This window comes from Hydra viridissima, unplaced genomic scaffold (genome assembly GCF_058129835.1).
Source record: "Hydra viridissima isolate aposymbiotic clone 2 unplaced genomic scaffold, HvirCarnegie_v1 scaffold_5, whole genome shotgun sequence".
Taxonomy (NCBI): Eukaryota; Metazoa; Cnidaria; class Hydrozoa; order Anthoathecata; family Hydridae; genus Hydra; species Hydra viridissima.
In genome coordinates this window covers 19,031,081-19,103,169 of record NW_028324304.1, presented here as the reverse complement: position 1 = coordinate 19,103,169, position 72,089 = coordinate 19,031,081, and the positions used below count along the sequence as shown (strand labels likewise).

The window sequence follows — 72,089 nt, the reverse complement described above, 5'->3', positions numbered from 1 at the left end:
TTACATTAATTATCAGCGTTATAACATAGCATAATACTCATGACAAAACACACTACTCATAACAAAACAACATTAATTTGTTAATGACGTTTTAGTGATTTAATTTATCTAAGAGTTTTGTTAAGTGTATTGTAAACTCTGGAAAACTTAAATTTTTTAGCTATAAGAAATATGGAAACATTAAATTAAATTTTTTTCCTTCTTTTTTTGAAGCTTAGCATGATTTTGAGTCCATTTTAGGGAGTATATTACAGATACCGTTATTTTTTTCTCTTAATGTCTTTTCGAAAGATAATAGAATATATTGAAGTTAGCATTCATGGGCGCCGGCAGGCAAGGGCAAGAGGGGGCAGTTGCCCCCTCCTGGAAAAACAAAATAACAAACTTAATATTCATAAAATTTCTTTTAACTGTTAGAAGATTTTATTTCGATATCTCATCAATTTAACTCATTTATAGTTTACACATTTTAATGTAAACTACTACCGTTTAAAATCAAATATTACTATCAAATGCAATGACTTCCACGATGGCGGAAGCTTTTTTATAAAGGCATATTTTATGTTTTAAAAAAAAGATATTTGAATGAAAGTTTAAAAAAATATATGATAGAAAAAGATCATAGAAAAATAAAAAAGGAATAAATAGAAAAAACAATAGATAAAGGAGAAGTATAGAAAACAAAAAAAAGAGAGGAAGAAAAATAAAGGAAAATATAGGAAATAATAATAATAATAAAAAGAAATCGAATTACAATAACAAAGTTCTTACACAAACAAATAAACTGGTCTTTACCTTAGGACGAACTATCTGATCTTCAATATCAGTCCAATAACGATCGCTAACTCTCGATTCAACTTTACAACAATACAACATTGCATTAATTCGATTACGTACATGCTCCAAATGTATCATCCATCCACGAACAGTAAATAAATCCAACAAACGATTAAAAAACATAGGATTTGTGCGCATATAAATCTGATAATGCTCCGTACCTGAATCTCCAAGCTCCAATTGAAATATATAATTAATTCGATTTTCAACAAAAAAACTGAACTAACAAATCAGGTAGAACATCTGGATTATTGAATGTAGCAAGCCAATGACGACCACGAATATTAACTCGAGACATGTTATCACTTTAAAAGCTAAAGCACAAGTGCACAAAATTTAAAACGCCGCAGTAATACTAAGCGGCGTTTGCGCGGGGTTGCCATGGAGATGAATAGATATGAATAATTGATGCGCATGAATAATTAATAACACGCATGTACTCAAAAGTTTTTTAATTATTTACATGCATATTTACACGAATATTTACACGAATAATTAATTACACGCAATACTCAAAAGTTTTTAATGAATGCACGACATCATCAGCTGATCATGTTGTGATGAATTTTTTGATTGAAAAACTACTCAATTATTTGCTAATTAACTGATAAATTCGCTGCGAAAAAAAATTTCGCAGCGGATTTACCAATTAATTAGCAAATAATTGATCCTAAATAAAATCGTTTAAACTTTTATGAAACCTCTTAATTTGTATCACCTACCTTTTAATGAAATTTCTGAATAAACGGTAATGAGTCAAAACCTACTTCTTTTTATTCTATTAACAAATAACCTATTTACCAAATTGGAAAAATAATTGTTTTGATATCTATTTCCGTTAGGTTTTTATTCAAGAAAAACCGAAGATTAGATTTGAAAATTCTGCAATCGTTTAAACTTTCGTGAATAGCTGTAGAATAAAAAAAAATTCAAAGAATTTAAAATTTAAAAAAATTAAAAAATTGAAAGACACTAAACCACCTCCTGTTTTGTACTCAAACTTGATTTACAATTTTTAACTTAAGCAGATTTTTTAGTGTCAATTCTTCACCTCCCAATATTTTGGGATTTCTCCTTTAATTTGCTCGATTTGTCTCATGACTGTTCAATATCATTATCAGTGATAGAATCTTAACTCATAGATCTCCCATTTTTTATCGATTCATCTTCCACTTGCAGTTGAAGATCAATCATAATTTAAAGTCGAATCATAATTTATCAATCATAATTTAAAGTCGAATCATAATTTATAGTCAAATCATAATTTATAGTCGAATCATAATTTAAAATCGAATCATAATTTATAGTCGAATCATAATTTAAAGCATTAAAGTTTCTACATCGGAAATAAAATTCAAGTTCATTGTTTTTAACTTTTTCTTTATTGTCAGTGTAGCATATGAAGGAAAGTGGCGTTGCTACGGCCAAGTCTTGGGATAAAATCATACGTGTCTTCTAGTTGTTCATGCACTTCTTTTGCAGAATTTGTTTTTTACTCAAATGATGGAAAATTTCAAACTTCCGATTGCAGGATTTTCTTTAGTTATTTTTGAGACATAATTATGATAATTCAAGCTGAATAAAGATAATTCAAGCTAAATAAATTATCATTTTTGTAAATAAAGTTAAAAGATCAAACCATGTAAAGAAATCAAAAAATCACATGTTTTATTTTTATTAGCTTTTAAAAGTGACGATTTCCAAGACCTTAAATTGAACGAAATTAATATACGAGACGAATTTGTATTGGATCAATCAATTTCCTGAACTGTAATGCTTTTAAAAAACTGATTTTAAACAAATGCAGTATCAGACAAAATATGGTGGATAAACTCAAATTTAGAACAAAAGTTGATCAAAAACTAAAAAGAACTAGTAAAACAACTGTACATATTAATTTTTAAATAGTTTATTATGTTCTTAACAAAGTTTAAAACGTTTGAATCATGCAAAGAATCACAAAAAAAGTTCAAAACACATTTTTCTCAACAAAAAACATTTTTCCTTGGACAAACCAAGGTGGACCAGTGGCGTACCGAGGGTGGGGCGGGGGGGGCGGTTCGCCCCAGGCCCCGTCTGGGAGTAGGCCCCCAAATGTTAATACAATTTATATTTTTTTTACTTCAGCCGGATTTTGTAATAGTCAACATTTTTGTTCTGTAATCATAATTGTTTACAACAAAAATGAACCTGAAACATGATCGTATTTGCTTGCCAAGATAATAAACATCCACAGCAAACAAACCAAGATGTAAGAAATTGAAATGACATCTTGGCCAATAACAACCACCGTGACTGTTTCGGAGGCCCTCCGCGAAGCTCCCTCCCCCACACCCGCGAGTGCTAATAAATAGATTCGTTTATGTTGTTTCGTTAATGTGATTAATATACTCTATCATTCAGTACCTCAATAATTCGAGAGCAAATCACGTCTTCAGTTCGTCATCACCAAGTTACATGGTAAGTTATAATTTTATTCCTGCATATAGGCCTAACAAGGCTGCGTGAGAAGATTTTAGTTATCAGGTTATAATTTTATATCACACGTCGTTTTATGTTGAAGCCACATAAGGGGCCTGTCCTTAAACACTATCCGTATTGTCAATTTAATTACTTGGTTTTTAATAACTAATTTTGACCTTAAAAATGAGTAGGCCTAGCCTATTTTGGTAAACAATTTTTATGAGTAGTACGAAAACATTTAGTTTTGATATTGTTTGCTCGTCCTTGCGAATTTCCCATATGGAAGGAGCTATTTCCATAGGTGGAATGGACAAATTTAAGCCCGAAACCATGATAACATTCATCTTGGGGGCCCCAGATTCCGAAAACATTAAAATTAAAATCGTTTTTTTTAAATCCTCCATATTATTCTTATGGTTCATAAATCAAATTAATATCTAGCTTATTTGTGAACATTAATAAATATAATAAATACAATAATTAAAACAAATATAATAATTATAATAAATATAATAGATATAATAAATATAATAAATATAATAAATATAATAAATATAATTATCATAATAAATTTAATAAATATAATTAATATAACAAATATAATTAATATAAATAATATAATTAATATAATAAACACAACAATAGTTGTAAATATAATAAATATAATATATATAATAAATAATATATTAAATATAATATACGTCAAAACAGAAAACAAACAACTAACTAAATTAGAGGCACATTAATATACAATGAGAACATCTGAATTCCCCTTTGAACAGCTGCTCTGAAAATACTCGTGAAAGCATTAGCAATAAAAGGCAATCAAACAATTCCCTTAAGAAAATTCTAGAATAAACAACTCCCGTTGAGACAGCCAATCTCTGCCAACCTGTCTCTAAAATAAAACCACGAATAATGACAAAAAACAATTCCAATGAAAAACGTTATTAAACACACCTTAAGAATTACCTAACTTTATTCGTGGAGACATGCGAAGCTCTGATGCGTAAATAGAACAATAGGCCATTGAAAACCTACAACGATAGAACAATGGAATTTTAAAACCAGAAATTTTACATTTTCATGTGCGCACATTTCACTTTAAATAGATATCTACTAACAAGCGAAGTGAAAACATCATTAGTTATGCTGTTACTTATACTGAAATTTTTCAAAGAAAATAGCCGAAAAATGTAATTCAAAACTTGACAGTTTTATCTTACAGTGTTTATTTATTAGGTTTGGTTCGTTTTCAAACCAATAACGCGAAGGTTTGTTTTATTTTCTAAATACTTTATTGTCTTAAAGTAGAACAATTATTTTCAGAGTCAAGAGACCTGTTGATAACATGAAACGAAACTATCCCAGTGGATGGGAAAAGAAGAAAAAAGAAAAAGCCAAAGAACAAGAACTACAACGGTTGTCGGGTTCAATACTTAAATTTACTAAAAGAGCACTATCCCAGGCAAACAATGAAGCAGGGCCAGAGGAGGGCCCTGAATCTTTAGAAGGCCCAAGTACAAGCTATGGCCAACGGAATGAACAAACAAGCAATGAAGAACAAGAAAAAGGAGAAGAAGAACAATACAAAAGGCAAGAAGAAGAAGACATAACCAATTCGATACGTTCTGAATCAGAAGATTTAACATTAAATTATGATGTTGGAAACTGGCCCACTCCAATGCCAGATTATCTCAGAATCGATGTTATAAGACAAGGCAGTGAAATTTACCAGAACTTGGAGGGGCCATTTGATCCAGTTCAAAAACCAGGAGAAAATTCAAAGGGTCAAACTAGGCAGCTGACAAAAAGCTGGTTTTACAAGAAGCTTCCAAGTGGAGAACAGATTTTGAGGAAATGGATGGTCTATTCTCATGAAAAAAAATCACTGTTTTGCTTTTGTTGCAAGTTGTTTAATAAGAACGATAATCCAACGACCAAATCAAGTTTCATCACAGGATTCAATAGTTGGTGGAAATTGAATCCTAAAGTATCAGATCACGAAAACTCTGAATTGCATATTAACAATTTAGAAAAATGGAAAACACTTGAAGCAAGGCTTCTCCAAAACAAAACCATCGACGCTGCTCACCAAGACGTAATGGAAAGAGAGAAGAAGAAATGGAGAGACATTTTGCATCGTCTCTTAGATATAACACTTTTTTTGGCAAAGCAGAATTTGCCTTTTCGAGGCCACAGGGAAGACTTTGCTTCTGAAAACCGTGGTAATTTCTTGGAATTTGTTAGCCTCCTTTCAAACTATGACCCTGTTTTAAAGGAGCACAGCATACGGCTTCAGCAATCATTGGAATCAGGATTGATTCCAGTTTCTTATTTATCGCCTGCAGTGCAAAATGAGTTTATATCTCTTTTAGGCGATGCTGTAAAACAAGAATTAATTTGTGAAATCAAGAAAGCTAAATTCTATGGCATATTGTTTGACAGCACGCCAGATATATCCCACACTGAACAAATGAGTCAGGTCATAAGGTATGTGAAAATTGACAACAGGAACGTGGAAGTGAAAGAATCATTTCTAGGTTTTATTCCTCTAAGTGGGAAAAAGGCAGACTCCATAACACAGGAAATTGTTCAATCTCTTGAAAAGGACGGCTTGGATTTAAAGCTTTGTCGAAGCCAAGGATACGATAATGCCACGACAATGTCTGGCATTCATACAGGAGTACAAACCAGAATTAAAGAATTTAATCCAAAAGCAATATTTGTGCCTTGTGCTAACCATTCGCTTAATTTATGTGGCGTACATGCTTTTGGTAGTGTTTCTGTTTGTGTCACATTTTTTGGAACTTTGGAAAGTGTGTACACGTTTTTTTCATGTTCAACACATAGATGGGAGGTCCTAAAAGAAACCGTTGGAGTGACAGTGAAGAGACTTAATGATACCAGGTGGAGTGCTCATCATGATGCCGTGAAACCAATCTTCAAACATTTCGAAAAGTTGGTTAAGGCTGTGGAAAAGCTTTGTGATGCTTCTGAAAACCTAGATACGAGAGGAGCAGCGGAGGTGTTGATGACAAACATTTGTAATTTCAATTTCCTTTGCTTCTTGTATTTGTGGTACCACATTCTACTCGAGGTGAATCATGCCCAAAAATATCTTCAAATCGAAGGTATTAGCTTGGAAATGTGTGTTGTGAAGCTGAAAAGCTTGAAGACCTTTTTAGTAGAGAGTCGAGAAATTCTGGTCCATAATGCTGTAGAATATGCGACCCAGACTTGTGCTGAAATGGGCATTGATATTGAAAGCAGAAAACGCAAGCGAGTGAAAAAGATGATGCCAGGAGAAACTGCTAAAGATGCAGGTTTAACTCCACAGGAAGAATTGAAGCGTGCTATGTTCGAGTGCATTGACCACTTTCATGTAGAATTAGAAAAACGTTTGACCTCGATGAACACTGTGTATGAAAAGTTTGCTGTTGTACACACAGGTAATCTTTTGAAGGCAACTGATGAAGAAATTGTAACCTATGCCCATCAGTTTTCAGAAACTTTCAATGATGTAGAGGAGGAAGAAATGCTGCCTGAAATAAAGAGGCTAAGAAGGCATCTGAAGGCTTCTGGCATCAAATTAGACATTGCAGCTGCATGGACATCCTTGAAAATGCTTCAGTTTATCATCGAAATGGACTTTCGTGAATCGTTGCCAAACGTGACTGAAGCTCTTAAACTGTTTCTAACTATATGTGTGTCCGTGGCTTCTTGTGAGAGGAGTTTTTCAAAATTGAAATTAATTAAAAACTATCTCCGCTCTACAATGAGCCAGTCTCGTTTGACGAGCTTGGCCATAATATCAGTAGAAAACGAAATTGCAAAGTATGTGAATTTTGATGAGTTAATCAAACGATTTGCAGAAGTCAAGGCTCGCAAGAAAGCATTTTAATGTGTTTCTAGAGGTAACTCTTTGCTGTAAATCTGTTTTTTTTACTGTACATTGTACATCATTGTATTATCATTTAAAATAAATAATCAAAACTAATGTTTTAATCATTTGTGTACATAAATGAATTTCTATAAATGATAAAATGGCGTTAATGGATATATTTATATAAACATATAAACTGATAGATAATGATATAGATGGTATTTGCTAATTTTTGTTTATTACAAACGTTTTCAAGAAAGTGGAGAAAGATAATGTGTTATACATACATTCATTAATGTAGTATATATATATATATATATATATATATATATATATATATATATATATATATATATATATATATATATATATATATATATATATATATATATATATATAGGCCCCATTTACCAAGTGCCGCCCTAGGCCCCAAAACATGTTGGTACGCCACTGAGGTGGACAAATCAAAACGAAGCTTTTTTTATAAGATTTCATTGTCTTTATTCAATTTACCGTATTCTTTTGTTTTCACTTTTATCAAAACATTACTCTAAAATAATAAAATAGATTTTGGAACGTCTGGCCAATTATTTTTTCAATTAAACTAAAATTAGATTTAACTCGTGATGTATGGCGTAAATTGCAACTTAAATTGGCTTACGACAAATTAGAAAGTGTTTTACGTGAAAATATTATTAAAGATTTTAAAAGCGGAAAACTCAAGTTAAAATTTGTAGAAAATATAGTATAGCTAAATCGACTGTAAGCAAAACTGTCGAATCATTCGGATCTCGTGACTGCTATAAAACAAACCATCGGGGCGCACATCCAAGAAAAACATCACAAAGACTAGATCGAATAATTGCTAATGAGCTTAAAAAAGATCCATTTTGCCATCCACAAAATTAACCGAAAAACTTGAACTACAAATCTCTAATCGTACTGTGCGACGAAGAGCTAACGAAGCAAAATTGTTTTCTCGAATGCCTGCCAAGAAACCACTAACTTCTTTAAAAAATAGAAAGCTAAGACTTGCGTTTGCCAAAGCCACCAAAATTAGACAGTAGACCAGCGGAAAAACATACTTTTTAGTGATGAATCAAAATATAATCTTTTTGGAAGCGCCCGCTAGAAGCGAGTCTGGAGACTAAAGAACACCAGATTCAATACTAAATATACCAAGAAGAGTGTTAAGCATGGAACGTCTGCTATGGTTTGGGGATGCTTCTTAGCACTAGGAACTGGTCCTATTCACAAAATTAATGGAATTATGGACCGCTTTGTTTACAAAGAAATAATGGATGATGTTATGTTACCACATGCTGAATGGGAGATGCCCCTAAAATGGATTTTTCAACAGGACAATGATTCCAAACATACGTCAAAAATTGAAAAACAATGGTTCAAGGACAAGAATATTACCATATTGGAGTGGCCTGCACAAAGCCCTGACTTGAATCCCATAGAAAATTTGAGGGAAATAATTGACAATAAGATTTAGCGTGCAAATGTGAAGACCAGTAAGGAATTATTTGAACAAATCGAGAAGGCCTAGCGAGAGATTAATATGAGAAATGTTGACTCATTCATTGAGTCTATGCTTTGAAGAATGAAAGCAATAATTAAAAGTAAAGGAGGTCTTACCAAATATTAAATTAATTTTTGAAATATTTTGAAAAATAATAAATTAGTTTTTGAATATGTTTCGAATTTTCAGTCGATTTTTTTAGTCGCAGCTTTGAAAAATGCGCAAACCATACAATACGGTATATTTTTAAGAGAAATTTATGATAAAAATATTAGGAACAGTACTGTAGACCATTAATTAACTGATACCCGCTTTACTTGGCCAATGAAAGCAAATGCACTTTTTACATAACCTGTTCTTAATCATGAAGAAAACAATTTTTAAAAAAGTTAAGTTTTTATGGAAATGAGCTGTTGATTTTAATATTGGAGGTGGTAAAAAAGCTGAAAAAGAAAGATTTAGTTTAAAGTTAGAAAATTTTTTGGACATCTTATTTTGCAAATGTAAACTAAGCCTTTGTTCAGAGTACAAATACAGTTTAGAATGTATGGAAAAAATTCATACAAAGTGTCAATTTTAGAGCTTCAGTTTATCTATTCTCAGAAACTTATTCCAATCAAAAATGTCAATTCTTAAAAAACGAATATTGACATAAGGCTAGAACTAAGAGAATAGGGCTAGATTTATTATTTAGGGCTAGATGAATTAGGCTAGAACTTTTAAACGAATATTGAGACAAGGCTAGAAATGGAAAAATTTGACCAGAATGACACCGAGCAGAAACTTAATCCAATAAGAAATGTCAAATTTATAAAAAACGAATATTGATACTGGGCTGGAACTTAGAGATATAGGCAAGAACTGCACTGAGCAAGAATTTAATCCGATTAAAAATTTCAACTTTAAAATGGATATTGACACTAGATTAGAACTAAGAGAATAAGGCTAGAAATATCTTTAGGAGAACCATAATTTAATGAGAAATTTCAATTTTAAAAAGAATACTGACACCAGGCAAAAAATGATAAAATAAGGCTAGAAGTACCTTTAGGAGTCTAAAGCTCCTACATTCTTAAATCTGGCTTTTTACACTTTTCATAAAGAAAATCTCTTTTATAGGGATATTGCCGGGAGACTCCTTAGATCGTATAAAAATTTGCACTCAATAATAGTCAGAATTTGCACTCAATATTAGCAGAGAAGCTATTATTCGTAAAAGTCCAAAAAAGTAGGAACTTGAAACCTTGGATGAAGAACTGCCCAACTGCAAGCAGGTGGTCCTAACTTTGGATCATTGAACCTCGCTCTAATGATGCCTATCAAGCGACAACTTTGCACTACATCAATCATAAGTTCAAGTTAAGAAGGTGGTTTCTGGGTGTCAGTCCCTTTTCAATACACCACACTGGCAAAAACATAGCAGAATGCCTCGATAAATTAATCGAGTGTAACAAAGCCTTAAACTCAGTTGACCAGACATCCAACTTGAAAACTGCACTCTCCCTTTCCCTAAAAGTGGAATCAATAAACGAAGATTCAATCCAATATGCAGATCACAAATTGAACATGATCCTCAGCAACTCCATTGAAAAGGCTGATGTCTTGAAGTCTGCTATTGATGCCACGACAAAAGTGATACCCAGGATAAAGTGTGAAGCTAACCATTGTGAGTTAGTTAAGGCTTAATTATTGGTGAGGATCCTGATGGTCCAATGGTGCAATGGTGCAATGCTCTCAAAGAGGAATTGGACAAGAGATTCCCTGAGGGAGGTATCAAAACAGAGGCGTACGTCATGGGAAACTTGTTTGACCTCCTTCTCAAAGATTCATTTCTAAAAAAAGGCAAACTTCCAGAAACGATCTGAGGACGGGGACTTAACCATCAGCAATGAAAAGGATGCATTGGTGAAAAAAATTATTGTAGAACACACTTCAACAAAAGCTTACCATGATTGCCTTCACAACAGGAACAACGATCTTAATGCTGAGCTACAAAGCCAAGAAAAGGAAATTGATGAAATCTTAAGAATGCATTTGGATGAGATGGCTTTTTTAATTGGACCAGAAAATGAGGATAAGCACCCTTCAATGGAATGAGAATTCAATAGATACTTTGCCTTCTCAAAAGTCGACCAAGACCTAAGTTTTAATTTGAAATAAAAAAGGTTTTAACTGATAATTCGTTACTAGAAGTATGTAACATTTCGTCAGTAACTGTTGAAGATTATATACTTGGTCAAACATAAAAATTAGTTATTGACGGAAAATTTTGATAATATATGCATGTGCTCGTTTTTAAAATTTATTTTTAAAGTATTTTAATTTTTTCTTAAGGTTTACTCTCTTGACTGGTGGAGATCAAATGAGAAGCATTTACCGTTGCTTGCTAGTCTGGCATGTGCACTCTTGTGTACTCAACACACATCATCAAGCTCAGAGAGGGCCTTTTCACAAGCTGGAGTGATAATAACCAAAATAAGAACAAAATTGAAGCCTCACACCACCCAGAGACCGACCTTCGTTCAGCTGAACATCTAGAGGCTTTTGCCTTTAGTGTCTCAGGTTCCAATTATTGGCTCAAAATAAAATGAAAATACTGAGGCCTGGGATTTAGAGGAAGAGACAGATGATGAAGAATAGCTTTTTAGATGAGTTTCTAAAAAAAATTTGTCAGTTTTCTAAATAAAAATCGTCCGTTTCGAAATTTTATGACAATTTAACGGGAAAGGATTGTTATAAATTAAAAGATAGCTCTCATAGCTTTTAACGGAAATTTCGAGCAAATTAATTAATTTACGTAAGTTAGGACAAACCTTTTGAGCAAATTAGTTGAAGTTGCAAATTAATTGAATCAGTAACTCGTTGGAAAAAAAGGAAGGACATTTCTCAAAATGAGTTTTAAAAGCACTAAAAAATTGTATTTATGGAATATTAATACAAGAAAAGTTGAAGAAAAACGGTTTTCCTACCTTAACATTCAATAAGGTCTCCTTCTTTTTTGATCAATGTTTCAAGTCAAGGGCGGAAAGACAAGCAAGTGCTAATTATGTAGTTCCTTGAAATAGAGTTCCAACCACGATAATGGATGACTTTAATGAATTATCATTTGAGTGTGCCTTTTTTTCAAGCTTTCTTCAATGTGTTTGACTAATTGTAGATGAGTATGTGTTAACTCTTTCCCTACCACAAGCTGCTGACGGCGGCTTTTGTTTTTCATTTATTTTGACCACAAGCCGCTGGTAGCGGCTTTCTGACGTGCTTCATTATTTATCATGTTTTGAACATGAGTACTAATTTATGACTCATTTTACTGATTTATTCAAAAAGTGTACTTAATTCTCTGCATTATTAAAAAAAAGTAACAGTCATATTGTAAAAATTATAGCAAGATATTTTATTACAAAGTTTGTGGTTTTTTTTAAACCGCTATCAAAATGAAGTCGTCGTAAGTAACGTATAGTGCCGATGAAGCTTCTAAAATAATGCTTGAATGGTTAAATGAAGATCATGCTGAATCAGAAAGTGAGTCTGAAAGTAGTTCTAGCTCAGAAGATTTAGAATATTCAATTATGGAAGAAACTGTCTCGTCCCCTTTGATTATCAAAGGCGAGACTTCTTCCACAGAAGCTGCTCCTATAAATAAAAGAAAAAGAAAGTTTAACGCTGGTATATTTGCTAATTTTGAAAACGTTGATTCATGGGTACTTCTTGTAGAAGATTACAACGATAGTCCAACACATTCGTTTAGAATTTGTCCTAATAATAAACCTGGAGTCAATGCAAATCTCAATGAAAACTCAACTATTTTAGACTGTTTTAAAGAACTTTTTAGTGACAAAATTCAAGATGAATTAGTTGGATTTATTAATTCTTTTGCCTCTTACAAAATGCAGATAAATAGTCCGCGTTTAAGTTCATCAATATTTTCTACTTGGACCCCAATTAATAAATATGATCTTGTTAAGTTTATTAATGTCATGGTTGCAATGGGATTAGATAAAAGACCCTCAATTAAAGACTATTGGTCCCTAACTGATATATATCACAGTCCTTGGTATAACTCTATGTTTCTAAGAAACAGATTTGAAGCAATATACCATACAATGCTTCATGTTGCTCCATCTCAAGAAAGCCATGCAAAAGAAAAAATTGAACCATTTATGAAAAATCTTATTGCAAATTATCAAAAAGCATTTTATCCATACGAAGATGTTTCTGTTGATGAAATGGTCATTAAATGTAAGGGTAGATGGAAAAATAAACAATATAACCCCAGCAAACCAAGCAAATATCATATTAAAACATTTGGTTTGTGTGACAGTGCTACTGGGTATGCCTTTAACATCCTTACCTACTTTGGAAGTGGTACATCTTTTAACTCTGATACATATGGAATGGGACAATAGGAAAAAATTTTTGAATACTTGCTTAAACCTCTTGGAAAGGGTCACCATATTTTTGCTGATAGATATTACACAACACACTCTTTGATCTCCTATCTAACATCAAAATCATTTCACTACACTGGAACCTTACAAACAAATCGCAAGAATTTTCCAGATAATATTAAGTTCCAAAAAGGTTGTATGAAACATCTACAAACAAATTATTGTCGCAGTGAATCTGGAATTCTACTTGTTCAGTGGGAAGATAAGAAAGCTAAAAAACCAGTAGTAGCTGTTTCTACTAAGTTTGAAAAAAATGTTGTTGCAGTATCTTCTCGTCGCAAAGGAGTCAGGGAAATACCAGAAATTATTAACCGGTAAAATATATCAATGAATGGTTGTGATCGTTTTGACCAATCTGTTTCATATTACAGTAATCTAGATAGAAAGACAGTTAAGTGGTGGAAAAGAATTTTTAATTGGCTGATAGAAGTAACCCAAGCTAACTCTTACGTATTATATTTGTTAAGTCGTCCACATAATTCAAAAAGAATTACTCTAAAAAATTTAAGGAGAATCTTGTTGAAGAACTAGTTAATTCTTGTATTACCATGATGCCTGATAATTCTGCACTTTTAAAAAGAGTTCAACAAGTTTCAAATCCAGTCTTAGAAAGATTCAACAATACAAGACATTTGATTAAATATGTTGAAAGCGATAGAAATTGTCTAGTCTGTAGTACTCCTGTCAATAGAAAGCGCACAAATTTTATATGTTCTGGCTGCAGTAATGAGCCTCATTTACATCCTAAAGATTGTTTTTTTATTTACCATTCCAGATAAATTTTTTTATCATTGGAAGTACTTGAGAATTTTTTTTTTTAAGCACATCTTACAAACTAATTGATTTTTTTCTTTTTTAATTCTCTAAACTCAGTTCTAAAAAAAACTGGTTTCAGCTTTTTTCTGTTCTCAAAAAAAAAAGTAAAACTGTTTTTTATTACTTATGATAGATTCCATTCCATGTAAATTGTTAGAAATGTCTTTTAAAATATTTTATTGTTAAAATATATAAAAGAATTTTGTTTTTGATTTAATTTTTCTTTTTTTCAATAAAAAAACAACGTTTTTGAACTCCTTGCATTTTCCAGTATGAAATGCTGTGTATTTAACTTTGATATATTTAAAAAGATCTTTTCTTTAGCTTTCTTTATATATACAGTTTGTTATGGTTTCAAAGAGATTTATTGGATTTCTATTAGTTTTGAATAATATGTGATCTTAATTTTTTTTTTTTAAATTAGTGCGGTCACGGCGAAAAGTTTTTTAAAAAAAACCGCGGTAGTGAAAGAGTTAATGAATTAATATATCACGTAGAAGTCATTAAACATTTTTATTGTATTAAAATTGCGTGAAGTTTTTCAGCTGCAGCTTAACTAAATACGGCAATAAAATATTGTACATTAGACCCACTTATGTTAGAACTTCATACTTAGTTCAAAAATGTACGAGATAGGGACAGCAACAATAGAAAAGAAAACGCACTTTCTACAACAAATTTTTATCTGCATGAATTGCATAATGGCTGCATCTTGTTTATTACTTAATACTTGTATTTAAAATGCATTATAGATTTATACCAAGCTGTTTGAAACCAATTTATTCACTGAAAAAAACATGTCCAAATAGCAGACTAACATTATTGATAGTGTTGACTTACTATGATTAGTTGTAATAGTACTTATTGTTTCAGCATTGTATGTGATAATATGAGAATTGATGGTTATGAATTAAACTCATCTCTAGTTATATTGAGAGCAGTTTTTTTAACCTCTAATATAAAAAAAACAACAACAAAGCCAAAGCAAAAAAAAAAAATTAGTAAATGTGGACAATAGTGTAAACTGGGATCTAATTAGAAAACTTGATTGCGTGATTATTGGGCCTGAAACGAAATCCCATAGGGAAACCTTATGGGGTTCTTTGCGAAACCCTTCGCCTAAAACCACTGAGATCCTAATGAGTTTATCATTTGGGGCCCAGTTGATGTCCATATTGGTACCAGAAAAGCTCCCATTTGGTTGTGTTTGCTGGGATATTATTTAGCATAATTTAAAATTAAAAGCAATTGGACATGTTAAGATAAAGTGCAAAACTTTTTTATGTAAAAATTTTTTGAGGGTTTTAACATCGATACAAAGAATCTTTTATATCTCTTCTGTTTCCAGACGGCAACAATAACCCAAAAGGTTAAAAAAAGAAATTATCTTTTTAAAGAAAAAACCGAGCATTGTAAATACTAAAATAAAAAACAAATGAACGAGATCAATTAGATTCTACTAGAATTTTTAGAACCTGTTTCTATTTACAGCTTTACTGGAATATTTAGAATCTGTCTCAAGCAAACTTATATATTTAGGGTAAAATGCGAGCGTTAAGAAAACAACAGAATACAACTTCAATTAAAAGAGAAGAGCTATGAATGAGGAGTCTGAGTTATTTTTAGTTTTATCAAGACTTCGACATAAGTTGCTGACATAATAGTACGTATATTTATTCTCAAGTCATCTTTTCGAAATCAGTATGCAATTTTTTAAAATCATAAATATAATACAAAGAGATTTACTTTTAATTTCTGTCATTCCACATAAACTCAGATATGATTACTGTTTAAGTCCAAAACACATTTCAAAAGTTGAAGATTGTAATCAGAATGAGTTTGGTCCTTCTTGAATCACTGCCAATGATAAAGTTGGAAGGATTTGCCTCGGTTGTTTGTTCACTAAAGAGTCGCAAAGAAAAAATGAACTGAGGATTATGGTGAAAAAGAGCATGAACTTTTGGTATCACAGGTATTGAATGTTTCAGGTACAAAGATTTGAATGCTTCAATCTTCTGACTGTAGTTGGCTTCCAAATGGTTTCCAAAATAGGCTTATACAGTAACATGAAGTGTTTGAAATGCACCAGTGAACTTTGCTACTTCTTGAGCTTTGTGTATTGAAGAAAGAGACTCCCCAGATAGCACAAAGTGATTGGCCCAACATTGGCCCATTGTTGGTAGCCAACTATCTTAACGTTAGTCCGATGTTGGCTGACTGCTATGGGCCAATTTTGGCGTGATACAACGAGCAACATTGACCCAACAATGATGGCCCAACGTTGCCTAACTAGTGCGGGGCAGTTTTCAACTTTAAATATTGAGCACAATTTGAAAAAATTGATAAAATGGGACCTTGCTCGTGTTAGCCAGACATAACAAACTATCGAAAATCGTATCTTGTTCTACAGAAAAACTTGTCATCTCAGCTAATTATTTAAACTTGCTGTATTGGCTGCTAAGGTTTTCTAATCAACCTTTTTAGCTTTCCCAAAAAATTTTTGAATGGAAATGCTCTAAAACTATCTAGAGGACCTAATCTTTGTGCGTCTGAGGCAAAATGCACAAGATTGTAAACATTATACACTAAAAATTCTTTTCCGTACAAAATGTGTGCATGCTGAACAAACAATTTGAGGAGGCTTCCAGTGCACTCTGAATGTGTTTTACATAGTAGAGGGTTACTTTCTCCACAGACCAACAACAAAAAATGTTTATAAACATCATCATCAGCAAATCAATTTAATGCAGCAATACCAGTATATAGAAAGAAATTTCTATGCTCAGTTGCTTTCCAATAACTTATTTCATGAATAGCACGTGGTTTACAAGAAAACTCACTTGAAAAACAATAATCAAACTAATTAGTTTACCTGAAACTTTAGCAGTTTTATTTCCAGGGTCACGGCCCATAAGACCACTTTTATCGACCCACTGTTTAACTAACTTACCTACAACAATAATACAGACATATAATCAGTTGGAAAATTTATTAACATGCCTATTCCAAGCTTAAGTAATGGAGTTTAACCTTTATGGTGTTCTTGGTCATCCATTGCAGAAAAACATTCATTGGTACGCAATGGACAATTCACATCAGTGAATATTACTCTTCCGCACCATTCATCTTCAACCACACAATTCTCACGGGCAGAGTATCCACTGTGAAGCTTAACATTATTTAAAAAAGTTCTCGCAGATGTGTCACAAACGAAAGCACCTATTTGTATAGTGTAAAAAGCTCCGCTATATAAAATACCTTGTAACAGCAATTCTTTAGCTTCTCTAATAAATTGGTCTATATATTTATAAAGTGAGTCTGTCTTTTTTTTAGCTATTTATATACCAACAACAAATGGTTTTGGATTTTTAGATTGCATAACATAACATAGTATTGCCCTAAATTGATCTAAAGCACTTTTAGATAAGGGAATGCCATTAACAATAAAACATAGGTATCACACTTTTTTCTATCGTGTTGTTAGAGAAAAAGCATTCAATACAACTGCGCATTCCTAAATGATAGTAAGATCCATTGCCTAGTTCTCTAACTACAACACTACGTGGAGTTTTAAGCAGTATTCTGGTATCTTGAGGCAATAAGGAGTGATATGGATTCAATAGTTTTAATAGTGATGTTAATGATGCATGTGTTATGCCAAACTTAACAGACCACTCACGTAACTGCTCTAAAAGCTCTAACTGGATCAACTCACTATTAACTGTTTCATTATCACTGCTGAACTTACACTGTTAAAAAAAGTCATCATAAGTATAACCATTGTAAAACCTTCTATCTAAATCATTTTCTATCTTATAAATAGATAAAAAATTGGGAATAACATTTTCAGAATTACTGTCACAATTTGATGAAGTATTCAATTCATCTTTAATAATAGAAGCTCCATTTGTTTTCCATTCTGTTTTTAAATACATATTTCATTATGGAAGCTACAGTTTTAGATATTCGTCGCCTCTTTGAAAAGAATGTTGATCTTGATTGATTATTTGATTTCATTATTAGTTTAACACTTATTGTAAAACAATTTTAATACAATAAAATTTCAATATTAATAAAAAGGGGTCAAATTAAACAGCTGAGATATATATGTCGTTTACATAACACCTGATAACTAAAAAATGAGACAACTTTAAAATTGTTATTATAGCCATAGTTACGTAGCTATCAAAGTTAATTTAAAATAAATTTATAAACAATTATATGATATTCAAAAAATATGTTGATTGCCTGGCAACTTTCAAAAAACATTGGTTTTGAAGTCCCTTTGGGCGATATAATCAAACAGATTAGCACCTTTTCCTCGTACTACATCTTTCTTTTGAATTTGACGTCGCTAGTGGTGGATGACACGTCGCTAGAATAGAAGCCATTGTTACCAGCTAATGTTGTATTCGCATTTGTTAAATATGATTCGTCATCCAAGACAAAATCAAAATTCCTAAAATTGCGATATATATGCCGACACAAAGGTTTGATTCGAGCTAGTTGGCTTTCGCTTCGATGTGGAATCTTTTTCTTCTTGTAATACAGTATGCGACAAAAGTGTTTACATGTTTTTGAAAAATATTCTTTTTTAAAATAAATGATTGAAATACATGTTTATATATCAATATATATATACCAAAATAAAGGTAATTCATTGTAGTTTCATGTTTTGAGCCTGAATTTAAATGAATGAGAAGTGTTTATAGCAAATTATTTATTGAAACAAAATGTCAGATGTAAACAGTTTTGTCGCGATTTATGCTATTATTAATTTTAATGCGAAATTAATACTTTGTGGCTATATTTTTAATTTGTTTAAATAAAACATATCTCAATTAGTTATAAACGGTTTATTTAAATTTAAAATTCGTAATGTAAGCAAAAGAAAAATTATAATTGAAAGAATGAAGAAAGTGTCGAAAGAAATTGAAAATTTAGCTGTTCAGAAGCTTAAATTAGGATTGTCTCTTCGTGAGACAGGACGAGAACTTAATATATCTTATTGTTTAGTCTATAAAATTAAGAAGCGAAACGATATAGAGGAGAAATGCAACAAAAATGGACGCAAGAAAATTTTCACTACTCGAGATCAGAGAACAATTTCTAGATTAATCATGACAAATAAAGCAAAATCAGCACACGATGTAAAAAAACAATTAAATAATGCTCAAGGTACAGTGGTAAGTACTCGAACAGTGCAGAGAGAACTCAAGAGAATTGGATTCAAGGCAAAAAAGAAGATCAAGAAACCACTACTAACACCGAAACATCGTAAACTACGATTGGAATTTGCAAAGAAGTATGAAAACTGGACTTTTGCTGAGTGGAGTAAGGTGATTTGGACAGACGAAAGCAAGATTAACTTGATTGGCTCTGATGGCATTCGATATGTATGGAAAAAAGCTGGAGAATGAATTTCTGATCGTGACTTTATTCCAACAGTAAAATATGGCGGCGGAAAGTTGTTGTTTTGGGGATGTTTCTCTTCGTCTGGTGTTGGTAAAATCGTAAAAATTGATGGAATAATGGACGCGAAACATTATATTGACATTTTAAACAATTGCTATTTGCCTAGTTTACGAGGATGGCGAAAGCAAATTCGTTCGACACTTTTTATGCAAGACAATGATTCAAAGCACAAGGCAAAAATTACATTAGAGTTCCTAAATTCGAAGAAATTTAAGATTCTAGAGTAGCCTGCGCAAAGTCCCGATCTTAACCCGATCGAGAATCTTTGGTCTATTGTGAAGAATCGAGTTTATAATTATGAAACAAGAGCAGCCAGTCGACAAGAATTATGGGAACGAGTTGAGTATGTTTGGAGTTCGATAACTGTTGAAGAATGCAAGAAGTTGATTGGTAGCATGCCTGCGAGAATTGCAGCAGTCATTAGAAGTCGTGGAGGCTACACAAAGTATTAATTTCGCATTAAAATTAATAATAGCATAAATCGCGACAAAACTGTTTACATCTGACATTTTGTTTCAATAAATAATTTGCTATAAACACTTCTCATTCATTTAAATTCAGGCTCAAAACATGAAACTACATTGAATTACCTTTATTTTGGTATATATATATTGATTATAAACATGTATTTCAATCATTTATTTTAAAAAAGAATATTTTTCAAAAACATGTAAACACTTTTGTCGCATACTGTATCTAATATTCGTCTTGTTTTTAAGAATTTTAGATATATATGATTGGTCACAATCGAATCTTCGAGCTACTTGACGTTGTTAAACACGGTAATGATGATCACGTACCTTTTTTAATTGGTCTATGTGCTTTTTGTCTATTTTTTTGCCTTTAGACCGCTTCCTTTTTTCGTTGTTTGCTTAAACTGTTGTCTACACGTTCTAGAGCACGATATATGGTTGCTTTCGATACTCCTTCATCTAGTAAGTGTTTTACTTTGAAGATTTTTGGCTTATCCAGATGCGAATTTCTAAATTGGCAAATGCCTTCTCTTAGGTTATTTTGCAAACTTGTTTTATACGGAGCCATTTTAATTATTATTTTAAAACTGTAATATAATATTAATAGAGTATTAAATTCCCTATAAATTTACTAATTTATTTCAATTGCATGATTATGAATAGCATACATAAATTGATTTAAATTTTATCTCATTTTTTAGTCATCAGGTTTTATATCGTTTATATATATCATTTTATATAAACGATATATATAAACAATATATAATTAATATGTAATTTTTATGTGAAGAGCTTATCGTGAAAATTTTGTCGCAAATGAAAGCAAATAGAATATTGTAGTAAAATAATATCGAGTGTATCCTCCCTTAGATTTAATTACAGCCTGAATTCTTTCAGGAACACTAGCAACCAATTTGCGGCATTCCTCGGGTGTAATTGAGTACCAAACCTCTTGTACACGAGCCCAAAGTTCATCCTTATTCTTAGGTGGAGTAGGAAAGTTGTCGACCCTTTGTTTAACTATTGCCCATAAATTTTCGAGAGGGTTAAGATCAGGGCTTTGCGCTGGCCAGTCAATAACTTTCAATTTCTTCTCGTGAAGGAATTTAATGGTCTTATCAGCCTTATGCTTGGGGTCGAGTTAAGAATCAATGTTTGCATCCTAGGTCCAACGTTGGCCGAACAGCAGTCTAAAACTATAAATATTTATAATTTGGTGTAAATTGTTTGTCAAATGCTAAGGTTTATTGTATTTTTATGCCCAAACGTAAAATATAGCATTTGGTAATAATTTAAAATAAATATTTCCTTTTAAAACGCAAGATTGGTATTTTTGGTTGGCATTATGTCGGCATATGAGATTGGGGTAACATAAACTAAAAATATGTGCTATCTGGGACTAACAGAGCAAATTTCTCAAAAAACTTCTTGCATTCCTTTCTATTGAACTGACCCCCATCATGATGGTTGCATGCTAATGTGCAGCTTCGAAGACCATTCTTTGGCACCTGGCCACACTTGAAGCAACCCCTTGAACATGTGATTTACAACTCCCAACATGAGGTGCAGTTCCACGGGTGGAATCAGGTCAAGAATCAATGATGATTCATCTCCTGGAATAATTGGTGGGTGAACAACATTTTTGATGGTTCGGGGATGTTTCTGTGCTCGTGGAGAAAAACCTAAAAAGTGAGGTTATTAGTTTTATACCTTGGCTAGTGTTAATCAACTTTTTCATAATTTTGAGATACATTCAGGTTCAATTGATGTTTGTAAAGGACAGCCTGATTTGAAAGCATCTGGAAATATTGTGATGCACTTGTTAGTATATGTACCAAGGCATAAATGGGACAAGCTATTCTTTGACAATTGGTACACTGGAATGGAATTGGTGAAAACACTTTACGATCAAGCCATAGCATGCACAGGAACAGTGCGTACAGACTCCCAAATGTCAACATGCCCACTGATGGTGAATTAAAAAAAAGAAGATAGAAGTTCAACTGCCATCAGGGTTGCTACAGTTAATAATGTTGAACTTCGTGTTGTAAAATGGTTCGATAGCAATGGTGTTGTATTGCTAACAAGTTATGAGGGGGTGAATCCAATAACCATTGTTAATTGCTGGGATAGAAAATCCAAGAGATTTGTTCAAGTCAAACAACCATCTATTGTTACTACGTACAACAAATATATTGCTGGAGTAGATCTCTTTGATGGCATGCTGAGTCTGTACAAAATCCATATTCGATTCAAAAAGTGGTATCACAAACTCATTTGGCATTTTCTTGACTTGATTGTAGTGCCAGCATGGATACTCTATTTTAGAGATATGAAAATGGTAGGAGCTTTAAAGAATGATATTCTTCAACTACAAATATTTAAACTAAATATTGCAAAATGCTCAGTCAAGTCTAATAAGGTTTCAAATAGGCGAGAACGACCATCCATTTTTGTTGACCATCTTCATAGAACAAAATAAGAGAAGGGGTCCTGTTGCAAATATAACTAGAAAAGATAATATTGGTCATTTTCCTTCTTTCGTTGATAAAAAGGATCGTTTTAAATACCCAGGGGGTATTGGAATAACAAAAGTTTTTGGTGAGAAGTATAAAGTTCATTTATGCTTTACATCTAATTCTAATTGTTTTGTAAAGTTTCACGAGTAATCTGTGAAAACTAAATTCCGTATGAATTGCTTTCGATTATATTTTGATTTTACTTGATTTTTGAATACAATAAAGAAGCAAAAAAAAAAAAAGAATTTTTATTATTTTGACTTTTGTTTGCTTTCCTAGAGTTATACAAGATTTGATCCAGGTTGAGCAAATTTAATTTTTGAATACAATTATTATGTAATTTACTGCAATTTTGAATTCTTGAGTAAGTTTGTGGCTAATTTATGATAATAACTTCTTTTGATACATTATTCTTCGGCAGTGTAATTGTTTTAAATTTTTATCATCACTGCATAGTGTTGCTTTAAAGCAAAAAAGCCCAAAAAACAATTTATGAGGTACAAACTTTTTTTTGATAACTCTTTGTTTTCTTGGACCTAAATGAACATTTTTACAGGTTTTTTAATTTTTTAAATCATATCTCCGATAAATCATGCAATATAGGGTTAAAGTGGTCCTCTAGTAAAAAAAATATTAAAAAATCAAACTTTTATTTTTGGTGTAGTTTAAAAGAAAAATTTGTTCTCTTTCAGAAAATATATACTTTTGCAATTATTTTTAAGTTAAATGTTTTCAAAATTTACATATTTTAAAGACATGCATAAAATTTTTCCCTTAGCAACAATGCTTATGTTTGTGGCCAAAATTGTAATAAAAACTTTATAATGAAAACTAAAATTTATAATAAAAACTTTCTTGAGAAAGCAGAAACTTAAGCTCTGATATTGTGTAAACCGAGCTTTAAAATATACGGAACTTCAATATTAACATCTGACAAAACTGTTTGTTTTGTTAGTGAAGCATGGTGTGTTTTGTAAGTGAAGCATGGTGTGTTTAGTTTTATCGAAAACCTTTATGTGACATTTTATCACATGACTTTGTTTAGATGGCTAATAAAAATAATAGACAAAGAAAGAAATTAAACAGAAAACTTAGTGGGAATCAACATACTAACAGAAAAATAGATTTTCTGGACAAAGCAAGTTTCGAGGATAAGAAAAACAATCCATCTTTTTCCTTATGTAAAAAATCTACTATTACTCCTAATGAAAGCAACTGTACTTTATTTATTGAGCTACAAATATTTAGAAGTGTTATTGATATGATTGGTATTTGTCCTGATTGCACCTTAAAAATTACTTTAAAACTCAAATAAAAAAACACCAAGGATTTGCTAACAATATGTGTTTAATATGTTATAAATATAATTGGACATATGATTTTTACACTTCATTGTTTATTTCAAAAAACGATAACGCTGAACTTCGTTAAAAAGCTGGAAAAAAAAATTTTGATATTAATACTCGTTTGGTTAATGCTTTTCGTCAAATTGGTCATGATTTCAATTCCATTGAAAAGTTTTCAACTCTTAATAATATGCCCTCATCAATGTCAAAAAATGCCTGCAGTTATATTAATAAATCTGTTTAACAAGCATATGCAGACTGAGGTTATGAAAGCATAAAAAAAGCAGCTAAGGAAGTGAGACAGATTATAAAACCTGATTCAAATGCAGCTGAACTATTTGAAAGTGAAAAAGCAATTGATATATCATGGCAAAAAAGAGGGTATACTTCTTTGAATGGAGTAACTATTGGCATACATCATGAAATCAAAAGGTTTTGAATGATCAGGTTTTTTCCAAATTTTGTTTTGGTTGTTCAAAGTGGGAAGATAAGTTTGGATTAGATGAATATATTGATTGGAAAACAAAACATATATACCAAATTAATCATATGAAATCCTCAGGGTCAATAGAATCCCAAGGCGCAGTTACCATCTTTGCAAGTTCGATTGAAAAATATAAATTGAGATATATGCACTTTATTGGAGATGGTGACTCAGGTTCCTTTAAAAGAGTGTTAGATTTAAAACCATATGGTGAAATTGCAGCCAAAAATTGGAATGATTAGGACATGTACAAAAGAGACTTGTAACACAATTGAGAAAGCTTCGCAGTGATATGAAATCTATAAAACTTGCCGGTGGAAACAATATAATTGGAAAGGGAAGATTGACTATAGACTCATTAACAAAATGCAAAACTATTTTGGAATGGCAATCAGACAAAATCTTGGCCAATTGTATGCTATGTAGAAATCAGTTTTAGCGATTCTTCGGCACTTCATGGACATTAAAAATCTTGACGTTAAGCACCAGTTTTGTCCTAAATATGCAACTTCATGGTGCAAATACCAAGTTGATAAAGTATCAGGAATGTCTAAATACAATTCAACAGATGTTATTCCTGAAGTTGTTAAAAAAGAAATTGAAAAGATTTTTATTGATTTGAGTAGTGATGAGCTTTTGTCGTGATGCGTAGAAGGCACGAATCAAAATGGTAACAAAGCATCTCTGACGCAAACGCCCAAAAAACATTTTCGTTTCAAAAAATGTATTAGAAATGGGTACATTTTCATCAGTAGCAAGCTTTAATGACGGATTTTTAGCTCTAGCTAATGTCTTAAAGAATCTTCATCTAACACCAGGGAAATATTTTATTGATCGTGCTTTAGTATTTGATAGTAAAATAGTAAAAAATTTACAAATAAAATCAACGGATACAGTAAAGAACAAAAGAAAAAAGTTAAGAGCTATAAGGAAAAAATTTATTGAAAAAGAATAATACCAGGAAGGAGGAGAAAGTTATTCTAAAGGATCATTTTAAGTTTTTTTATTTTATTTTGTTAGTTTTCTGTCTGTGATATTTCAGACTTCAAACACACATATCTTAGCTTCTATAAATTTTTTTTTAATGAAATTTTCAGGGTTTGTTCATCTGTATATAAGTTAGTATGTGAACCAAAACCTAAATTATTCTTTGAGTATTTTAGGAAAAATGGGATGGTTTTTATTGAATTTTACCTCTTTTTTAATTTCCCCAAATACGTTCAGCTGCCATTATGGATGTAAAAAAAGTTGTTTTTATTGGTTCACATACTAATTTCATATATATCCTGCATGCAAACCAAATTTTATGCAAAATGAATATACAGATAGCTCGAACTCTTTGTTTTAAGAAGGTAAAATTTAGAGCACTTTTTTGCTGATTCAGCGTTAAAAAGCGTATATAATCTAAAAAAAAAAATTTTTTTTTTTCGTAATATAAATATAACTTCTTTATGTTGAAAAATAAAAAATAAACTTTCCAACAAATTGTATATTTTGCTAGACGACCACCTTAAAGAATACTTGATAAACAAGATTGTTTCTAAGCGCCCAACAACAAGACTCTGGTTTTAAGTCTTCTTCAACATTCAGGAGAAACCTGTAAATGCAGTTCAGAATGATGATGCAATGGAAGTTGAGGATTAATTATTGAATGAGCTGCGATTTCCGAAAAACGACCTTGAATCATCCATTAACATGGATTCTCCTCCTCTGATTTGTGAGCTAAAAATTTATTTTTAATTGCCTAGCGCTGATGAAAATACGTGTTCATTAGTTTGATATAAGATTCATGAACACAAGGTACCCTTCCTCTCCGGAATAGCAAGAGGATTCTTGGGAATTCCAGCTACTTCTGCATCCTCAGAACAAGCATTCTCTAAAGCTGGACAAGTTGTATTACAGTGTATATTCATTAAAGGGAACTATTCCAGGCTGTCACCATTTGTTGAGAAATGGTTTTTGTGTAAAATTGACCTGAATGAAAAAGAATCTGAAAAAGTTCCTTCATCTCCAGAATGTGAAACACAGACATATGCTTGACCTGTACAATCACAGGCCGGATTTTGCAGGAAGAAGGCTTTACAATCTTTAAAGAAAAAGAAAAAAAACATCAAAGAAGTCAGCCCAAGGCTGCTTGAAAACACGCCTGATGATGAAGGAGACCTTTGAATTAAGAACTTCATGGCCAGCTTTGACAGGAAAATGATTAACAAAATTTAAGGAAAATAGGAAAATGCACTCAATAGTTACTTTAAAATTTTATTTATATTTATTACAGTTAATGTTAATAAATAATAAACTGAAATTAATATTTATGTCTAATTACATTAGTGGCAGTAACCTTTTGATGTAATTATTAAAATAGGATTCAAATTTCATAAATAGACTTTTTTGCGGAATAACCTTTAAATGAAATATATGTGACAAAGAGAATCTGGCATATTAATTTAATTAACACGGGCATTGGTATATGTCAATGCCATTTTATTTTATGCTAATTTTGACATATATCAATCAGAGGCGTGGCAAGGCAGGGGTGGATTGGGCGGTCGCCCTGGGCGCCACTCTGGGGCGGGGATGCCAAAGAGGCGAAAAAATTATAAAAGTAAGTGAGTTCACAACTCTGACCCAGAGCCAACAACAGCTCAGTGAATAACAGCAACACAGCTGAATTAAAGATCAAGTTCAAGAACAAGAGCGAGTCAGCCAGAACCCGAACCACCAGTAACAAGCAACCCCAAGAAAATCTAAAATAATCCCAAACCTCAGATCTTCTAAATGTGCTGACGTCTCTGAAAGTAGCCATGTTTTATTTTTATTTTTTAAGTCTTATTTTTTTTCAAAACGTAAATAAACAGTGGTTAAACGGTTACTGTTCATTTAATTTTTAATGGGAAAAAACTGACACATTCTGAATTGCAATGGTTTTACACGTGACATTATTCTGTTTGGAATTTTAGAGTGGTCAGACAAACACTGTTTTTCTAAAATTTAAATAGCTAAAAATAAATCAAAAAGAAAAGAACATTGTTTTTAGAAAATGTAATAAATTTTAAAACATAATAAATTTTAAAACTGTATTTATCGAAATGACCATGAAGGCATTTTTTCTGAAAGTTCGAGCTTTTAAGAGGAAAATGCTCAGTACTGAAAGTTAAAATTTTGGTTTAAAGTTCGAACGCTCGAACTCGAACACATTTGAGCTAGCATTACATACATAAGTATTAGTAATAAAAACTTAACCTAAAATTACGATGAAACTTATGAGTTTTTAATATAAATATTTAAATATAAATCAATATGAAATACAAACATTTCAGCTAAACTAAATTTATCATTTTGAAATGTAAGTGTTAATATCATATTAAAACTGAGTTATACAATTTTGAGAGTTTGCATATTCTAAAATGACATAGTTTCAACACTTAAGGTGGTGCAGGAGAAAAAATTTTTGAAAATTTCAAAAACTATTTTTTTGAAAACATTAGAGTGTTTTTTTCATGGAAACCTTGTGTGATATAAAAAATCTTATGCTTTCAAGCAAAATTTGCCCTTCTAGATAAAACTGTTTAAATTCTTTGGCCATAAGATTATTTTTGATGTATCTTAGGATTGAAACTTGATCTATACAACTAGTTTTCATCTTAAGGCTTCTTATTTTTTTCTTTTTTAAACATTTTTGGTTTATTTAGTCTTTAAGCTATACACTGAAGCCCCTAAAACTGTTCAAAGCTTTTAAACAAAGGTTGTGTTATTGATTCTTATTTTCCTTTAGTTGAAAAAACATGAATATTTTCAATTAATTAAACTATCATTACTTTAAACTAGCAAAAATCAACCCGTAACACGGATTATGGTCGGTCTGTCACTTAATTTATAGTAACTGTTTTCCACTATTTAAAGTTGCGAAACCTTAACCGATACCCTTTCAGAAAAACGCATTCAAATTGAAAAAATTGAACCATCTGTAAAATTAAAATAAAAAGTATGCGGAGATATAATAACACTTTATCATGCTTTAAATAGACGAAAAAATAAGGCTATACTCTTGTTATATTTTTTATAACATGAACTTTAATTAATAAGATTAATATTAAGCGAACGTAAATTATACATGATTTATTAATTTTTTGGTATCCCCTTGATACATTTTTCTTTAAACAGGAAATTGTCTTTAAAACGTTAAATGCACACAACCAAATAAATTTATTAAAAATAACTGACCATTACTATATACGGCACTAATCTGACCACTTTTATATATATGTCCTCTGTTTCAATAGCTTTTAGTAAACGGTAATTTACTACCATTTACTAAAAATTCCATTTGTTACTCGAAATTTAATTCTCTTAAATATTTTGACACTAATAAAGGACCTTCCTTCCCCGTTTTTACCTTAATGGTGGTCAGGAGAATAGTTATTTTTATTAAGAGTAGTCAAGTTTTTGATGAAGACCTTTTACCAGAATAATGAAATGTAAAACAATGATTTACGTGTATAAGAATTTTTTCTTTTTAATATTTAGAAGAATTTTTTCTTACCTTAAAAGTGTTGCAAATGCAAACTAAGCTAATTAATTAGTTAAAAAATTTATAAAATTTAAATAACTCGATATTTGAAAAATGCACTAAACTACAATATTCACCACCCATTTAAAAAGATTCCCTAAATTACTACAGCGAATTATTAGGCTTAAAATAGAGAAAATTTAAAAAAAACTGAACTAATTGCATACATTTATATCATTTTAACTGACCAAAATTTATAATAAAAGGTAATCAGGTTTTTTTTTATAAATCGTATAAATGCGTCAATCGTAAATCCTAAAGAAAAATAATGGAATTATGATACTATAATTACAACAACAAAAAAAAACAAAAGTAAAACACCACATAAAAACTGAAAATCGATTTACCTATTTATAGTTAATATGAACATTTATCGAAAATGTAACCATAAAGTCTGTTTCGAAGTACAAAAGGATTAACAATACTATATACATATATATATATATATATATATATATATATATATATATATATATATATATATATATATATATATATATATATATATATATATATAAGAGCAGTTTACGTCTACACGAAATGTGAAAGTTTGCTATATTAGGTCTACATATAACTAAGGGCGACATATTTCGTGTAGACCTTAATTCAAGCATAATTTTTCTGACTAATTTTTTTTAGCTGATACTTTTTTCACAATCTGCGTGGTTTTCTTTGATCATTTATAGAGTTTCCATTTAATATTTTTGTTTTTTATTTAAAATTTCGCTAAAAACCAGCGTTTTATTATTAAGCATGTATATCGTACAAATCCTTAAAAGTGAAGATTAGGCCTACACGAATATTTATAACAATTATTTATGTTATTTAAGTCTATATCAAAAAAGTAAAAACTGTTTAATAAAGACTTTTAGAATACTTATTTAAAAAATATTTTGTTTTGTCTTGAAAACGAGTGTGTATCGAAATAAACAAGATATACATTTTCTTACGCCAAAAAAAATTCAATTTGGCACGGAATCAAAGTTACGTCATTTCATAATTTAAAAGTAATGCGTAGATTTTTAAGTAATGAAAATCTTTTTTAAATTAGTTTTTTTAAACAATATTATGCTATATCAATGTAAACAATATTAGTTATACCAATTCAATAACTATCAAGGTTTCTATATAAATCTATCCACATCATCATAGTTTCTTTACATTTTTACCGCGCTTAACAAGAAATGATGCTTGCAATGGACACTTCCTTGTATACTTAAAAACTGTGTTTAACTTAACACCAACCTGTTATTTCTCAACAAAATAATGCAATAACTTCATCCAATGCTACATATTTGTTCTATTGTACTTCAATAAGAATATAATGCTGCGATATCGATATTATTTTGCAATGATGTCGCCTTAAACTGCATATAATTTCGAATACTTCAAATTTGAGATTAGGCTACTAATATACATTCGATTAGATAGTCGAAATTTTTGATGAATGAAAAGTAATATATATAAATAAAACATGATGAATAATAGATAAATTACAATAGGAATAAATAATAAATATAGAATAAATATATTGAATATACTATGTAAAAATATATGCACAATATGCAAAATGGTAAGAAGTATAAATTTATAAAATACGATATATGTATGCAAATCATAATGAATACATGATGTATATCATCAATACAAATCAAATAAATATATATATTACGAATATAAAACAATTTAAAAAAAAATGTTAAAAATTGGAGATTAGGTCTACACGGAACTAACAATATTTTACAGCGTGTCGCCTTAAACTGCATATATACTTTCGAGTATCTAATATTGCAGATTAGGTCTACACGAAATCATTTGAACAACTTACATACTTTCAAGTAATTATTTGAAAGAAATAAAAGAAAAAGTATAAATAAAATACAATAAACAATAAATAAAGTATAATAAATAAAGTATAATGAATACATATAACAAATGATAAATATAGTAAATGATAAAAAAATATGATGAAAACTCAAAGAAAAATAATATAATATAGAAATATATAATAAATATGCCATATAAAAACAAATTATTTTGTGAATTAAATTAGATGCAAATAATTATACTATATGCTATATATTATAGACACAAATCAAATAAAAATGTATATTACGAACATAAAACAATTTAAAAAAAAAAGTTTAAAATTGAAGATTAGGTCTACACGGAACTAACAAATTATTTACAGCTTGTCGCCTTAAACTGCATATATACTTTCGAGTACTTAAAAATGGAGATAAGGTCTACACGAATTTTATACATTTTACAGCGTGTCGCCTTAAACTGCATATATACTTTCGAGTATCTAATATTGCAGATTAGGTCTACACGAAATCAATTGAACAACTTATATATTTTCAAGTAATTATTCGAAAGAAATAAAAGATAAAGTATAAATAAAATACAATAAACAATATATAAAGTTAGGGTGGCCTTCGATTTTTTTCAAAAAAAAACGGGAAAATTAGCAAAAAATACGGGATTTTTGCTAAAAATACGGGACATTAGCTAAAAAAATTTTATTGTAAATATATTGAAGCAAAAAGTAGTTTTTAATTTGTTTTTCAAAATATTTTAAATTTTGTAGTTATTTTTAAAAAGTTCCTCAACATTTTCAGATATAATTTATTTCTTAATGAATGACAAAAGTGCGTTTAAGTAAAAAAAATTGAGAATGCAATCTCAAGTACAACGTTATTGTGCTGCAAAAAAAATTTTTTTTTGTCTAATTTAAAATTTAATTTAATGGCTGAGAAATTCAATAATAACTGTGAGATATTTTTTCAAATAAATTAAGTTTTAAAAATAAATTTACTTTTACTTTATATATTTTTCTTTTGAAATAACATTATTAAGGAAGGAAACATTTCCCTTAATTAGATTATGAAAATGTAAGCATTTTAATTTAGATTTGTAATTAATTGTTGTCAATGAATCAACTGTCTAATATCAAGTCGATTTTTACATTTGCTACTTTGATACAACATCAAAACTGTTCCTTGACTAATTTATTTGATGAAAACATTATTTTAGTGAGACAAAAGAAGTTTAATTTATAAAACAATATTTTGATTTAATAAAATGACAAATTTAGTTTTTCAAATAGAAATGTTTGACAACATCATTATTTGCAAATTGATTTTAAAAAAAAACGTTAAAATTTTCATTAAAAATTCAAAAGTGAAATTTGTACTAATTAATTTAAAAATACGGGACAAATGTGGTCAAATAAAGGACACGGGACATTTTGTAAAAATACGAGACTGTCCTGGCTAAATACTGTGAGGAAGCTAATTCTAAGTAAAACAAGATGTCGTTAATAAAAATAAAACCACCTAAAGCCATTAATTAATAATTTACACAATAACGAATAAAAAATGAAAAGACGCCAACGCCCGAAGCATTGGAACCAATACAAAAAGGGAGATACAAAACAGAAGAATGAGTTGGAGTAGGAATCAGAGAAGAATTAGTTGGGTTTAGTCGGTAAATGAGAGTCAGTCAGTGGTCAGTCAGGAGTTAGTTAAGAGATACGTAAGGAGGGGATACAAGACTCAACTTCAAGAATTACGAAGAGAAGAGTTGGTACAAAGTTTTAGGTTCTTCGGAATATAAGTAGACCGGAGGTTTGATTTGATAAAAGGAGTTTAGAAGAATAAGTATTTATATAATTTTCAAGTGTAGAGATTTCAATAACGATTACGGTATATTAAAGAAAAAGGACTGTTATTATTAGAGTTAAAAGAAAAGTGTGCACGTAAAGAAAAGTACGCGTGTTAACAAGAATAAGTCAGAGTGCTACACAGAACCAAGAGGCTTCCCCATATCCCCACACATTTTTAACCCGAACCTCCTAACCTATGCGAAATACCAAAACCCCATCCCCATTCCCTAAAATATACCCATAAGTAAATTATAAAAAGCCCCACCTCACAATACTCGCAGATGGCCACCCTAAATAATGTATAATAAATAAAGTATAATAAATACAAATATAATAAATGATAAATAAATATAAGGAAAACTCAATGAAAAATCTAATATAGAAATATATAATAAATATACTATATATATAAACAAGCATATTTTATGGATTAAATTAGATGTAAGTAAATATACCATATATTATACATTATAATTACTAATGAAATAAAGATATACAATCCGAATATAATACAATAAAAAAAATGTTTAAAATTGGAGATTAGATCTACACGGAACTAACAATATTTTACAGCTTGTCGCCTTAAACTGCATATATATACTTTCGAGTACTTAAAAATATAAGGTCTACACGAATTTTGTAAATTTTTACACGGTGTTGTCTTCAAAAGCATATACACTTTTGAGCAATTGAAATTGGAGATTAACGTCACACAATATAAATAAAATTTTAAAGCGACTCGTCCTTAAATTGCATATATATTTTGAGCGTTTCAAGTTGCAGATAAGGGCTACACGAAATGAGTTTGTAATATCCTACAGCGATATTCGAAATAATTTCTTAGCTGACTTTAAATAAGAAATGATAAAATCAATCTAAATTTAAAGAATCACGCATATTAACAAACGAAACAAAACTACATGAAAAACTCATCGAAAACAAAGACATTTTTATATGCTAGGTTTTATGTGGAAAACTGAATCAGAGCTAAGGCTAATCTCATTAGATAAATGGTGGATCCGAAATGTATTCATACTCAGTATTAGAAATATGCTCACAATTTAAATTTTTGAAAATTTTTTACTATTAATTATATTTATAATGATGATGGGATTTATTTAACTGTTCTATTTTTTAATGGTGTTCTAAAAACTTTCAAACTGCGAAACATTTTATAAAATTCCACTCTAAAGTAGCTAGCTACTTAAAAAAATAATAAAAAAAATATCGTTGTTATTGTAAAGGAAGGAAACTTAATCATAATGAGATTTCGAAAAAAAAACTTCGAATGAACTAAGAATGAAATTACCTTTTGAAGTTTTATTGAAACACTTTTGTAATCATTTGTTCCGATAAGATATTTATGTTCTAATTTTCATTATTAATCTGTATTTTTTTAGAAGAGTATAGTTTATTTTTTTAGTAGTAATCTGCGCACTGATGTACAATGATGCAATTACAGATGATACTGAATTTCAGTAATGCAATTACAGATGACAAAGAAAAGGCAATTTCGTTAATTTATTATTATATACAAAATATAGTGTAATTTCGGTGAACTATATAGAGAATGTCAAGTTATAAATGGCGTCTTTTTTTATAAATAATATCCGTTTGTAAATATTATTTAATTTAAATTGGTACAAATACGTGCAGAAAGTGTTTTTAGACTCCAAATGTAGAAAGTCTATAACGAAACAAAATCACGACAAATTTCAAACGAAAACTTTTCTTATAAATCAAGTTAAAAAATCTATAATTTCCAATAAGAAAGGACAATTTATAATTTTCAAAAACAAGTGACGGGAATTACACTAAAATATTCTTTAATGCGAAAAAATAATTTTAAACTTAATCATGAAGATGTTATCAAACCTGTTTCAGAAATTTGCAATACTTAAGGCGCAACTGTTGCACTTAGTATTCAATACATAAATGTTACTAAATATAATTATACCTCGGTAAAAAATATTCTAGAGAAAGAAAGAGTTTTAGACAATTTAGTGAAACATGGAAAACTTATTTTCAGAAACTATTTCATAAGGGATAGTATTTCAGTTTTTTAGTTGAATACATTTTGAATAGATTTGAATTATAATGTAGTAGCAGCTGCATTATAAAAAAAATCTATTCTAATAAAGAAAAAAACAATAAAGCTATCATTTTATTTTTATCAAGAAAAAATTTAGAAAGTAAAGCAGAATGTCAAGCTTGAAATTATGCTGTGGATAAAAATGTAATATCAAATGTGAAAACAAGGCGTTCAGTTGAACATAACAACTTTAACCCTCTCTCTCTCTCTCTCTCTCTCTCTCTCTCTCTCTCTCTCTCTCTCTCTCTCTCTCTCTCTCTCTCTCTCTCTCTCTCTCTCATGAGTTCTTAAATAGATTTAGATAAATTGCGCGTTCAAATGAACAAACCCAAAAACGTAGCATTTTTATGATGAGTTTTTTATATTTAAGTTTTACTTTTCACAATAAAAAAAAACTAAGTTTTATTTTGTTTAAAGCCGTAATAGTTTAAATGAATACTTTTATACATTTAGCTATGCTAAATTTTTATCAATATTCCATCAGAATTGATTAGAGCGGCTTCCGCACATAGAGATTTCCAGGTTTATTAAATTTTTATTTTTACGGGAAGCTAATTTCCTCTTACAGTAGTTTTTACTTATGTATAGAAAAAGCTAACTATCAATTCCAGGATTTTATTTGCTTCTGTATAAGCAACTATGCTTTTTCGTGTCGCGCTTCAACTTCTATGAGTATTATTATTTAATTAATGTTTTCATTCTCTCCCTACCTGCCCCCGTGTTTTAAGACAATCAAAAAAATGAGAGTGTAAATGATAAGCTGAATGGCGAAACATAGAGTTCACACGAAAATAGAGTTCACGCGAAATATAGAGTTCACACGAAAAATAATAATTATGAATATATGGAAAATCACGTAGTTATTAAACATCTCCGTAATAGAGAAGTTTAATTAAAATCCATAGTTACAATGTCAAGTTCAAGGTAAAAAGAATTGGGAAACAGCTACCTGGAATATGTTACTTATGAATGCTAACATGGGCGCCAGCAGGATTTTTTACAAGGGGGGGAGGGGGGGGGGGGCAAAACAAAATTTAACAGTGATATTTCAAAAACTACATAAATGTATCAATTTATCAAGTCATTTTATAAGACCACTGATTGGAGAACTTGGAGTGGGTAAATCTCGTTTAGCATTTGATATATGCAAGCGTTTATTTTCAGATACACTCCCATACTATAAAACTAAAGGCCAGTGGTGGGACCTTTTTAATAATGAACCCTGTGTTATATGGGATGATTATAGAGGTGATTGTTACGAGGCTCAAGAGTTGTTTAAGCTTTGTGATAGATATGATTACAAAGTACAGATTAAGGGTGGGTTAATGAATTTTAATAGTAAAATTATTATATTTACTTCTAATATTGATAGTGTTTATCTCTATAGAGATGCGATAGGGTTACCCCTTGAGCGTAGACTTGACATTAAGCATAGGATTGTAATGTATGATGGTGATGATGTAAAATTTTATGATTGTAAAATGAATGATTCATAGTGCTTTATTTGAATTAACCATACAAACTTATTTTGATTTTTGTAATGAAGATTATGAAAGAATACGAAATGTATAATTTTTTTTGAAATATGTTTACTAATTTAAACCAACAACATCAATGTTTTTAAATTGTAGATAAGCTGTTAATTGATATGATAAACCGTCATTACTGCAATCTTCTCAATGGCCAGAATGTAGGACCGAAAAATCTTATTATTTCCATTTTCTTCGCAATGGAACCATTGAATGAATTTTTTTCAAAAAGTTTTTAATCAATTAAAAGCTGCCTGATCAGGCAGCTTTTAATTGATTAAAAATCAACTTAAAATATTGTGAATTTCAAATTAATTTCAACTGCGTGCAAATGGGTCGAAAATCAGTTTCTAGTGACGTCAAATGGCAAGTTATTGGTATGGCGCGGACAAAAAATCACACAAACGTTCAAATAGGCAAAATACTTAACATTTCTGAATATTGCATTAGAAAAACTATCAAAACCTGGGAACTTACCAAGGACGTCTCCGACATGCCGCGTACTGGGAGACCATCCAAACTCAGCAACCGTGACAAAAATGGTATATTTTGAATGAGCAGAGAAAACCCCAGACTCAGCTACAAAAAGCTAGCACAAATCTTCAATGAGTCAAAAAATAATCCGAAAGTTAGCAGAGAGCTCGTGAGACGAATATTATTGGACAAAGGTATTGGAACGTACGTAGCTGCTAAAAAACCTATTCTTTCAATCACGGATAAACGTAAACGAAGAGTGTGGTCCAAAGAAAGGCTGGACTGGTCTGTAGAACAGTGGGCAAAAGTTATTTGGAGTGATGAAGCTAACTTTCAAGTTGTAAACCGCAAGGGAAGAATCTATGTCAAAAGATTTGCAAATGAGAAATATTCAGACAGGTTTTTGAAACATCGTCGACAAGGCGGTGGAGGTTCGGTTGGCATCTGGGGATGTTTTTCTCACAAAGGTATAGGCTTCTGTGAGCTGTATGAAGGTCGAATTAATCAATATACCTACAAGAACACATTGGAAACGTGTTTAGTTCCATCAATCTGACACTTGTATGGCAGAAGCAAGCAATTCATCTTTCAACAAGACGAGGCTTCAGCTCATACAGCACACTCAATCAAAGAATATTTTTTGAAAAAAAAGTTCAATGTGATGCCCTGAACTAAATACTAAAATTTTTATAACACGTTCATATTCATTTTAAAGCTAATTACTTTTTCTTTAATAAATAAAAAAAATTAAGTCGATATTATTTTACAGTTTTTCTTTATTAAACCAAATATGCTTGATAAAAATTCTGCAATCGTTTAAACTTTTGTGAATAGCTGTAGAATAAAAAATATTTACAAATGAAGGCTATAAACATTGCAAAACAATTTAGCAACCTAGTACAATAATGCTCATAACGAGTTCATACTTAGCTAAATTCTTCGTGGATCAACTTGCCAGCTTGTTCTGAAAATTATCCAAGCCCTTTTCGCTTCAAATTTCAGAAGTGAGAAACATGGTGAAAAACTGAATGCGCTTTTGAAGTAACAGAATTAGTGCCCTGTAACCTGTTTCAAAGGCACTATAGACTGATTGAAAAGATGGAAATAAATATTGCCAATTAAATGCGAACATTGTTTAACAGCTTAATAGCACAAAGGCTTTCACGTTGTCAAAAGGTTTTGAAGATTATGAGCAATTTTTTACATTTCCATTTTAGAATAGGGTAGTAAATCTACCAATATTTGGTTGCTTTTTTACAGTTGATTGACTTAATTGATCGATTATATTAAGACATTTTAAATGATCCTCCCTACCATCATTTCCAATTTTCACAAGGTTCGAGCCAACTTTTTGTTTCTGACATGAAAAACTGATAACTGCATGCAAATATTTGCAATAAACAGTAATTTTTCTGTAACATTCTGTTTCCTATATCACAGCGAAAATTTATATGGATATTTTTAATTTCAAAAAAGATTACAAAGCTTGATAATCTACAATTGTTTTTCTAAGTTGCGACTCAACTGCACTTCCACTCCCTACCCCTTCTTCAATAATAGAACTTGCTTGTATTATTTTTTTAGCACTTACGTTTAATGCTGCTTGCATTTATATAACTTTGTTATGAGATGGAGAGAAATTTGGAATTTGAACTTTTTTATCAATGCCGTTTACTTTTCTTTCAATAATTTTTTTTTAAAACGTTTATAGTTGTAAAGATTATATGACTTGATTTCTCATTACTGCTGCATTTTTAAATTTACGTTTTAGACACAAATTTAGACCAAAATATATCATGAAGTTAAAAAAAACAAACTGGAAGTGCTGTTTACAAACATTGCAATTGTAATAAGGCTATTTAACACCATTCCAGTGGCAGTTGCTCAAGTAGAAAGATTTTTTAGTGTGTTGAGAAGAATAAAATACGTGTTTAAATCAACAATGACACAAAATCGCTTAAATAACTTAGGACTTTTTTTTATTGAAGCCGGAATGAACATAAAAGTTAATTTTGAGGAAGTTATTAATTTGTTTGCAAATAGTAAGGCTCGCAAAACTCTATTATTAAATAGTGCTAACATCAGTTTTTTGTACACTTTTTCCTAACTTTAACATTTAAAGATTTAATAATTTTCATTTTTAATTTTTAGAGGCCAGAGTACGTTTCTAGAAGTCCTGGATATATGATTGATCGTTTCTCTCGGCGGCCATGGACATTAGCTTACCCAAAGTTGAAGGCTGGATAGAGTTTGAAGGTGATGAGTTTTTTTTTTTTTTTGTATGCTGCCTGCATATTAGATCTTCGGTCTCAGATGAAAACGCGTTATCATAAGGAAGTAAACAAACATTTTAGCTGTTATAAGATTTACCACATGCAGTTTCTGTGTGATAGTAGCCACTAAGTTGAATAAAAACTGCAAGATTTTTCTGTGTTACGAAATTCTATAAAGTGGCAACAATTTTTTTATAGCTTAGTCTTTTCAATAACGTGGCTATTTAAAGACTGAATAACAAGGCGACAGTTGGCGTGAGAAGAGAGATGTTCATTCTCAAGAAATCCTCTGAGATATTTTATTATGTTTTTATTATGATGATGTCTTATGTTTTAGATTATAAGAAGATAGTTTCAGATAATACTCACTGATTTTTTATTACCATTTTGTGATTTAAGCATCTTGTAAAGTTAAACTGAATCTTATAAAGATCCAATTTGTTTTTTTAAATACTGCATTTGTCTCACTGATGATATTTATTTTTTCGACACAAACTTTCCCTTAGTCCTCAAGTGTCTAGGAAACACTGGCTATTTTTAATATGATTAAACTGATCATGGTCTAAGACCTGATTCAGTGTTGTAAAACCTTAATAGAAAAACCACAAATAGTTTAAAAGTTGTTTGAGTTACGAGAAAAACATTATTTGGATTCTTGTTAAAAGAATTTCATTGCATATTTTTTTTTTCAGAATCAGTTTATTTCATTAACTATGATAAAAAGGTTTGAGTAATTACATTTTTATGTTAAGGAGAATCAACTATTGTTAAAACTGTTAAGATGTTCATTTGTTTGAACCTATTTTACCTCCATCAACAGTATGATTTAGTTACCAGGCTCCAGAAAAGAAAATTACAATGTCTCGCATACCTTATGTTATTTTGTTTCAACTCTTTAAGATTAGATCAATTAACAACGTCTCGCATACCTTATGTTATTTTGTTTTAACTCTTTTAGATTAGATCGATTAAGATCCGTTAAATTTATTTTTATAAGAAAAACTTTAAATAACAAATTTGTCTATGAATATAATCTTGTCACACCAAAACCTATACAGTATTTAAACGCACAAACGATTTCCTTTTTAATGTACTTCAGAAAATTTAATTTATCTTAAGGTGGCTCACCCCCATTAAAAATCAAAAAAAGATCTTTTTTTTTTTTGAATTATATTATTTTAAGCATTGAAGTACAAAACCATTAATTTATTTTTACTATTATATGCTTAAAAAGTAACAAAAAATACCATTATTGTGGTTAATACAGTTTCCTACTCCTTAGCAACGGCGTAAACAACAAATTTATTAATTACTTCTTGAAGGTTTCAACTTGAAGTTTTGAAGTATTTTTCAATGTTAGATCTATTATGCTTTTCCACTGTTCTGTAAAATATAATATTTCTTTAAACATATGCTCTGTATCATTAATACAATGTAATTTAACTGAAAACTATCTATTTGGATATGGCGAACAAAAGAAATAAAATTGGAAGTTTAAAATGGAAATATCAAGGAAATTGGTATACAAGGAGAGCAGAAGAAGTAAATGGTTGTAGCAGTTCCGAAGTTGACAATTTTTTCTTTATTTATAACTTTAGAATTATTAAAAATATATTTGAACAGTATATTTCTACATCTGTAGCGCCGTTAGGGGGTGGGGGGTGGGGGTGCGGGCCGCACTGAGTGACTCCATGAAGGGGTGACACCAAAAAATAATAAAAAATTTAATTTATTTTACCAAAACCTACTGAAATACACCAAAAATCTAACGAATTCTAAAATCGAATTCTAAAAACAACGAATTCTAAAAACCTGATAATTATGTAAATAGATAAATTTGAAAAATAACTGATATTTTAATGTTAATTAACAAAAATTTAACTTTTTCCGAGTATGCCGAAATTCTTCATTAATGTTTTGCTTAAAGTATTGAAGATATATTGTTCATTTTGTTTTCTTTATTAACTTTTTACTTATTTTACAAGCATTACTATATGCGGTTAAAAATGGTACAGGAATACTTTTTGTAATGTTTAATTAAATTGTTGAATTAAAATCATACTTCAAGCTTATCTGGTTTTTTTTCTTTTACATATTGTTAATTTTAACCGTTTTCAAGGGGTGACACCATCGATGTCCGCCCCGGATGTCACCCATGCTAGCTATGCCACTGTTATTCATGCAGTGAGTGTAATAGCAAGCTAACTATTTTTCATAATGAATCTATACGTATTAGATTTTAATAGCAGGTTGTTAAGCGATGGCTTAAAAATATCTGGAAAAGGAAGGTTGACCGATAAAACTATTAACATACTGTGAAAATTTGAAAATAAAAGCTTTAACCAAACTGATGATATTAACGTTTTCGTAAGAAAAACATGCTAATATAAGAAAGTCTTAAAAAAAGCGTTTTTAAAAAAACAACATAAAAACAAAAAGTTTTTTTTAATAAAAAGTTACTAAAAACTGCCACTAGCATAAGAGTTCACATTATCATTTTCCTTCTCAATGTCTAAAAAACCTTTTTTTATTGATTATATATGTTTTCTTCGTTCTTTATTTAGATCAGTCGATTTTCTTGACATATTTGATAATCGCTTTTTATCTTTTTTGAAAGCTCCTTTTTTGAAATAAACACCTCCAGAAAACCCAAGCATTTTAAAAATGCAACTTAAAAAAGAAAGTCCATCATTGTAATTTAAATAGAAGAATAAACAGATATTTCAAGAATTTTCCTTGCAGTTAAAGTAGTTTAAGGGCATTGCTGCCATATGAAACCATTAAATAATTCGTTGCAGTTTTTTGTCATCCCATGTAAACACTTTCTTAGCTTTTCATGGTTTGACAATTCGCGAGGTTAGAATTATTTTGTTCTATCTCACATTTTCAAAGTTGGGAGAAAATGAGTTATTAATTTTTGTTGGTAATAATAACCTTTAAAATACGCGTTAGTTTACAAATTTTTTTCTAAATAATTTGTTTAAACATAAATTATTTAAAGATAAGTTATTATTTCTTTAAAAATTAACGCTAAAACTTTAAACAATTTTTACTTTTAGAAAAAATCAAAAACTTTCTCCCAGCGTTTAAATTTGTAGATAGAACAAAATAATTCTAACCTCGCGAATTCTTAAAAACTAGGTTAAATTTCCACCATAATTGCCACAGGTAAATTAATTTTTTGTCCATAGCTTGTTATACCTGTAACTTTATCTGATTGGCATTTGCACCAACTGTTTTTTCCTTTTCAACAAAATTGATAATGAGTGACTTCATATGGAAAGTTTTTACAATGGTAAAGTACAGCTATTACAAAATTTCTCATACTCAATAGGTTACTTTTATTTTGTCTTTTAGCCATTCCAACAAATTTCGACGCTAATCAACTTTCTCCCACCCCCACCCCCTTCCCTTAATTTTATGATTGATTCTGACGGAGAATTTTATGCTGATTAAGAATCGTATTAAAACATGTGTCTCAAAATAATAGAAAGTGCTCTAAACTGAAGTTGAAAGTACAAAATTATAAGACAAATCCCTCATACTCGCCATCTTGGATAATGAAATTTTTTTTTTCTAAAACTTATCTTTTCAAAGTATTCACAATCTGGTTTTTTTTTATCATAATGAAGACTTCGAATAATTATTCGAAGTCTTATCGAATAATTATTCGAAGTCTATTATAATAGAACATGAGAATTCATTCACGTTTAAATTATCACACCAAAATGCTTTGACTAGGATTCTTACTTTGTTGTCCCTTAAAGTTTTTATGGAATAAGTTAAAAAATTATTATATTCATTATATTTTAAAATAAATTTTAAAACAATTATAATTATTTATTAGCAAAGTAGTGTATTTAAAACTAAAGACTTTTTTTTTTAAAACTTCAAGCTAAACCCCCGTAATAACAAAAAGGAATGTTTCAAAATAATTTTTCTGTTTCCTCATTTATCAACATGTCATCTCTTTAAAAACCAACAAACAAACGCAATAGCCCCATTGCTTAGAATCTTGCTGATTAAAAACGGCTATTTTCATGGCCTTAAAATTTCATTAAGAAAATTTTTTACAAAAAAGATTAAAGAATTCCATTTTTTTTATTCAATGAAAGTTCAACTTTTCTATTAATATTAACTTATTTATGAGGGCTGGGACTAGAATTAATCCTTGGTCCACTTCTCTTTTTAGTATACATCAACGATCTAAATAAGGCCTCGAACCTAATGAGCATTATGTTTGCAGATGATACTAATTTATTTCTATCTAACAAAGATATTAGCAAACTTTTTTTAAATATGAATAAAGAGCTTATACAAATTTCTACTTGGTTTAAATGCAATAGACTAACCTTAAACATTGACAAAACAAAGTGGATCCTTTTCCACTCCTCAACAAAAAAACGTTTTTTACCTAATAATTTACCTAAACTTTATATTGATGAAGTAGAAATAAAAAAAGATTCCGCTTTAAAGTTCCTAGGTATTTATCTTGACAAAAATATGACATGGAAAACTCATATTAATTATATATCAACTAAAGTTGCAAAAAGTATTGGAATCCTCTATAAGGCCAGAAATTATTTAAATAAAAATAATTTAAAACAACTATACTACTCATTTATTCATAGCTATGTAAGCTATGCAAATATTGCCTGGAGAAGTACAGGTAAAAGTAAGTTGCAACGTCTTTACCGCCATCAGAAACATGCAATGTGAGTAATATATTTTTTAAATCGTTTTTCAAACACAAAATCTTTATTTAAAGATATGAATGTATTAAACGTTTATGAACTAAACTTGTATAATACTTTATGTTTTACGTTTTGTTGTGTGAACAACCATTTATTAAATGTTTTTAAAGATCTATTTACCTTTAAAGTAAAGAATAAATATAGTTTGCGAAATAAAAACTATTTAAAAGAACCCTTTTCTCAAACAAAGCTTAAACAGTTTTGTATAGATTATCGAGCACCTTATCTCTGGAATAAAATTGTCCAGCCTAATTTAAATTCATCTATCTCTTTTTCTGTTTTTAAAAAATAAGTTAAAAAATAATATTTTTTTAACGGATAATATATTGAAATATTTTTGAGATGTTATTCTAACTATTTTTCAAATCTTTTGAATAATATTTTGTTATAAACTCTATTATATGATCTAAAAGTTATATTGTAATTATATTGTAACTTTTTATATGGTTCTGGCGACAAGATCAATATGATCTTCTTCCAGATTCCAAGTTTTATATTTATATTACATGTAAATCACGACATGTAAATAATGTAAACTAAAATAAAAAAAAAAAAAAAAAAAAAAAAAAAAGAATTATAACATTTTAAGTATGAATAAATTAGTTTGAATGTAGTTTATTAGACTGACACAGGCACTAAATCAATTTCTGCACGTTTATTGCTGCCATTTTACTTTTTTTTAACATTTGAAAAAAGTTTTAGTTCAAGCCCTGGAGCAACTATTTAGCTACCATTTGGCAAAATATGGTGTATTCAGTGCAAATTTTACTCAAGATATCATTGTTTTAGCTAAGGTAGGATTTTAGAAAAATTATGCGGACTCAATTTTCTTTTAAGAAGTTAAAGTTTTAATAGAATTTCCTTATATAAAAAACAAAAAACAAGCTTTTAACATTTATAAAAAGTTAGATTTAAAGGGGGTGAGCCACTTTAAAGACTGGTACAAAAGTTGGTAATTATTTGTTAATGACCGAAAACCAAAAAGCCTTTAAGTATATTTATTAATATTTATTAATATTGCTGAATACTTTTAAACCTTATATGAACCATATAAATTTATTTTTTAAACCTTTTTAAGAACAAAGCATTTTTTACGCTATTATTGGCAATAAGTGACTTTAGAAATGAAGACTCCACGGGAAGAAACGGCAGGGTCACATTTTTTGATTTTGAGATAAATCATTACACAGGCCTGCAATGGTTTTCCTCTTTAAAATCTGAGTAACGTTTTTTATAGTTTCTTATGTGCTGATTACGAGAAAAATAATAAAAAAAATCCATCACGTCAGGATTTTTTGATATGGAATATTTAAGATTTTGCTTTAAAATGTTTGAGCGCCTACCTTTTGAAATGTCTAAAAAGTTATTAATTTACTTCAGCTCAATTTTTATTTCATATAATTAGTGTAAGGGAACATAGAAATTAACGCCAATTAGTAATTTGTTAATGACTACATAATAAGTATTAGTAATTCGCATTAAACATGTCAAAAACGGGTCATTTTGGCTTAATTAAGTAATGAGCTCATTATTACATAATGATTTGGTAATATTAACTAATTGTTGTGAATATTATTAGAAAAGGGTGTAATTAAGATAAACCAAAGGATTTTTGCATAAGTACCCGCACTGATTTAGAAATTTAACAGTTGAAGTGCGCATCTTGCAACATAAACTTTAAAATGGCATCGCGAAGTTGTTTAAACTCTCCTAATTGTTTCTGTTATATTTGCGGGAAATTTATGGTGATAAAACAACGAAACAGTATTACAGACTTTGTAAAAAATATTTATAAAAGTTATTTTGGACTCGTTTTAAGTAACCAAGACAAAACTTGGGCACCTCATAAAATTTGTACGACTTGTTTATTAGAACTTCGCAAGTGGTCAAAAGGACAGAAAAATAGCTTCAAAATCGTTTCGCCTGTGCTATGGAGAGAGCCTAACGACCATGTTAAAGATTGCTACTTTTGTTGTTGTGAAATAACTGGATACAATTCAAAAAAAAAAAAGGGACATAAACTATCCAAACGTGTCATCAGTTACGCCTGCATTATTTGGCGATTCAAAAATGGTGCAGCCCCCGGTTCCAGCTCTACAAATTGAAAATTCTGACTGTGATATAGAGGAAGAGGATGTACACCAATCTGATCCTGAATTTCATGGAGATTCTGACGCTTGTCAGCTCTTTTCACAGTCAAATTTAAACGACTTGACAAGAGATTTGAATCTTCCCAAAGATGCAGCGGAACTCCTCGGATCACGATTAAAAGAAAGAAATATGCTGGCACCTGGTACTTCATTTTCATGGTACTGTCACAGAGAAAAAGATTTTCTTCCATTCTTCGCTGAAGATGAAGATTTAGTGTTCTGTAAAGATATTCCAGGCTTGACGAAAATGTACGACATTGAATACGATCCTAACGAGTGGAGATTGTTTATTGACTCCTCAAAAAGAAGTTTGAAGCAGTTCTTCTGCATAATGGGAATACATATGCCTCGTTACCTGTTGCACATTCTGTCCATTTAAAGGAATGTTATGAAAATTTGGAAAAGCTTTTGACTAATATAGCTTATGAGCAACACGGTTGGATGTTGTGTGGAAATTTGAAAATCATAAGCATGCTACTAGGCCAACAAGGTGGTTATAAAAAATACCCGTGCTTTCTTTGCGAGTGTGATAGCCGGGATAAACAACATCATTGAACCAAAAAGGAATGGACTCCAAGAACTGAACTAACCCCAGGATTCAAAAACGTACTTAAACAGAGTTTGGTTCCCAGAGAAAAAGTTTTACTGCCACCATTGCACATCAAATTGGGTATAATGAAGCAATTTGTGAAGGTTTTAAATAAAGAGGGGGAAGGCTTCAAATATCTGCATTCAGTTTTTCCATCTTTATCAGAAGCTAAGATAAAAGAAGGAATTTTCGTCGGCCCTGATATTAGGAAATTAATGTCGGATGAAAAGTTTGATGAAAAACTTAATGATATTGAGTTGCAAGCATGGCAGTCATTTAAGGAAGTGGTGACAAAATTTTTGGGGAACAATAAAAGCTCCGACTATAAAGAAATAGTGGCCAAAATGATTTCCAATTTGGGTGTAATGGGTTGTAATATGAGCATTAAACTTCATTTCTTAAATTCTCATATTGATTACTTCCCAGAAAATCTAGGAGCCGTTAGCGAAGAACAAGGCGAAAGATTTCACCAAGATTTGAAAGAGCTTGAAGTCCGGTATCAAGGAAGATGGAATACCAACATTATGGCGGACTATTGTTGGTTATTGAAGCGCGACGATCCAAAACGGAAATTTAAGCGAAAATCGCACAACCGAAGCTTCCAGGAGAAAAGGACCAGGTTCCACAAATGAAATTTAAATGTTATTTAGACTAGTGTTAAGTTGTTATTATATTTTAGTAGTTTTTTAAGTTAAAAATAATGTTCTGTTTTAAATATATATTTTTTTATGTGAAATCTTCTGTTTTTTTGCTATTTTCTATCTGTGCCTTTTTTGAAAAATCTGGAGGTGATAGAGAAAAACTAAGTACATATTCGTAATCAGCGCACCATAATACCCTAGAATCAGCTATCGAATTCCAGAGAGGAAGTTATGACTCTCATTTTGCAGGCCTGTGTTATTAAACTTTTAAACCTTTAAAAGTTTCGAAGTTTTAGGAAAATTTAGAAAAACTTTAAATATGCATCAAATCGTTTATTTGATTTGAATTCAAATACAAAATATTCTATTATGGTTAGTAAAGCTAGAAAGTGTAAAAAGTCGAAACTTTCAAAATGTGACCCTGCCGTTTCTTCCCGTGGAGCCTTCAAATGTAATTACATCCTAGTGCTTAGGTTAAAAACAAAACAAAAAAACTTCCTTCAACTTGAGAAAATCATCATTAAAACAATCCTTACTAATGAATAGTGAATATTTAAGAAAAATAAAAAAAAAATCTAAATAATAAAGAATAACTTTGTTATCAATGCCTGCGCTGCAATATATATATATATATATATATATATATATATATATATATATATATATATATATATATGTATATATATATATATATATATATATATATATATGTATATATATATATATATATATATATATATAATACATACGACATTCATTATTCTGAAGATAAAACACCAAACTAAAATATAAAAATAAATTATTAACATTTTAAACATTTTTACCACGTTAAGATATTAATAGCGTTTCACATTTATCTCTCAACAAATGTGGCATAGAAATTTGTATAAAATAAATTTGTCACGACAATAAGAAAAAGGCACTTCAAAATTTTTTTAATGTAACTTTTTAGAATAAGATTTCTTTTATTACTTTGTAGTTTAAGTTTACTTTTTTCTTTCTTTTTTTTTTTAACAAAAACTACGATTTGACGAAAGTATAAACTGACATTAACAGTTACTTGAGAGGATTTTGAAAAACATAGATGAAAATCCCTCAACGCATTATTAAAATATTTTTATTTAATCAATAGCTTCTTTTTATAATTGTTTATAATTTTTCATTAATTTTTGTAAAATTAATTTTATTTTGTCTTGTAAAAGGTTAGCTTACACCATAAGTGAAATATCATTTTCGCGCAAGTAAAACTTTGAATAGAAAAGAATTTTTCTTGCAATATTTGTTTAAAAAAGAAAAATCATTTTTTCTTCTGAGCTTTTTTCTTCGAGTCAATTTTAAAGTAACCTGACGAAGTGATAACGTCACGTGCGCAATTGTTTATAAGTCTAAATCGATCTGGACCAAGTAAAACACCGCCGAACCAACGCGAAACAACAACAGCAATGTTTTTTGCATCCATGATCTGCAGCAAATGAAGTAACCTGCCGCCGGCATGAACTTCCCCATCGTCTGCACAATCCTGTATGTATGAACCCTCAGTAATGCTGCAGATACGATAAGCGACAATGTTATGAGTTGCTTGCGAGACTTTCCGATTTTCTTTCAATTTGCAAAGAAATACTTCAACCTCCTGAACACTGTGGACAACTGCCACATGACCTTGAAATACGCTTTTTTTCACAGTCAATACTTCTCCAGAAAATATATTTATGTTGCATCTTTGATCCATATCAACGTTACAACGTGTATTAGATGATGCAATTTCATCACGCAGCAAACATGTTATTTTGTCTAGAATAAATATCAACAACTTTATTAATGAAATACATTCACATTTTAAACAGACCTAATTAAATAATTTCAGATTGATTCCATAAATAAAAATGCAACTCGGAACTACACTCAATACTACACTAACACTAAAATATTGTTAGAAAAAAGAAGCTGACACAAGATTTAATATTATTGAATATTAAATGTGAGAAAAAAAATCATACTTTCACGCTCTTTATCTTCAACAGAAGATTCAATGAAAAGCTTTGCAGATTCATACTTTTCTACAAGTAATTCCCTAATCTTTTCAACCCATATGTATAAAATTGGACTCCCCATGTTTTTATTCCAAAGCAATTCAAGCTCTTTTTGGATGGCATTTAATTCGTCAGCAGAAAGGCATTCAGTGTGAATTTCGAAAATCGGAGCATCTTTTGAAGGATATGTAACGGGAAGTAGAGCTGAAATAGTTACTGCCCACCACTCCTCTTCATCACAGTATATGCGAATATCAAATAAATTATTGCTATTTAAGTTAAAATCTTTACCATATATTGAGGAAAGCACACTAAGCTCATCTTGCTGAGATTCTAAGTCATCAGGCATCTTGTTCAAGAAACAAGTTTCATTTGTCTTTAGTAGCTGTTAAAACTGTACACATTTACATTTATGCACACACACACGTGCACACACATATACCTGGACACCAACTGACAGACAGACATTAAATATAAATATTAACAGAGACTAAGGAGAGAAATTCTAATAAATGGTGATGATCTACTTTTATTGTACCAAGATGTAATGAAAATTGATTTAATACAAAAAGAAAAAGTTGCAACATACTAAGACCCCAACACACACAATAATTAAAATTGCACTTTACAATATTTATTCAGTAACTTATTGAACTAATTTAAAAAAATGCTTAATAAAAGGAAAAAAGATACTTCCGAACTAAAATGAAGGCTTTTTTTATGAATAATTTTTTACAAAAAAATCACTAAGTAACATTAAATACAGAAAAATATAAAATTATTAAAACAAAAAAAAAGCAAAAAAAAAAAAAAAAACAACAAAAGAGTTTAAAAAAATTTAAAAAAATATTTTTTCTTCAAGAAAAAAATATTTGCAGGAAATATTAAATTTATTCAGCTACTAGTCGAGCATCGCCCCAAGCATTACGAACTATTTTCTCAACCTTTGGAGCTTCTGGGTGAAGCAAAACATGAGGAACAGGAAAGCCTGCATCTGCTCGTTCACTGGCCTTGAGGTCTTTATCATCCACATAAAGTTCCAGTTGGTATCTCCTACAGAAGCAGCAACATAAGTGTTGTTCTTTCAGTTCAAGATCTTTGAAAAAACGATAGTCCATGTATTCTGTGGAAACTAAACGAGAAAATATTCTTTGATAGCACTCATAAAAGTACAATTCAACACATCACAAAAATATAAACAATCCAAACCGTTTCACAGTTAAAACTGCTTTAATGAATAAAAAAAAAATTGCCTTTTAGCTTTTAAAGACTATAAAAAGTCAAAAAAATGACTCTCAGTGTGGTCTGATGAATAATCTTATATATAATGGTTTTAAAAAAATTTCATGAAAAATACCAATGAGTTGTATGCATAAAAGTAAAATCCATTTTTACCTTGAAAACTTGCATTTTCAATGGAAAAATGTACAATTTTATAAAAATAAAGTTTAAGAGCAGGACTTAGATGTATGTAGTGAAGCATTTACCAGTTCCAAAATTTCCTCCACAAGGTGGGACTTTTCTGTAAAAAACTCCTTGTCCAGTAACCTTCCAATAAGTTCGACTTGTACAACAAGGGCATAAGTAGCGCATTAAACAATCTCCACAACTTTTGCTATACTCTAAAATTTAACAATAAACACAAAGGGTATTATAATAATTATAACTAATTAATAATATAATTAATTTTGTTCTTTAAGAACGTTAGAAACCCCTAATAAATGAGTTTTACAAATTTGTCAACTTTTTTTTTTTCAACCATACTTTGTACCAGTTTGATTCAACAGGTGATGATGACGGAAAAATATTGTTACACTTTTATTCAATAACAGCTTTTTTTTCATTTTTATGTTTTATACATATCCATTTTTTACTTTTGATTTACATTAAAAATAAATTACAAAGAATTTAACTATTTTAGACAGTTGATGAGTAAAACATGAATTTACCAAAGCCTGGAGCTGGGGTTTCTCCACTCCATAATGCTGCAGTAGTTTGCATTTCCCTCTTCTTCTTTTTTAAATAACTGATCATTTCAAGCATGTAAACACGATCCCCGATAGCTTGAACACCCATCTCTTTCAAATGTGCCTAAACATCATGAAGAATATGCTTAACTTTTGTTGTTGATTTATTACTAAAATATTGTAAGATTAACCATAATTCACTTATGCAAAATTGCACAGGAAGCCAATTAAATATTCAGATGGCTCTGAAAAAATAACAAAATATATTATTTTTAAAGATATTTTTGAGTATTATTGTTCAAATTATTTGTATTTACATTAAACATATGAAGATGAAGAAAGACAACTTAATATGGTTAATACCAAAGTAAGTGTGACATTATTTTCTGCTCATATTTAACTAAAATGATGATTTTTAAAAGTCTGTGTAATAAAAATTAAATCATGGTATTTTTATGCTAGCAAATCAAACAGGTAAACTGGTGGTTTATGCAACATCCTTACTGAGTTAGAAGACCCTTGTAATCAACTGATTAATAGGTTTATTTAATTTTTGTCGCCTAGACATTGAAAGGGGTAATAGAACAGAAGTCTTTATATTGAAAATTTAATTAACACTTTGTTTATTTCTTTTAAATTAAAAAACATTTTGAATTTAGTACTATAATGAGCATAATAGGTAACTCTAAATTCTTTGGTAGGGGAACCCCAAAAATGTATTTGATTCTGATCATTTTTTTGGTATATTCATTTCTTTATTGAAGCCAACAAATTTGAAGCCATTAATTAAGAGTGTCCTATTGAATAGTAAATAACAAGATAGAACAATTTCTCTCTCAAAGGAATATAAAAATTACCCCCACCCCATAAAAAAAAACTATTGAGCTTTTTTAAAACAAACTTTTCCGAGAAAGTTGCTTATATTTATAGTATACATCAGAAATTTGGCCCAGGCTACTGGTAAGTAGTAAGCTTAAATGCTTGCAAAATATAAACTATTCTGAATAACCTTTATGAAGTCAAAATTAGTTATATATCTAATCCAATAGATATTGTTTCTTTTACATGATACTGTCTTTCTAAAAATTGATAATTATTAACTTTATCAAAAAGCAAATTATCAAATAATCAACTCATACCTGTCTGCAACCACTTTTTAGTTTTGTGATTTGACCCCGGACATTGTCATACATCATTGGATTCAATACAATGAGTAGAATTAGGGTTGATATGTCACCGAAATCATAAAATTCTTTTTAGTAAAATATTTACGTTTTATATATATTTGTTTTTCTTTGTAGATAAATAAAAATACTTATAATGTCGCATCCACAAAAAAAGTGTAATCATGACACAAACCGAAAAAAGATTTGTTATTTTTGCGCTCACAAAACATCAATACTATTAAATAAGTTAGCGATAAAAGAGGAAGTGTCCACTTTTGATTTAGATTGCAATGATACAAAAAATCCAATAGGCTTATGTGATAAATGTAGAAGTAATATACATCTAAAAAACTACTTGCCGGATTTAGTGATAGACTGGACTAAAAACGTCGTTACACCTTTAACCAGAAATTCTACTAGTTGTCAATGTAAAGTATGCAAACTAACCAGTTTACGTGGAAGAACCGGAACAAGAAGAAGAAGTAGTAAGTTTTCCAAGTGGCGTGCATCCCACGAAAAAATATTTAAATCTTGTCTTTCAAATATTGGGAAAGGAAAGAAGCACAAATGTGGAAATAAAACCTTAACTGTAAAAATATATGAAAAACTTCAAACCTCAGCTAAAGTTAAGGATCAGATTGCTTCTCAAGTCATATCAGAAAAATAATATGAACAAGGATCAAAAAGAATTAAATTTTCTGCAGGTGCAAAACCTTTACAAATATCAGTAGGGCCCTTAAAAAATAAACCAGGAAAGATCACCTTGATTGATTTATTAAGGATTCAATCAAGACTTACTTTGTCCAACAAGAAAATAATACAGCTAGCAAAAGAACTCAGGTAAGAACAATTTTTAAATAAATTATCTTACTCTTTTTATGTAATTTAGTTAGCCTAAATGTATATATATATTTTTAATAGAACATCAATTAAAGGGAAAACTTGCATACAAGCAAAACCTACAAAAAGTACTTCCAGCAATTGATTGTGCTCTTGGATATTTATTTATAACTGATTATCAAGAATTTGAATTTAAAAAAGGAAATTTAAAAGTAAAGGGAAATCTCCCTATTATTAAGTGCACCAATATTGAGGAGTTTCTAAATTTGCTTATTGTGATTAAAGAGGTGAATTTAAGCAATCAAACAGTCAAGCTTGGTATTGATGGAGGAAGAGGTTTTCTGAAGGTAAATAATTTCATTCTAAATATATTTATGAGAACTATGATTCAGTCAAAACTAAAGAAAAATTGTAAAAATAAAAAATATCTTATTTTAGATCTGTTTGAACCTATTGTCAGATTGTGAGAGCGAAGGTTTAGAACTTGACAAATACAATCATGAAGACAAAGCTACAATGAGTACATATGAAGAACCTCAGGATTCAAAATATAAAGAAGGTTCTGTAAAAGCTTCTTTTTTACTAGCTTTAGTTCCAAATGTTCCTGAAAGTCACTACAATGTTTCTATATTAATGAACTGTCTAAATTTAGATAAAATAAAACACTTATTTGTAGCTGATTTTAAGCTTTGTCAAATAATGTGTGGTTTATCTCCAAGCGCTATGGCTACACAACCTTGCCATATATGTGAATGGAAATGAATGCAACCATTTAAAGAAGAAAAGCTTAGAACTTTTGGTTCTTTAGAGGAACAGTACACAAAATTTTTTCAATCAGGTGCAATAAAATGTAATGCTAAAGAATTTTGCAATGTTATCAATCCTCTATTGATACACATAGAAACAAGCGACTACTTAGTGGCAGATTATCTTTTCCCGCCAGAGTTACACCTAATGGAGGGAGCTGTTAATTATTGTTAATAATTTGGTTGAGTCTTGTTTTGGACAAAAACTTCATAACAAATTTCAAACACATATTAAACACTTTGAAGATCACTACAGAACACTTGTTGAAGACTATGAAATAATTGTTTCATCGAAAATTAATTTTACTATAAAACATATAGGTGCTTTTCATGCAGTAAGAGGGCATGGATTAGGCTGCTACTCTGAACAAGCTGTTGAAGCAATTCATTACAGTTTTGTTAATGAATCTTGGAATAGATTCAAAGTTTCTTAAAATAACAACTCATTTTCTGAACATTTGAAAAAGCTTTTATCAGTTTTAACGGAAAAAACCTAAATATTGCAAATGGGAATCTATGTTTTAACTTTACTTAATTATAACTTTTTTATGATGATGTCACAAAAATATGCTTGTTAATAAACAGAATCTTAATAATATAAAACATCAGTTAATATCAATGGTTTGTATATATATATAATGTAGTTGTATTTTACAAATGACATATTCATGACAGGCATATCCAAACGATATATTCTATTTATGATTTATTTTCACAAATTAAATGACTATAACTTTTAAATAATTGATAAATTTATTAAATAAATTTATTTTTAAAAAAGAATAAAAAAAATCCACGAATTTGGGAAAATATTCCTAAATTGGGCCCTTTTGGCCCCTAAAACGTAAATATTTTGTTAAAAGGAATTTTATGATTTCGGTGACATATCAAACCTAAATCTACTCATTGTAACGAATCCAACGATGTATGACAATGTTCGGGGTCAAATCGCAAATTTAAAAAGTGATTGCAGGCAGGTGTGAACTATTGTCTCAAAACAGAAAACTATCAGAAAAAACAAAAATTTTTTTTTAACTTTAAATTTTATTGACCAAAACTTTATACAAAAAAAATTCACTTTTTAACATAAAAATGATTTTAAGATATAAAGTAGTAAAAAACAAATTGAAAGAAGCATTCAAAAGAATTCAAAATGGCTGCCTCAGGTGACAATATCAATATCTAATATAATTTTATTTGAAGATTAAAAATTCTTAGAAAGGCTTAATGAAATACAGTTCACACAAATTAAGATATTATTCTCGTTTTCAATATAGGTAGGATTAAGACTTTAAATTTGCATATTGCGAAATGGGAAATGTAAATGGTTCAGTTCTTTTTAAGAATTCATTATGTAGTTTCCAATAACTTGACAACAGCATGAGGGTAGAATAACTATAGTATTAAAAGAATTGTCATTTTGACTTTGATCTAAATTTAATCTTAATAATGCAGATGTCTGTTAGCAAAAAATACTCCCACCAAAACTTTAACAGGTTGTGCTTCCCAAAATCAAATGATAGCATTTACTGAAAAAGTTACTGTCCTCAGAACTTGCTGTAAAAAAAACCCTAGATAGATGCAGGATAAAATGACAGCTTATTTCATTTTTTAGCAAATCAGGTTTTGCTAAAAAATCAAATATTTCCTAATTGCTTACTTTACTTCAATTTTTTAACATCTATAAGCTATTTTGAATGATTTTTTTAACTAAGTGAATGTAAAGATTTATCGCATTTAAAGGTTAGATTAAAATGTTTTAAAGAGGTTATATAATTATGGAAGTTCAAAATAAAGTAATTGTTAAAATTAGATTCCATAAGGAAATAAATGTTCTGAGAGACTGATAACTGATGGGTGAAGAAATGGGAAATTTACAAAGAAGGAAAATGCAAAACAGCTGAAATAGCCAAAAACAGCTTCAAAATAAAGCAAACGAAATTTTTTGCATTGGAAAACCTGATACATGCTCTATTCTCAAGAAGAAACATAAAAACAACTCAGCTTAATACCATTCAGATGTGCAGTTTCTAAAAGATTAAAAGACCACACATAAAATGACCCTTGGCTTATATAATATTTATAGACAGTGAGTCAAATTATGAAAACTGAGCTTTCATTTTCAGAACAAAGTAAAACCTCTGCCAGCCAGTATTCTGAGTTTTCTGCAGACAATTAGGGAAGGGAAATAGTGCTTCAGCGGCACAGCCTAACATTTTGCAAAAAAAGTTACATTACAGAAGTTTCTAAGAACTATAACCAAGAGGTATGACACATTTGTTTTGAGATATAGTAGTTACATCTGGTGAGAATACGGGTTTCTCACTTTCTGAGTCAACCTTTTTCTGAGTCAAACATTTTCTGAGCAAAAAAGAAAGCAGTGAGTACAAATGCATACATTTTAGAAATAAGTTGAGGAGTTGTGTAAAAAATATTCATCTTTAAAATTAATTTCTTTAAGATTTTAAGATATTTCATTTCTTATATTTAATTCAATATGAATTATATAGAGCTTGTCTAACTTGTCAATGAGCAAAATTGTGGTTTGGCTTGTATTTCTTATGGTGGTGGTGGGAATGGGGAGGAAATGTGCATTGGTTTCAAACAAAATACTGTCAAAAAAGTTGCACTTCAGAGTGAAATTCCAATAAGAAGATTTTAAAAAAAGATTTAAAGTTTAAATATGTAGGAATAACATGTATATAAATATGAAAAAAGTGTAGGCAAAGTCTTTAGGTGCCTCTAAACCCATAAGTATTGCACTCAATAATGCAAGAACTTAAATCTTTTCAACACAATAAAAAAAGAACTTTAACCTTTTTGACTAAAAGATAGATTTCTAACAGGTGAGAAATACAATATTGTAAATAAAGTCAAGGTATAATTAAATAAAAAGAAGAAATTGAAGCACAATTGTAAGCAAAAATTGTAAGCAAATAACTCCCAGATAAATAATAAAGATAATTTTACTGCTACATTTAAAAATCTATTTGATACTTGCAGAAACACTTAATATTAAAAAACAAAAACATAAAACTTTTTGAACAGCACAAAGAAAGAAAGGTAGATAATAACATAATTGGTTGAAATTACTCCAGGGTAAATAAAACAAACACAAGCAGTAAGATGAATTTCAAGAAAAAATAATAATATAAATCATTTACATAAGCAGCTTAGAATAAAATAAAGAATCAGATGCCAATCAAGAAACTGGACAAAATAAGAAAAACATCATTTTGGTTCCCTAGTTCATAATAGTATTTAAAAACTTATTTTGAGTCTGCAATTAGGAAGTGTATTAGATCAAAAATGATCAATAGAAATGCTGTTTATGTTATTAGTGTAACAGCTAAGTTACTTTGGTAAAGATTCTTTAGAGTCTATAATCGGCTATGATACCATATGCTAATACCAGCTTAATTACTATTAAAAAACTGACAATGAGCTGCTAACATCATTTCAAGCAAATATACCTTGAACTGTGTACTAGAAAGAAAAACTCTTAACTGCCTTGACAACTAAGGAAAAGTTTAAAAAGTTAGCCTTAAAGCATGGAGCATACAATTAGTAGATTTTAATGGAGTACTTACTAGCAAAAAGACTCCAACAGCTTTTGCAAGTTGTTAAAAGACAATGTACTTTCCTTATACAAAAACTATTAACAAATATGAAATATAACCATGTGAAATAGATTGTCAGATATAAGTCCCAAACATTTGCTTTGTGGTGATTGGTTTCCATTTAAAGATCCCACATATATGACAAATGGATGGAGAGTGTATATATATATATATATATATATATATATATATATATATATATATATATATATATATATATATATATATATATATATATATATATATATATATATATATATATATATATATATATATATATAATAGAACATTATTTAAAGTAGATTTTTATTAAGTTACAAATTTATTTAATATTTTTTATACGGTTACTTAACTTAAAAGATAACAAAAGATTTTGACATCTTTAAAAAATGTTACAGATTTTAAATCATAATTTACTATATATATGCTATAACTTTAGAAACTATTAGAAACTTAAGAAAATAGAAACTTTAGAAATTTAAATTATACTTAACTTAGAATTCCACTTAGAATTATTTAAATCAAGCAAAATAATAACTTTTTCTAAGTTATTATTTTGACTGATTTTAAAAAAATTACAATTGTGTTTTAAATAAATGGTGGAAGATGGTAAAAACCTTTAACAGAGTCTAACCAATTGAGAGTAGGGTGCATTTCAGAGGTAATATTTGGTTTTGAAATTTTTGATACAACATTAGAAAACTATGAATATTCCCAGTAGGAAACTTAGCACACTGTTAAAAAAAAAAAAAAACTAAACCAAGCAAATGTTTACCTCTTGCAAGAGCATTAGAGACTTTCCATTTATCTTGTTAGCAATAAACAGCTCATTCATATAGCCACATCCAATTTTTTCAACAAATAGATTACAGACATCATGAACACTCCATCCTAAATTTAGAGTTTCAAGTAGAAATGTATAAAAAAAATCACAAAAATTCCAAATAGAAAATCTGTAATTTTCAGCATTATTAAAAATAAAATAACCAGCAAAATATTAGTTTAAAATAAGGCTTTTTTATGCTGTTTGCTCTTTTATGTTGCTATGATGGCAATTTTAAGATATAAGACTAATATGAAATATAAAAAAAGAAATTTATTAGAAACAAGTTTTTCTAATTACAGTTATAATATTGGGTATATATCTTTTACCTAATGCATAAGAAAGTAGGCATTTAGTTTAGAACATGCTACCTATCTACATTCATATGTAAACTGGGTGAATTCTTTTTTCTACTACCAGTACAAATAAATTTTTTTACTAACAGCTGGTGGGTCAGACATTTTTTTTTAACTATTCTACTTTTTAAATTCTAGACCCTAATGCGTAGAACTTTTGGATAAACTGGCTATTATTTAGATAATTTTAAAATAGTGATGACTTAACACCAATACTACTAGATACTATACCATTGATGAGTTTTTATCATCAGTGTAACCAAACCCAACCTAATAAGGCTTGCAAAATTAATCTATGAAGCTATTATGACTCTCATTTACATAACTGTGTGTATTTATGCGTATCTGAGTAGGTAGCTCTTGCATTTATTAAAATATTCACCAGAAACTTGAGCAGCATCAAGATCAAGTATATAGTTTTCCACACCAGAAACTGCTTGTGGTTGATTAGCTATAATTTGACCACCTACATGTTTTTCCTGACCATAAGAAGCACCAGAAACTGCATGATAATCCTCTTTTTTTACATCCATTTTTGTATATTGACTAGCCATGTAGTTTTACATAAAAAAAATACAATGTCTGTAAATAGTAAATATATAACAGATAAACTCTACGCAAGGTTAGCGAGGAGCAACTATTTTTTTAGAGCTTTTAATATTAGGAACGGTTCATTAACTACTTAACACCATTATAACATGATTTAACTAATTGTTGGGTCAATCGAGACTCTGTGACGACATGTTAGTTTATAGAAGAAATATAAAAATGGTTCCTCCAGCGTCGGTAAATAGCAACTTTCGAAATGCTCTTAGTTCTCTCTTTATTAAAAAAGTGTATTTATAATACTAACGTAACCTGAACATCGTAAAAATGTTTTTCTCTTATTAACGGCTTATCAATTAAAGCTCTTGTTTTGGCTCTTTTATTCTCAGGTAACTTGAATAGCTATCTACATATTTTGGAAAGAGAGGAGAGTGAAATAAACAAGCTTTAAAATGTTTCTATCTTGTATTTCATATATATAAATAATTTCAATAAAAAATGCCAGTAATTCATGACGCAACAGCTATTCAATCAACTCTGCAGAATAATATTCTTCCGTTATGCAAGGTTTGTAATGCAAATGTAGGTTTCACATACAGCAGTTACACTGTTTTTATTGACCAAGGTTTAAAATGCAATAGTTATATAATTATAACTATTGCATTGTTAACCTTGATCAAGAAAACTTTCTCTCTTCTTCAAATTGTACCTTTCAGCACTGTTGTGAATGCTGGCTAGGTTACAAATTGGGAGGTGTTGCAATTCAGAAGATAAGGTGTAGGTTTCTATTAGTTGGGAAAAACACTTTGCGACAGTATAATTTTTGACATCGGTACTTTTGGTTGACTGTAATTTCAACTTTGGAAGGGATTTTCTGATCAATATTTTTCACGAAGCTGAACCACGAGTGGCCATATGTATTTTTTTGTTTCAGCCTTTAAGGTATTCACATTACTTTGTTACCTCCTCTACACACACGTTACCTGTAGGATTGTAAGAGATTGTTCTACTGTTACGATTCTTTTAGTGTGACGTTCTTTGGAACGCAGTTCCTTTTATTTTAGTGATTTAACTCTTTCAGAATGAATAAATGCAAGCATTCCAACTAAGATGAAAAAGTACGAAAAGCATTTTGCTGCTTTTAGATAAGGATAAGGAAAATTAAATGTAAATAATGAGTATTTTTTAATAACTATATAATTAGTTTGTAATGTTAGAAAAATCGCTTTATAATAACAAGAAAATGGTTCAACTACCAGAGTTATTTTGTTAAGGTAAACAATAGGTAGCTTATTGAGCCTTCAATTAGCAGCAGATGGTAAATTTATTAGCCACACATTTAATCTGTAGAGAACTGTCGACTCCAAAAATGAACAAATCCATTTTATTCATTTGGACAGCAAAGTATGTTGAATAAAGTTAAAATAGTAGAGCAATAAACCAACAACAAATTTTCATTTTCTTTAACAATCTTTATTTTCAATGATAAATTGAAAAACTTGCACTAGCTGTTTACGAAAAATAATTAAATACACAAAACAAAAAAACAACACAAATACACGAGTATCTCAATTAACTAAGTAATTACTGTAAAGGTAACTTTTTTTTTGTTTATCAGGCAGGGCATGGATTTCATCTACCGAGGAGTGAGTCGCTTTGGGTTAGGAGAAATCACCCAGTTATTTTTTTTGGTTCTCGTCATACCTTTATCATAAATTTGCATATCTTGTATGGCATTAATCAGGAACTGAAAAAGGTGAAAATCTATTGCGGCTAGGTCAGGAGAATGGGGGGGAGGGGGAAGGGGGGGAGGTGGAAGTTGTGGATTAAGGGTCTGCGTCTCGTTATTTTTTTAAATCGAGACGAGACGAGACGATCCTAAAAGCTTTGTCCCGATTAGCGACAAATATCGAGACAATTTTCTATTTTCAGTCGATATCCGGGACGATACCGAGACGAGACGAGATGTCCCGGACAAAAAAGGAGCTTTACAATTTCCCGGAATTTACATCTTTTTAACGAGATATAACGAGACATAACGAGATATACTAGTTAATCTTTAATGTGAAATTTAAATAATGAATTTCTGACACAATTACCATTACTTATTTCAGCTGCTATTATTGATATTGTTATACCATCTACATAAACACAGCTTTATAAAAGTTAATGGTAGCAACTGAAATCAGGGGGAAAAAAATATTTTTGGGATAGTTTTAACTTTTTCCACTAAAATATCGTGTAAGAAGTGGATATATATATGTCCAAGGGCTAAGTTTCTGATCATTTAATATTGTTTACCGCCGAGGTCAGTATTCACTTCTAATGCAAGAGTTTGTTTTACACTCATATTTAAGGGAAAGATTTTATCCAAAGTGTCTTCAACTTTTTTGATCTATAAAACGTTTGACTTTTTTAAAAAAGTGTACTTTTTGCAGAGACTAACAAGAGAGCATTTTTTCTCTTTTCCTTTGCTCTCTAAGGACCACCCATTGTTTATGGGGTTTTCCAGAACCAAAATGGCTACTTTTATTGATCATAAGATTTTCTTGAAGCCATTGGTCTTCTTTTTCTATAAAAGAATCATAATTTCTACCACATTGTTTTAGTTTTTTTCTTCACTTTTGAAATAAATCTATCTAAAGTAGCATTAGTTTATGTTCTATTTGCTAATTTCTTCAGTTTTATTTGATTTCGTTAAGTAAATCCTTCCAAAATGGTAATTTATCCACTCCTAATTCACGTATATTCGGGATAAGATCTAACCTTTTTGTTGTTGTTGTTTTTAAAATCATTAATAAGGTAAGTATGGGTATTAAGGCCCACCTTTGTCGAATGCGCGGTAAAGAAATGCTGATTTTTTTTTGCTGCCAGTGATAAAACCAGATAACTCTAATATTTTAATGTCGAAACAAAGTTTCACAACTTATTTTTTCCCTAACTTTGGATTAGTGGGCCTTATTTTCGCCGGGCCTTAATACCCATACTTACCTTATATATCACACCCATTGGCAGAAGAAAAGAATTACTCTGGCAAGCTCCAGAAAAACCCTTTGGTGGGAGCAATTTTGACATTTTCCTGATCTCAAAACTATAAAAACTGAAATCATCTATCGCCGTTCGCAGAAGAAAAGTATGTTTAAAATTGTGCTTGTTCTTAAAAAATTGAAAATGACAGTATTCAATATTTATTGGCATTTTTACAGTATTATAAATATTCTTTATTCTAGATTGGCATAAAAAACACAAAAGGTAACTGTTTAACAAAAAATTGCAAAAGATTATATAACAAATCAAGTTTTTAAACACTATTTTTTTCTAAAACAAAAGATATTCAATAGTTGCTATAAAATAATCTGCAAAATCAGAGGAAACTACAACGGAAAATTGCATCTTTGATAGTTTCATCAATGATCCTTAAGTTATGGTTGAGTACAACAGCTTTTGCTCAACAAGTTATCCAAGAGTGAAAAAAGCAGTTTTTCTCATTGAAGTATTAGAAAATGTGCACTATTTTCTAGTATTCATACTTTTCTCTTTCTTACAAGCTTTTGCTGTTGTAGTCAACCAAACAGGTTTCTAGCCACTTCCCATATTCAGGATGATCAATTGGCCTTTTGTATCTACTCCAGTGTAACTTGAAGTTGTGGTGCATAGCCTCTACTGCCTGCTCACTGTATTTTCCTAGTGGTTCCCTTTGTTTTTCAATGAACTCTTTCACGTGGAAAAATACTGCATGAACCTTTGGAGTGATTCTTCCTCTTGTCAGAGACAAGTATGCAGTGTGAAATTTATCAATTCTTTCTACATAGTCAGGTTCCAATTTGTTTCCAAAGCATGCAGAAACCACAGAATCAAATTTTTGCAGTGTGTCAATTGTATCAAAGATGTCAAATGCGCTATCTTGTTCTGCCATTCTCTGAAGAAGATCCACATTCTTCAGCATTTTCTTGCATTCATTGCCAGCAAACTTCCCACCATGAAAAGGCTGTGGTTTGATATGTAGATCATTTAGCCAAGCTGAGACTTTTGGCCAAGACTCCCTTAGAATGTTTTAAAGATGGTTTACAACACCCAGAAGTAGGTGAAGTTCCATTGGTGGAATGACGTCCAAGACAAGTGTGCTGTCTGGTACATTTAGAAGTGGCAAGTTGATAACATTTTTGAATAGCTTAGCTTTCTTCAAATCCTGACCATTTGCATTGAAATCCTCAAAGCATCGTTTCAAAGAGCCAAATGTTTGAGGGGTGCCACATTGGGCTAAATTCTTGTGAGAGGCATCACACCATGTTCAAGGGTGAGAGCTGGCATGTGACTGAAGGCCGCAAACAATGTTGGCTAACTTCAAATCTGTTGAGAGAAGGAGGTCAACTTTCTCGATTACAAGAAGATTGAGGATCTTTTGAATATTACTGTAATTTTCATGCACATCCTCAGCAATTGCAACTAGCAGCTGCTTCTTGACTCCACTGTCCCTAGCAGTTGGTGTGGCTAAAGTTTTCTTGTTTGGTGGTGACCCTGCCTCCATGCTCTGCTCTGCCTCTTGAATGCCCAAACTTACTTTCAAGAAACCACCACCACCATCAAGGCCAAGCTTTAGAATGTGTGATGAATAGATTTGTCTTCTCAACAGAACATCATTGAGGAGATCTGCAAGATCTTTGCAATGCACAACAATTTGTTGGCGTTTCTGCAACTTATCATTACTGACCTGAATTTTTTGTTTGGATAAAATGATCTTTGAGTTGTTTTCCTGCATCACAAAATTTTTCATGAAAGTTAGGCTCCAAAATCTGACCCTTGGACACGTGATGGATGGTTGATGCAAACTTCTTCATGTTTGTGTTTGACAGGCCTGTGTTAACTTGCACTTGCACAAGATCCTGAGTGCTCAAGATAGGACCATCACCAAAGAGTCTTTTTGTTTTTAATGAACCTGAAAGTTATTATTACATCACATTATTGTCTTGATTGTATTACATTCATAATAATGCCATTAAATTTTTTTAACTCTAGCAAAAAGCAACTGTCTCACTCAGTTGACTTATGTTTCACTAATTGAAAGATACCTAAATCACCTTTAGTTAGTGGTAGGAGGCGACCACCACCTGCATGAGACAGTCTGATTGTCCCATGTGGAGAGGATTTTTTGGCTGCAACAATAGTGGATGCAATTTGCTCAGAGACTTTAGAATCCGTGATGGCTAGTTGTCTCATATTTTCTCGAAATGTAAATGTGTTACAGTTGTGTGAGATGCCTCTTCCAATAATGGAGAGGCAGTCTGAGCATCTTCTTTGAGTTTGGCCTGTTTCCAATTTTTCTTGATCTTCAAGTGGGTGCTTTTGAAAAACTTTCATTCGACAAATCTGGCAGATTAGGCAGTCACAGTTGTTGCCTCTTGTTGAAGGTCGAACTTTGACAGATGTGAAGTCAAAAAGAGGTGAAAAATTGACTTCTGCTCCATTCTTCTTCTTTCCTATGGTTATTCGGCAAGTATCGCATATTCCAAGAGGCACTCTGTTGTCAGCAAAATCAAGACTTGATGAAAGTATGCTCAACACATCATCCATCATAGATTTTGTGAGAACTCTGAAAACAATACATAAAGCTCATCAGATAATGTATATCAAAAGAATTTTATGTTAAATATTCAAATGAAGAAATAAATGTTTTATAAATAAATCAAATTATTAAAGAAAAAGGAAAAAATAACACAATACTTTGAGCTCTTTCTCATGCAGAGAAAACAGACGGTTTTTCTGCAGTCATCGTGTGATTTGGCTTGATTTGGCATTCTTTTGCTTAAATTTAGGTTTAGAAACTGCAAAAACTATTCTTTTAAAAAATTATTCCATAACAATACTGAAATGTAGATTTTTTAGTGCGCAATTCAAAATTTGAGTAACAGCATAAATTTAAAAATGATAATTGCTGTTTCTTGGATTTGATAAAAGTTATATAGTTTCAAAATTAAAAATTATTTTTTAATTTTGGTTAAATTACAGCATGGAAGTTACAAACAATATTCAATTAATGATCGCAAAATTTTATACTGAATACCTAAAGTTAGCGTAACAAAAGAGCAATGTAGATCATTAATAATTGCTCATTCTCAGATTTAGTAAAAATGAAATTATTTGCAGTTTTATATTCTAATTAGTTTCTCTAACCAGATTATATGTTTTTAATTGTTTTTAATATGAAAATCTAAGGTTACTGCGGCTGTAAAAATGCCAAAAACTTTTAATGCTGTCATTTGCTGTTTTTTATAAAGCATAAATTTAAAAATGAAATTTCTTTCACGGACGGTGATGGATGATTTCAGTTTTTATAGTTTTGAGATCAGGAAAGTGTCAAAATGGCTCCCACCAAAGGGTTTTTCTGGAGCTTGCCAGAGTAATTCTTTTCTTCTGCCAATGGGTGTGATATCAGAAACATTTTTAAGTACTCTATATCATTTTTCACTTTACACTGTTTAACATTTTATGTTATAATTTCTTTGACAATTATCACATGACGTTCCCTATAATGTTTAAGTGAATAATGTTACTTGTATATTACAGGAAATACTGAAGCTGTTAAGCAATGCTATTTCAAATATCCAGCACTTCTTGAATAGTAAATCATTATTCAAATTAAAACATTTTAACAAATTTCTAAGTAGCATATGACGATAAAAATGTTTCTTGAAACTATATTTGATATGTTGAAACAAGTCATACAAGTAAAAAACTCAAATTCAAAAAATATATAAAGTTACAAGATTATCTTCAAAGTAAATATAGACTTTAACTTAAATTAAAAGTTCTCCATTTTTACTAAATAAAAATCTCTCATTTTTTAGATTTCTTTAAAAATAATATTAAAATTTTTAACTTCTTTTAACCATAAATTGTAAAATATAAGTTTTATTAAAAAACTGTTTTTACTTTTTAAATAAATGATCATTCTAATTTAATATTATTTAAAAAAGAGCACTATATTTACCAAAAAACTGTGAGGGTTTTAGTGCCATTTTTTTGCTGTTTTGAGTCACTGTGCGTCATTTCTGGCTGGCAAAACAAACTTGGTTGGCAAAAAATTTTCTTCACTGCGAAAGCGCGAGTAAGATATCTAGTTAATATGAAGGGTCTGCGTCTCGTTATTTTTTTCCAGGAAACTTCTCGTCTCGTTACGCTTTTCCCGGTTCATTTTAAGAAAACGATTCCGAGACGCAGACCCTTAGTTTATATAATTGATCTGTCTCGTAACGTTTTGTTATTATCCGGGACACAGTTTTTAAATTCCGAGAAAAAAATTATGTCCCGATTTATAACTTTATTCCGGGATAATTGTTTCCTTTGTCTCGTAATTTTTTTCCAGGAAATTTCTTGTCTAGTTACGCGTTTCCCGGTTCATTTCAATAAAACGATTCCGAGACGCAGACCCTTATTGTGGATAAAACTTTTCCAGCTAAAAATCAATCAGGTTCTTGTTAATCTCGCAAAATGAAAGCGAGCATTGTCGATAAACTATAGAACTTTTTCAGTATAAAATTTTATAAAACCAGTAAATATTGAGCCTGATTGATCTAACACCCCCGTCTGATTATATCCTTGGGCTTGGTTTGACAAATAAAATAGTTTTCTACAAAGTTTCAAAAAGAAATGATACGCTTGCAATAAAGTGGTTCTAAAGTACCTAAAGTAGCCTCCTCTGCTACAGTAATTGGTTTACAAACTGGCCATGCCTTAACTTGTTCAAAATGCAAAAGTCTTTTCCCACCGCACCAAGATTCTTTGAAAACAATTTTAAAATTAGCGTTAACTAAAATTGCTGTCTTAATTTAAATTCTTAAAATCTTTTGTTCTTTGAAAAGAACTTTCTTTTCATTGTGCAGTGTTTTTTGCGCAACACTTCCGAAGTTAAGTATTTAGTGTTCGAAATATGTTTACACGTTTCAATTTCGAAACGCAACACAATATATTCAGCAACAAAAAAGCCTAAAATCATTTGAAAATATAAAACTTTAAAATAACAAAATTCACATCAAATTATCAACTTCGGATTTAACAAATACTTTCTTCTTATAATAAGCAAATAAACACAGAGTAAAGTCAACGCCATATACACCGAAGCAAAAACTTCCAAATAATCAAAAGTAAACGCAGCGCTGGACAGTGCCAATAGGGCACCGGCAGAATACATCGAATTGCGAATACCGTCAACGAATGTTTGCACCTTTGAATTGACAAGTCTGGCTAAAGTATTTGTGAGGTATACATCCGGAATAATTCCTGCTCCTGCGAAACATATCATATACGTTATTCCTAGTAATATATTCAAGACTTTGGTTCTTGTATACTTTAAAACAATGAAACTCGCATCCACAATGCAAAGACCACCAAAACCAACTAAAACTGCTGCAAAAAACTTGTTTTCTGACAAGGGTTTACACATGTACAGCAGCAAAATAACTACACTGGTCGCTCCTGTGCCGAAAACACAAACATTCAGTTCTAAAATAGACAAATGCATTGTCTCAACAACAAGCAACGGCAACCACATGTCAAAAGTGACAAGGAAAAATATAACAAAAAACGTGCAAAACAGCATCAATGCAGAGTCGATTGACGTAAACAAAACTTTTAAAATATTCAAGATGCTGAAATGAGTTGACGATGAAGTGACATTAATTTGAAGTTCCTTTTGTTTATTAAAACCAACTAAAGGTAACTTTTCATCAGATTGCTGGTAAAATGTGGTGTGATTAGCTCCCTCATAGTTAGATGGTTCTAATTTCTTTTCTTCATTTCGCTTTAAGTCAAACTCTTTTGACAAATCGTGAACCATGGTTAAAGTTAAAACTTCCATAATGATGCATAAAAAGGCCATGAAAACTCCAATAAAATTGACAGTCTTTAAGTGCCAATACCCTAGATTAAAGTTTATGTTAGAAAACATAAAGGTAACGCCGGGACCTAAAATAAATCCAGCGTTATATGTAATGGATGACAGTGATAATTGGAAACTAGTTTCACTCGATGGATAACATCGAACGATTTCTCCGCACATAACCGATCTTAGACCAGCACAACCTGATAAAAATCTCCCCAGAACTAAAAACCAGGGAGAAAAATGAAGGCTGTATGCTAAATTTCCAACGATTAAGCATAAGTTGCATAACACAAAAGTAACGCGAACTTGGCGTGTTCTGTCAACTATTCTCCCAATTAACGGAGTGGTAATTGTCGAAGAAAGTAAATATGATAAAGATACCAGGGTATAATAAAACTTTGGCTTATTTGTATTTATCATTTCTTTAATGTACAGCCATAGAGTTAAGAATGTGAGGCTGTATTCCATACCCAGAATTAAACTTTGAATTGAAAATGCAATAATAGTTCTTTTTCTTTTAACCAGCCATTTTTGACAATGAGGAGAATTCTGCAAAACCTAAAGAAATACTTATTTTAAGTACATTGTAGATTTTTTAATTTCTCTTGCAACGACAAAAACTTTCTACATTTCCCTTTTAACTAATTTCTCCCTATTAATATTTACTTGATCTTAAATCTCATTTTGTTGGTGCTTTTAAATAAAATCAACTGCGGAAAAATGCAACCATAAAAATGTAGAAAAGTCAGTTCAAACAATTGCCAATTTCTCTAACTTGTGCACTTTTATAATATCTATTACCCTCGAATTAGCATTTACAAAGAAGGATTGGTTTTCCTTCGGACACACAGTTTTATAAACTTTTAAAAGCTTAAACGAATTTAATGAGCCTGCATCTTGCTTCTGGAATCATTCCTTGTGTTACTCATGGCATTTTAATGAAAAGGTTTTTTTATGCTTTGAAATCTTTTAGTTTTAGAGTCCTTAGTGTATTCATTCTATCCTCATTAAAAAATTAAAACGTTTTGAAAAACTTTTAAAAAGCTTTAAATCGAATATTTAAATCTGTTCAACTAATTGAGATGAATACTTTCAAACTATTTTTAAAATACTTCCTTAAAAAAAAGTGATAATATAATAATGACAACATTAATAATATTTACAATAATATTTACAATAATAATAATAATAATAATAATAATAATAATAATAATAATAATAATAATAATAATAATAATAATAATAATAATAATAATAATAATAATAATAATAATAATAATAATAATAATAATAATAATAATAATAATAATAATAATAATAATAATAATAATAATAATAATAATAATAATAATAATAATAATAATAATAATAATAATAATAATAATAATAATAATAATAATAATAATAATAATAATAATAATAATAATAATAATAATAATAATAATAATAATAATAATAATAATAATAATAATAATAATAATAATAATAATAATAATAATAATAATAATGATCGGTATCTGCGCTTTTGCTACAAGTTTTTTGCGCTTTCGCTACTCATATGCGCTTTGGCTACAATTTTGCGCTTTTGATACTCTCTTTTAGTGCGCTTTTGTTACATGTTTGCGTTTTTGCTACTTAAATGCGTTTTTGCTACCCCTTATCTGCGTTTTTGTGACTGAATTGCGTTTATGCTACACGCATGCGCATAAATAAATAATTTCCTCGCCATTTTGTAAAATACGAAGTAATGATTAAAGCTCTAAAAACAGAAAGATATTAAAATCAGATATATTTACTATTTTTCTTTGAAAAGTGTATATACCTGATATTAAAATCAGATATATTTTTTTGTAATCTTTCTTCATGTCAAAGTTATGAATAAAATGTTGAAAAGTTACGGAAATGTAAGTTACATTACACTATTTTTTCAAACTTTCAATGTATGTTTATATTTAAGTATATATATATATATATATATATATATATATATATATATATATATATATATATATATATATATATATATATATATATATATATAATTTTAATAATATTACATGTGTACATATATATTATTATTATTTATAATTGTCTACTCCAAGTGAAAAATTTAAAAGAAACTACCATAAACAATTAAAAGAAAATCATACCTTAATTTTAAAAACTAATCAGCTTGAAACCACAAATGTGTACCTGTATTTTTTTCTGGTGTAATATTCACAATAGTGTTTTTTTAGTTTTTATATTATCAAGTAGATGCTCAAAACACTGTAATACTTTTATTGAAAACAATATGTTTCATATATTTTTCACATGAATTTAAGATATAATACTCAATAAGAGATTCATTTGCTTAATTAAAGCGTCAATTTCTGGCCTAAATTGCTGCAGGTTGTTTTGAAATCAATGGCGATGGTAATCAACAGTTTAATGATGGAAAACTTCAGAATAGTGACAGTTATGTAGAGATGCTTTCCAGGGCTTTGACTCAATGTTTGGCTAGATTGAGTGATTGAGTGGAAAACCATTGAATTATTTCCATTTAGTAGATTTTCTTTTAGCCACTTCTGTGATTTTTTGCTGTATAAAGATGAAATCTGTCATATTGGAACACAATATTGACATTATGAAGGTAAGTATAACTGTTCTATTGCATAATTTATTTCTCCAGAATATTAAGAGGCACATAAGGCATGTGCTATCTTCATCTCTGTTATTCCACTCATAAATATCTTTTCCTCATGACCAAACTTCTTTGACTTGCATTGTAGACAGTAGTTTTACCCAACTAATCTTACTATAATATCCTTAGTGTATTCTACTTTATTGTACTGCAGAGCTTATTGGTTGTCACGTGTAGATAAATGAGTAGAAAAGATGATTGCCACTACTAACAATTTAACTTTTACAATATTAAACAAAATAATAAATTACTTAAGTTGTGCAATTCTTTAAAAAACTTTCTTAATTTTTTACTGCTGGCAAATATTATAGGTGTATGTTTTATGTTTCTTAAACTTATGGAAATTTAAAACTATTGAACTTGATTTATATAAAACTCTAATTTTAAATAGTTAAAATTGTTAAGATAACAGTAATACCAGCAGGGTAAATTAAAATATTAATGTTGTCTTCTGTTCAGCCTGTATAATTTTGTTACTTTTTCAAATTTATTTAGTATTGATGCAACCTTTTTAAATTTTTGTGGACAATTTACAAATGATTTACTAGGGAAATTGGAGGGCATTTACTAGAGAAATTTTAGGGCAAAAACATGTGTAATTGATAGAAAATTCATGTAATGTTTATAAAAAAGTTATTCATATCTATTAATACAGAGCTTCAGTATGGCTAGGGAGATAAAAATAATCAGACATGGAAAGATTCAGTGAGTTTTTTTATATTATAAATTTTTTGTTATTTATATTATGTATAAATTCATTTAGGCAGGTGCCACTTAAGTTGATTAAAACTGCTTATGAAAATTTTATTTGCAGGAAGATTTTTAAAAACAAACTTTTTAATTTTACAGAAAACGTGATTATCTAAGTTTCATTAACAGAAATTGTTTTGGTGTGAAGAATTGTCTTTTGTTCTTAGTTATTAACATTCAAATTGATTATGAACATATTGGGTATTTATTGCAAAGTATATTTTAAAGTAAATTTTTATGTAATTTAAAAAGGCCACTTAAAACCATTTACAGTGGTGATGAATTCATTTTGTGGAGAGGTCTTTTTGTTATGCTGTTGAATGCAAATTTTTTTTTTTTTTTTTTTAATGTATATATATATATATATATATATATATATATATATATATATATATATATATATATATATATATTTATATATATATATATTTCAAGTAATTATTTTATCTTAATAACTGCCTAACATTTTAAATAAATTATTCAATATTAGTCTAGTATTTTATTAAATTTAGCCTCTGAAAAAAAAGGTTTTCCTAAAGGCATCTAAGGTAAGTGAACTTTTAATGAATATAGTTTGTTAATCAGCCTCTTTTTATTAATAAAGAATTTT

The 72,089-nt window shown here is 29.8% G+C and overlaps 6 protein-coding genes, 1 long non-coding RNA gene and 2 pseudogenes across 16 annotated transcripts in view; 4 read left to right on the top strand and 5 right to left on the bottom strand.

Annotated features, from left to right (window-relative positions):
• The window catches only part of LOC149889184 (uncharacterized), a 12,676-nt gene extending 11,512 nt beyond the window's left edge, over positions 1–1,164 (bottom strand). For 2 of the 5 annotated variants that reach the window (XM_090086820.1, XM_090086822.1), the window contains exon 1: positions 796–1,164. The gene's annotated coding sequence lies outside the window, so the exon portion shown is untranslated. The remainder of the gene's footprint in view (positions 1–795) is intronic. The other 3 variants (XM_090086819.1, XM_090086821.1, XM_090086818.1) reach the window with 2 other exon arrangements.
• A 3,025-nt stretch (positions 1,165–4,189) lies between these two features.
• Positions 4,190–7,300, top strand: LOC149889183 (zinc finger MYM-type protein 1-like). The gene is made up of 2 exons (XM_090089294.1): positions 4,190–4,496; positions 4,630–7,300. Exons 1-2 carry the CDS (start codon positions 4,387–4,389, stop codon positions 7,202–7,204), a joined length of 2,685 nt encoding a protein of 894 aa, XP_089945420.1. The 5' UTR covers positions 4,190–4,386; the 3' UTR covers positions 7,205–7,300.
• A 9,414-nt stretch (positions 7,301–16,714) lies between these two features.
• On the bottom strand, positions 16,715–17,995 carry LOC149889182 (uncharacterized; annotated as a pseudogene).
• A 5,495-nt stretch (positions 17,996–23,490) lies between these two features.
• Positions 23,491–25,272, top strand: LOC149889181 (uncharacterized; annotated as a pseudogene).
• A 10,242-nt stretch (positions 25,273–35,514) lies between these two features.
• Positions 35,515–36,100, top strand: LOC149889180 (uncharacterized). Its single transcript, XM_090089199.1, has 2 exons — positions 35,515–35,528; positions 35,686–36,100. Exons 1-2 carry the CDS (start codon positions 35,515–35,517, stop codon positions 36,098–36,100), a joined length of 429 nt encoding a protein of 142 aa, XP_089945325.1.
• Positions 36,101–48,195: 12,095 nt separating this feature from the next.
• Positions 48,196–49,393, bottom strand: LOC145189277 (protein IMPACT-B-like). The gene is made up of 2 exons (XM_080065871.2): positions 49,012–49,393; positions 48,196–48,805 (listed from the first exon to the last, which is right to left on the bottom strand). The coding sequence occupies exons 1-2, from the start codon at positions 49,391–49,393 to the stop codon at positions 48,312–48,314; spliced, it is 876 nt and encodes a 291-aa protein (XP_079921997.2). The 3' UTR covers positions 48,196–48,311.
• On the bottom strand, positions 49,012–59,358 carry LOC145189278 (uncharacterized). The gene is made up of 5 exons (XM_090088205.1): positions 59,005–59,358; positions 58,219–58,334; positions 50,994–51,135; positions 50,532–50,666; positions 49,012–50,176 (listed from the first exon to the last, which is right to left on the bottom strand). Exons 1-5 carry the CDS (start codon positions 59,174–59,176, stop codon positions 49,935–49,937), a joined length of 807 nt encoding a protein of 268 aa, XP_089944331.1. The 5' UTR covers positions 59,177–59,358; the 3' UTR covers positions 49,012–49,934.
• Positions 59,359–67,157: 7,799 nt separating this feature from the next.
• Positions 67,158–72,089, bottom strand: part of LOC149889178 (uncharacterized) — a 23,525-nt gene continuing 18,593 nt past the window's right edge. Inside the window, exon 2 of the mRNA XM_090088742.1 lies at positions 67,158–68,604. Within this exon, the coding sequence (XP_089944868.1) occupies positions 67,198–68,604 (1,407 nt within the window). The 3' untranslated portion in view covers positions 67,158–67,197. The remainder of the gene's footprint in view (positions 68,605–72,089) is intronic.
• LOC149889179 (uncharacterized) overlaps positions 69,765–72,089 on the top strand; it is a 3,398-nt gene continuing 1,073 nt past the window's right edge. For 2 of the 6 annotated variants that reach the window (XR_016453041.1, XR_016453040.1), the window contains exons 1-4: positions 69,765–69,950; positions 71,385–71,434; positions 71,579–71,680; positions 71,992–72,027. This is a non-coding gene — a long non-coding RNA (uncharacterized LOC149889179). Of the gene's footprint in view, positions 69,951–70,437; positions 71,799–71,991; positions 72,028–72,089 lie in introns of those variants that run through there. The other 4 variants (XR_016453043.1, XR_016453042.1, XR_016453039.1 and 1 more) reach the window with 4 other exon arrangements.

Excerpts from the sequence above, each read along its gene's own strand:
- LOC145189278 (XM_090088205.1), bottom strand. The coding sequence starts at position 59,176 with ATGGCTAGTCAATATACAAAAATGGATGTAAAAAAAGAGGATTATCAT. Across the intron at positions 58,335-59,004 it reads TGATGCTGCTCAAGTTTCTG|GATGGAGTGTTCATGATGTC; the intron begins GTGAATATTTTA and ends CTCTAAATTTAG. Across the intron at positions 50,667-50,993 it reads AACCCCAGCTCCAGGCTTTG|AGTATAGCAAAAGTTGTGGA; the intron begins GTAAATTCATGT and ends GTTAAATTTTAG.
- LOC145189277 (XM_080065871.2), bottom strand. The coding sequence starts at position 49,393 with ATGCCTGATGACTTAGAATCTCAGCAAGATGAGCTTAGTGTGCTTTCC. Across the intron at positions 48,806-49,011 it reads TGAAGATAAAGAGCGTGAAA|ACAAAATAACATGTTTGCTG; the intron begins GTATGATTTTTT and ends TATTTATTCTAG.
- LOC149889183 (XM_090089294.1), top strand. The coding sequence starts at position 4,387 with ATGTGCGCACATTTCACTTTAAATAGATATCTACTAACAAGCGAAGTG. Across the intron at positions 4,497-4,629 it reads AAAGAAAATAGCCGAAAAAT|AGTCAAGAGACCTGTTGATA; the intron begins GTAATTCAAAAC and ends AATTATTTTCAG.